This window comes from Mixophyes fleayi, chromosome 6, assembly GCF_038048845.1.
Source record: "Mixophyes fleayi isolate aMixFle1 chromosome 6, aMixFle1.hap1, whole genome shotgun sequence".
Taxonomy (NCBI): domain Eukaryota; kingdom Metazoa; phylum Chordata; class Amphibia; order Anura; family Limnodynastidae; genus Mixophyes; species Mixophyes fleayi.
In genome coordinates, this window is record NC_134407.1 from 93914412 (window position 1) to 93986500 (window position 72089).

Below are 72089 nucleotides of genomic sequence, written 5' to 3' on the forward strand. Positions count from 1 at the left end.
TTGTCTGCCGCTTTGTTGGTCTTTCTTAGTATGGACTGCATTTTGGGAGCAGCAATTGTAACTCTCCAGTTGAGACGTGGAATAATATGTGACCAAAACCATTTAATCTCTGGCCACTTCGCATGCATATCTTTAAAATCTTCCCTCATGTTTATAATTAATTCGAGTGATTTAGCTTGCCCTAAATCGTTACCTCCAGCATGCACAACTACAATATCAGGGGAACCGTGATTATTAATTTCATTTTCAAGTAGGGTTTTAATCGAAAGCCATTTAAGGCCCCTTTTTCCCACCCATTTCATAGCTACTGAGCTGGGAAATAATGCCCAATCATAGGCCAAATTGTGTTTTTCTGCCCAAAAAACATATGAGTGGCCTAAAACCCATATTGTTGTCTTCCTGTTCAGAGCACCTATAACCAAAGAAACATGTTTCACTTATTAACCATTTAATATCTATTTCAATTAGAGCAATGTAAGTATTTAGCAAGTTAAATGAAAGGGGCTGACCTCTGCACACAGCAGTAGATCAATTCTCTATAAAAGGTCTTTAATTCGTGTAACCAAGCGTGTCCGTCTTAATCTAAAATCGGCTTACTAATATTCTTGGAAATGTCACTCCAAGTAAAATCATTAACGACTGGACAGCTTTACCAAAGAACCTTATGCTACTATGCCCATGTGGGAAATATACATATCTAATATGTTAAAGGAGACTGATCTCTGCATACAACAGCAGATCCAATACTTATATGAAAGTTCGTTAAATATACAAAACCAAGCATGTCCGTCTTAAATCCAGGATCGCTTTACTAATACGACTAATGTCATTGGCTATATAACCAAGCGAAATCCTTACCGATCGAACAGCTTTATAAAAACGAACTAATATCATTGTTTATTGCAATAACAACCAAGCAGCCACAGAAATAATGTGACGCTTTAACTTGCAAATACTAACTCAGCCGCACAGGCTGCTAATAATCTAATCGTGACACGTGAGTGTGGGAGGGAGGGTAGGGGAAGTTAGCCCATATGAAGGACAAAAAAACCGAGACACCCCGGAGGCCAATAGCCAATCAGGCCTTTATCCAGGAGAAACGGGAAAAAAATCCCCTCATGCCCTCGCTAAAAGCAACAAGCAGCATAGCCATGGGTTAACGAGTTGGCGAGGCAAAAGCCTTTTAAACTAGGATTACGGGCAAATATAAGTTTTATAGGCCTTGGATTTCCAACGGCCAATAGCCTGTATGTCCGCAGGGGAAGCACCATTCTCAGCTGCAGCTGTAGCCGCCCCAATTCTAAATGAATGGGTACCATACAATGACGGATCTAATCCGATATAGCTTAATGAACGTTTAAATAGGGCATTAAATTGAAATTTAGAAAGCTGTGATCTATCTGCATGCAGTAGCCACATATCCCCTCCTTTAGGACGAATCAGAGAAAATTTTGAACACAAAATCACCGGACAAATGTTTGAATCTTCGTGTGTACATATGTTGAACCACTGTCCAGGCTTAAACTGATCGGTTTTTTATCGGGTCAACTTACAAGAAACATGTGTAGAATTAATATGTGTGTGCTTAGCCAATAAAGCATTTCCAATATCGGTGTTAGATCTTGCCACTAGTTCGCTTATTCTAAAAGCCCCATGGGAGGCCATACAAAAAGCTGTACTAAATAACAATGCTTCATATGGATTGGAAGCAACTGATGCAAGTGTCCCTACCAATTGTTTCAATACTTCAATGGAAATGGGACGCATAGTGTCAGACTCTACTGGTCGTTCCCTCGCCCAACCTTTCAACGCTTTAGAAATCATGAATCCTTTTGTTGGGTCTGGAAACCCATGCAGGCGTGCCATAAAGGAATTGCCAGCAAGTGTAGACGCCATATTAGATTTAGTAGCACCCTTTGAATATCTGTTCCACATGAATTCTAAGATGGGTTCATTCTGACCTGAGGAAAAAGCACCCGGGCATGTGTTCAGAAATAATTGCCATTGTTGCCATGAAGCACGATAAGATCGTCTAGTAGAAGGAGCCAATGAAGCTTCCGCCAAGTCCTTTATACCGACTCAACCATCTGCCAAGCGGAAAGAGGACAAGGAATTCCAATTAACTTAGCGTGTGGGACAAGTGTTCTAAATCGACTCCATTGAAAACGAGATAATGAGTCGGCTACCTGGTTCTCTATTCCTGGGACATGTTTAGCCCGGAAAGAGATATCAAACTTTAAGCCCAAAAGTACCAGTCTGCGCAACAGATTGACCGCAGGTAACGAAGTTGACTTTTGTTGATTAATGGCCTGGACGACACCTAAATTGTCGCACCAAAAAATTACATTTTGGCCCGACAAACTACTGGACCACAATTCAAGGGACAATACTATTGGAAATAATTCCAATACCAATAGGTTTTTTACTAAACCGTTTTGTCTCCATTCTATCGGCCAAGGGGAAGCACACCATTCTCCTTTAAAAAAGGCTCCGAAGCCGTGAGCTCCGGAGGCATCTGTATGGAGCTCTAATTCTAGATACAATAGGAGACTGCCAAATCCGCATTCTATTAGAATCTTTTAAGAATGTGGACCAGATCCGAAGGTCATATCGCATGTCCATGGCTAAACGAAGCCGAGCATGGGGCTTCCTTAAACCCGATGGAGCTAATTGCAACTTTCTGCAGAAAATCTTTTCCATCGGAATGACTCTGCAAGCAAAGTTCAATAATCCTAACAATGACTGTATCCCCTTCAAAGTACTTGTGTCTGAACTTAACACTTCCGAGATAACGAAAACTAACTTATCGATCTTTTCTTTGGGTAGACGACAACATCCTGCAGTAGTATCGATTTCTATACCCAAGAAAGACAAACAATCAATAGGGCCTTCAGTTTTGTCATGGGCTATTGGAACTCCCATAACGGCAAAAAGAGATTTTGCCGAAAACAATACATCTGCGCAAACTGACGATGCGGCTGGGCCAATGAATAAAAAAATCGTTATAATAATGAGCCAGGCCAACGTGGCCTGTTCCTGCTTGTATACACCAATGCAGGAAGGAACTAAAACATTCGAAATATGCACAAGATACCGAACATCCCATTGGAAGACAGCGATCAATATAGTAGCCGTCTTGCAATTTAAAACCCATGAATCTGAAAGATTCTGGATGAAGGGGAAGTAATCTAAATGCTGATTCTACGTCTATTTTAGCTAAAAGCGCACCCTTCCCAAATGATCTAACAAGCTTTAATGCCTCTTCGAAAGACTGAAAGCTCACTGAACTGTGTCTCTCGTCAATGGCATCGTTCACTGAAAAACCCGGGGGATGAGACAGGTGCTGGATTAAACTGTATTTACCTGCCGTTTTCTTTGGCACAACACCCACAGGGGACAATATTAAATTCGCAAAAGGAGGTAAGTTAAATGGGCCTAACATACGTCCCAGGGTGACTTCCTTATTAACTTTATCCCACAATACTTGGGGAAGAAGAGACGCTGATTTCAAATTCCGGCCATCACTAGACCGCACCAGTCCAACAATAGGCAACCTAAAACCATCAGTAAAACCGTTGTGGAGAAATTTGGCATGCAGGGTGTCTGGAAAGAAACCCAACCATCTATATAAACAATCCAACTTAACTGGTGAAGGAGCCTTGCGCAGCAGATCCTGACATACCTCGACCCCTTCCACGGGTCGCTTTATTCCTTGCACAATCCTTTGCGGAATGGGCACCTCTACAAATCGCGCAGGTATGTCTATACCTGCATGATTCTCCTCTGCCGCAGGTGGAATTGTTGAAAGCAAAACATCTATTCTGCTTTCTACGGGGGGCACTATACCCCCCAGTTCCTGGAAACCTATCATTTCCAAATTGACCCCCACCCGAAGGGCGCATAAGTTCTGACCAAGTTTCCATATCTTTACATTCAAATGGTATCCGATCTAGCCCTTCAGCCTTCTCTCTAAAGCTCTCATCATATCTCCTCCATGCATTATGCCCATCTTTATTTGCCATTTCAGTTATCAAGTGAAGATAACGCCATACGTTAGGGCTGCCGGTCTGGTATCTAAATAGCATGCTGCAAAAACACAGTAGCCTGAAACCCAATTATTAAAGGAGCGATACGCTTCTTCACCGATACCCCCTTTAGCACAAGCCGTGGCCAAATCTTTCTTACTTTTCTTTGTCAGTGAAAACATATCTACAAACACACCTTTTCGGTCTTTCATACATGGCCTCACACCTGTTAACAGCGCTGTATTGTCACAGCGTACCATGGGGCCACCTAATGCAGCTCGTGGAGCCATTGCCGAAGACGCTATCTTAGCTGGGTGACTCAAGTGATTTTTTAACAATCTAAGGAGCTTGCGCGAGCCTTGTTCGTCATCCGACGAATCGTCATCAGTAGATGACATAGAGGGACTATGTGTCTGTGTTCGTGACTGGTGCATAATTAAAACATTATTCTCACCGACTGCAGTACCCGAGATCCCCGGTCTCTGTTGTGATGAGCTGTCCTGAGGCGCACTGACAGTTGTTCCACTTGCTTGTAGTGCCTCTTCCACCGATGCGACTTGTGACGATACTCCCAATCCTCCTAACGAACTCAATTCACCTCCTTGACTTGTCTGTGTTACTGAATGAGAAAGTACATTAGACACAGGTACTACTTCTGATCTAGACACCCCTACCTGACCAGTACTGCTAAGTGAAGCGGGTACAGGGACTTCAAACCCCCTACTAACTCGAAAACCTGGGGCTGGTGGTTGTGACAATGTATTATCTCCAAGCATTTGAACCGTAATTTGATTAAAACTTTGCTGGGGAATAGCGTTTTGTAATGGAGATGCCATGTCTGAATAAGCATATGGTAGTCTTCTGTCTTGTGGCGGGTAGGGGGCTGACCACTGAGACCCTGTGCTAAAATTTCCTTGTGAAGCGGGGGGCGGATAAGGGAGGGTCCAGGCAGATAATGTATTCAAAGGTTGTATATTCTGCATTGATGGCGGTGGGTATCTACTCTGGTTCTGAATAAACGTATATGGCATGTTCCTTAAGTGTGTTGCCATATAACCGTATTGAGGCCCTGCATTGTCGGCATTAATAGACCTAAAAGAGGCATCTTCTGATGAAGACTGATATCCCTGCCACAAATTATGTGGTGTGTGTGAAGCCTGGCCCGAATCTCTTTCATCCTGTGAAAAAAGAAGGGGAGATTGTGCTACGTATGTACTGGGGGCACCTAAGGCCGCAGGGGAACCGCCAGCGTGATATGGACGACCTCTGTCTCTCGACCACCCCTCTGGCATAAGTGGTGGTAATCTTGCAGGGACATGTTGCTGTATAAATGCAGGATTAATACTGATTTGATTCATAGGAGCGGTTGAATCTATATTTACTATGGGATCACCTCCCAAATTAACATGAGGGGAATTATTTGGGGAAAAAACACCCATTGACCTTACATCCCTATTTATAGCAGCTGCATCAAACCTGTTTCCACTAAGGTTTGATTCTGTGTTAACACTTAGATCATTCCCTGTTTGGAGATTAGCATTAATTCTGTTCCTCCGATTGATTGAAGGGGAGGAGGTTCTACCTCTTTTCCCCCTTCTCCCCCTCTGACTCAATGGTGCAGCTGAAGATGGGCGCACAGCCTTTCAGGCGCGTGGGCTCTCCTCCCTCTAGTTACTCTATTATGCACCTGCTGCCCTGCACTCCTATTGAGCTCCGGCGCAGATGCTGAATTGACAGGCACTGAATCTGCAGCGCCGCGAGGCTCCCCTCGGGCGCTAACAGACTCACTAACAGTCTTCCAAGATGGCCGCCGCTCCCTCTGACGGGGGCGGGGCTACCGCCACAGCGAGAGCCGCGGCTTCCCCACTGTCAGTGAAACGGGCTGGTGGGGCTACTTGTCGGCGGGGACGGGACATGTTTTACAGGATGGGGGCTGTAATAATGCAATAAAAATTTGGGGGCAATCTGTAGTAACGGTGACCGAGTGAAGGGAGGGAGGAGGGGTGGGGGCTGATGGCAGGACGGGCACTATAAGGGGAAGATAATTATTGACAGGTTAAAATAAAGGACTCGGGAAAAGAAAGGGCGAAATTAAGGATAAAAATAATAATCTGACAAATAAGAAGAGGAAAAATGAAAGGGAAATCTGTGTATTATATCTGTGACAGGGCTAAGGGAGGGGGGAGGGGTGGAAGGATGATGACAGGATGGGGCTATCAAGATAGATGAATATTGACAGGAAAAAGTAGGTAAATTAACAGGATAAAAGAAAAGAAAGGAAGAAAATAAGATAAAGAATGTGAAATATAAGGTAAGTAAATATTTTAATAAAACACGATATCTTCGCTATCTCTGGAGATGCTTCCTATCCGCAGACCAGGAACCAAGAGAGGGCCAGCCCACTCCCCCAGTGTGATTTATCCCTTCACTAGCCCCTCCCCCTTTTAACTACGATTGTCTGGCAGTGATAATAATTTAACTCTTAAGGGCTCGTGTTGTCAACTATAACACAATATTTTAATTGCCCTCAGTTTAAGGCTTCACTTTAACTCAGCTATGTATAAACATACCCTCCCATAAGGGCAGCTTTGGAAAGTCTCCAAACCAGGTGTGTCCACCAGATTGGATGTAAGAGAAAAATGATTTTTGTACTTAGCGATAAATCCATTTCTCTGGATCCATATGGGAACACTGCGCTCCCTCACTTTACGCTCAGTGTTTAGTTCTGTAAAGTAAAAAAATATCTATTTTCTCATGAAGCTACTAAACAATTTTTCAACCATAGGTAAAATTTTCCCTCATAGGAACATTTTGCAAGAGTACTACTTACCGTACATATATAATTCTTTATATTCAAGTGGTTATTTTTAAACTGTCTTACTAGAAGTAGCTGAAAATGATTGATTGTTATTGAACTTTTTCCAAGGTAAAATTTAAAAAATGTTCGATAAACATCATAATAGCTCAATGTAGCATTTCACCACTGCCAGTGATCTGACAATCTTGCACCTCAACATTTCACATTTTTGTTGTGAATAGTTTTTTGTCAGGGATATTTTTTTTTTTTTCATTTAAAAAAAAAAAAAAAAAAAAGTTTACAACAAAATATATGTGTATCAAAAAATGTGTATTTTATCAAAAGATTTGGTTTAAGTCTGTGGGTCGTACTAAAGTGTGTATGCTATATATTAACTTTTTGGCATACATTCGCCCTGCACTGTATGCATTTATTTGTAAATGAAAATACATCTCTGTTTCTTGTTTTATAGTTTAATTTTCAAACTAAACCGTCATGAGTATAGACACTTTAATATGCAAATTGTCGTACGTCACATGCACTGCTGAAGATATGTTTCCTTTGATCATAATTGCAGAGTTGAACGTCACACACAGAGCTCAGTCTGCAATGTTACGTATACGAAGACTTCCTGGGTCTGTCACCAGACTGTGTCAGGAGTTTATGTGGGGTAGAGTTAGGCCATAGCTCATCCCCAAGGCGTTGTTAGATCTTATCCACGCCCATCGCCATCTCCTGCCCGGCAGGAAGATAGGAAGGAGGCGGCTGTATGAGGGCCGTGACACTATCATCAACAATAACACAACCGGCCTCCGGATTTATGTGCCGTGATAAAAAGTAAGTGGCATAGACTTACGCTAGACCCTTTGTTTTGGGTGGTCGCACCTTTGACCCCTGCCTAATTGGGTGGTTCGGTATCCATGACAACTACGCAAAATATCCAAGTAATAATGTTCTATGTAACAAGTGTGTGTGAGATTGCAGTACTTTGTTATTGGTCACTGCCCAAATGGAACAATATTTTGAAATCTGCTTTCAGCAGTGTTCTGTTACTGATTGGGTCAGAATGTGCAGCGTTGTGGTCATCGTTTTTAGCAAATAGTTGTTTTATTGCTATGTTTATTTCCTAACCATTTACCTTTCCAGTCTTCTTAACTGGCACTTATTTGTTTCCGTGTTAACCGCAAGTCTAGTAAGTATGAGTAAGACCAAATACATTTTTAATAATATGCTAATATGTTTGCTGCAGCTGTGGTGCCTATGCCTGTTTTACTGCCTTGTATTGCAGAGGGAATCTTGGGGTCATGAGTCCTGTAAGCACAGGCATTCTACATAACTATCAATCCCTCAGCCATTATCTTTTCATTGTTGGGTTTACTAAATTGTTCACACTGTCATCCAGCATGTTACACAATACTGCTCAGTGTCTTTTACAGGCAAGTTTGGGTGTGTTTAGTTTTTGTAAATTAAACATAAAATAAAAATAAACATTTTCAGCTTTGCTCATGGCAATGTTGACGAAAGATGATTCAATATAGATATTGTATATATTGGGCCATAAAGTGATTTGACTTGATCCAATGTTGTGTATTCAGGCATAACAATGTTTTTAGGTACTGTGGTTATAATAAAAACAACTCTGATTAAGTGATATTGTCTCTAAAGTTCCCGTGTTACTGGGACAGCTCTACAGCACAAAATAAAACAAATATAGATGCCAACAATTTAGTATTCTCTGGTTAGTGATATTACCTGGAGTTAGATTTTTAAAAACAAAATTGAAACAGTAGAGATGGGTATAGTATATTTTAGTTGTTTTATTGCTTTGGACACCCAGGAGGAAAAAAACACAATCTAAAGCACTTATTTTAAAACTCCAAGAAAAAGCCCTTTATTCAAGGGACAATGGATGCTTTTATAGGGACTTGCACTAGTTACACTAGTTTTTTTTGTTGTCTCTTATCATGTGATTGGCATTTAGCTATACATTCTGAGAACAAAAAAAAGTGAAGTTTGTTTTTAATCCAAATAAGTGGCAGGATGGATTTTCACAGAAATGTCAGTGGCCACTTAGCATCTTCTGACTAAACAGAGCTGTCTGGATATTTACTGAAACAGTACCGGTTACATTCTACTGTACCACATCAAAATACTTTGTTACATTATTTTAAGTTAAACTCTAACAATACACTTAGTATAATGTTTCTCAAATCTGGTCCTCTGTTAAATTAGCTTAATAAATAAGAAAGCTTCTGGATCCAGAAGTTAGTAACTTCTACATCCCAAAGACTGAATACTCTGTGCATGTGATATCACTGTACATGAGGTATTGTTTTTAAATGAAAATTATTTCCTTTAATACAGTGGCCCCTGTTCCCAAGTTGTTGTTTTTTTAAAAAAAAATGGAGACATGCGACTCTAGCAAAAAGGTTGAAAATAAGGGAATATGTGTATTAGTGGTTTTGTTTCATCTGATGTGCATTTTGTTGCAGCAGAGAGATGCTTGTCTAGACACAGGGATCCTTAAACCCTATTAGGTAACCAAAAGCCTGTGTACACTGATTTCTTGTCAAACCACACTACAGAACCTTAACAAAAAAACAAAAAAAAGTCCTCCAGGTAATTTAGTCCAATCAAATATTAAGATGGCCACACACTGTGATGTTGACAGCCATATTGGGCAGTTGGCCAGCTACTGCAGTGTGTCTCTCCTCAAAACGACACCAGTGCCCGATAATAATACGATGGAGATGGACCATGTTATTCTGAGGAACGTTGGTAAATGTTGTTAGAAAATGATCTATCACCTTGATAAAGACAACTGAGTTGAAACGTGTTGGTTTGGAGTGTGATCAAGTTGTGGGACAGATACCTACCCTTTTGGATACACCATCTGAGCTTGATCGGGGAATTCAATCTATTTGGTCCGGATATAAAAGAACTTGCTGATGTGATAATTTTTTCAATTCCATTCGATAGGAGTACCTGTTACTCACTGTTGTTTGTTTTAATTATTAATGTAATAGAATAAAAATTATTTTGAATACACTGCACAAGAATTCCATCTCTAATGTGCTCTATATATGAGACAACGTCAGAATACATCAATTTTGTATGATATTAGAAGAAAGAATTTTTAAAGACACCAATTAAGAGCCTGTTATCAAGAGCAAATATTGTAAGTGTATTACCATATGGGAGAAAAACATTGGTGGGAGCTGCTGAATGGTTTATATTAAGGCTATGATACAAGTGTTTATTTTGTAAGTTCACTGAAATGAGGGGTTCTTCAGAGTGGATTACTGAATAATAACTTTAAGGAATTAAGAAAGAATATTTGATATAACTGTTAGATTGTTTAACCAATATCACACTATATATATATATATATATATATATATATATATAATAGGGATGAGCGCACTCGGATTTATGAAATCCGAGCCCACCCGAACGTTGCGGATCCGAGTCGGATCCGAGACAGATCCGGGTATTGGCGCCAAATTCAAATGTGAAACTGAGGCTCTGACTCATAATCCCGTTGTCGGATCTCGCGATACTCGGATCCTATAAATTCCCCGCTAGTCGCCGCCATCTTCACTCGGGCATTGATCAGGGTAGAGGGAGGGTGTGTTAGGTGGTCCTCTGTGCTGTTTAGTGCTGTGCTGTGCTGTGCTGTGCTGTGCTGTGCTGTGCTGTGCTGTGCTGTGCTGTGCTGTGCTGTGCTGTGCTGTGTTCTGCAGTATCAGTCCAGTGGTGCTGTGTGCTGTGCTCTGTCCTTCTGAGGTCAGTGGTGCTGCTGGGTCCTGTGCTGTGTCCTGTTCAGTCCAGTGGTGCTGTGTCCTGTGCTCTGTGCTTCTAAGGGCATAGTTATTTCCCCAATATTCCCCTGTGTTTAAAAAAATAAAAAAAGTTTTTTTAAAAAATACCAAAAACTACTTTAATTTTTTTTAATTACCACAAAATTTGCACAACCAATCCTGCAGTATAAGCCCATTGGTACTGCAATATTACCAAGTTCACACATTCAGCAGTAAAAGTCCAGTGGTACTGCAATATTACAAAGTTTACACATTCTGCAGTATCAGTCCAGTGGTGCTGTGTCCTGTGCTCTGTCCTGCTGAGTTCCGTAGTGCTGCTGGGTCCTGTGCCGTGTCCTGTTCAGTCCAGTGGTGCTGTGTCCTGTGCTCTGTGCTTCTAAGGGCATAGTTATTTCCCCATTATTCCCAAGTTTTTAAAAAATAAAAAAAAAGTAAAAAAAAATAAAAAATTTAAAAAAAAAAAAATATATATAATAATTATAACCAAATTTGCAAAACCAATCCAGCAGTATAAGTCCATTGGTACTGCAATATTACAAAGTTCACACATTCTGCAGTATCAGTCCAGTGGTGCTGTGTCCTGTGCTCTGTCCTGCTGAGTTCCGTAGTGCTGCTGGGTCCTGTGCCGTGTCCTGTTCAGTCCAGTGGTGCTGTGTCCTGTGCTCTGTGCTTCTAAGGGCATAGTTATTTCCCCACTATTCCCAAGTTTTTTAAAAATAAAAAAAAAAGTAAAAAAAAATAAAAATTTAAAAAAAAAAAAAATATATAATAATTATAACCAAATTTGCAAAACCAATCCAGCAGTATAAGTCCATTGGTACTGCAATATTACCAAGTTCACACATTCTGCAGTATCTTGTGCTACATATAATGGAGACCAAAAATTTGGAGGATAAAGTAGGGAAAGATCAAGACCCACTTCCTCCTAATGCTGAAGCTGCTGCCACTAGTCATGACATAGACGATGAAATGCCATCAACGTCGTCTTCCAAGCCCGATGCCCAATCTCGTAGTACCGGGCATGTAAAATCCAAAAAGCCCAAGTTAAGAAAAAGTAGCAAAAAGAGAAACTTAAAATCATCTGAGGAGAAACGTAAAGTTGCCAATATGCCATTTACGACACGGAGTGGCAAGGAACGGCTTAGGCCCTGGCCCGTGTTCATGACTAGTGGTTCAGCTTCACCCACGGATCTTAGCCCTCCTCCTCCTCCCCCCCCCTACAAAAAATTGAAGAGAGTTATGCTGTCAGCAACAAAACAGCAAACAACTCTGCCTTCTAAAGAGAAATTATCACAAATCCACAAGGCGAGTCCAAGGATGTTGGTGGTTGTCAAGCCTGACCTTCCCATCACTGTACGGGAAGAGGTGGCTCGGGAGGAGGCTATTGATGATGTAGCTGGCGCTGTGGAGGAACTTGATGATGAGGATGGTGATGTGGTTATTGTAAATGAGGCACCAGGGGGGGAAACAGCTGATGTCCATGGGATGAAAAAGCCCATCGTCATGCCTGGTCAGAAGACCAAAAAATGCACCTCTTCGGTCTGGAGTTATTTTTATCCAAATCCAGACAACCAATGTATGGCCATATGTAGCTTATGTAAAGCTCAAATAAGCAGGGGTAAGGATCTTGCCCACCTAGGAACATCCTCCCTTATACGTCACCTGAATAACCTTCATAGTTCAGTGGTTAGTTCAGGAACTGGGGCTAGGACCCTCATCGGTACAGGGACACCTAAATCCCGTGGTCCAGTTGGATACACACCAGCAACACCCTCCTCGTCAACTTCCTCCACAATCTCCATCAGATTCAGTCCTGCAGCCCAAGTCAGCAGCCAGACTGAGTCCTCCTCAATACGGTATTCATCCGAGGAATCCTGCAGCGGTACGCCTACTACTGCCACTGCTGCTGTTGCTGCTGTTAGTCGGTCATCTTCCCAGAGGGGAAGTCGTAAGACCGCTAAGTCTTTCACAAAACAATTGACCGTCCAACAGTCGTTTGCCATGACCACAAAATACGATAGTAGTCACCCTATTGCAAAGCGTATAACTGCGGCTGTAACTGCAATGTTGGTGTTAGACGTGCGCCCGGTGTCCGCCATCAGTGGAGTGGGATTTAGAGGGTTGATGGAGGTATTGTGTCCCCGGTACCAAATCCCCTCGAGATTCCACTTCACTAGGCAGGCGATACCAAAAATGTACAGAGAAGTACGATCAAGTGTCCTCAGTGCTCTTAAAAATGCGGTTGTACCCACTGTCCACTTAACCACGGACATGTGGACAAGTGGTTCTGGGCAAACGAAGGACTATATGACTGTGACAGCCCACTGGGTAGATGCATCCCCTTCCGCAGCAACAGCTGCATCAGTAGCAGCATCTACAAAATGGCTGCTCATGCAAAGGCAGGCAACATTGTGTATTACAGGCTTTAATAAGAGGCACAACGCTGACAACATATTAGAGAAAATGAGGGAAATTATCTCCCAGTGGCTTACCCCACTTAGACTCTCATGGGGATTTGTGGTGTCAGACAATGCCAGTAACATTGTGCGGGCATTAAATATGGGCAATTTCCAGCACGTCCCATGTTTTGCCCACACCATTAATTTGGTGGTGCAGCATTACCTCAAGAGTGACAGGGGTGTGCAGGAGATGCTTGCGGTGGCGCGCAAAATTGCTGGACACTTTCGGCATTCAGCCAGTGCCTACCGCAGACTAGAGGCACATCAAAAAAGCATGAACCTGCCCTGCCATCACCTCAAACAAGAGGTTGTGACGCGCTGGAACTCCACCCTCTATATGCTGCAGAGGATGGAGGAGCAGCAAAAGGCCATTCAGGCCTACACAGCCACCTACGACATAGGCAAAGGAGTGGGGATGCGCCTCAGTCAAGCGCAGTGGAGACTGATTTCCGTGTTGTGCAAGGTTCTGCAGCCATTTGAACTTGCCACACGAGAAGTCAGTTCCGACACTGCCAGCTTGAGTCAGGTCATTCCCCTGATCAGGCTGTTGCAGAAGCAGCTGGAGAAAGTGAGGGAGGAGCTGGTAAGCCATTGCGATTACACCAAGCATGTAGCTCTTGTGGATGTAGCCCTTCGTACGCTTTGCCAGGATCCGAGGGTGGTCACTCTTTTAAAGTCAGAGGAATACATTCTGGCCACCGTGCTCGATCCTCGGTTTAAAGCGTATGTTGTGTCTCTGTTTCCGGCGGACACAAGTCTACAGCGGTGCAAAGACCTGCTGGTCAGGAGATTGTCCTCTGAAGAGGACCGTGACATGCCAACAGCTCCACCCTCATTTTCTTCCACATCTATGGCTGCGAGGAAAAAGCTCAGTTTTCCCAAAAGAGGCACTGGCGGGGATGCTGATAACATCTGGTCCGGACTGAAGGACCTGCCAACCATTTCAGACATGTCTACTCTCGCTGCATTGGATGCTGTCACAATAGAAAAAATTGTGGATGATTACTTTGCTGACACCATCCAAGTAGACATGTCAGACAGTCCATATTGTTACTGGCAGGAAAAAAAGGCAGTTTGGAAGCCCCTGTACAAACTGGCTCTATTTTACCTGAGTTGTCCCCCCTCCAGTGTGTACTCGGAAAGAGTTTTTAGTGCAGCGGGGAACCTGGTCAGTGAGCGGCGAAGGAGGTTGCTTCCTCACAACGTTGAAAAAATGATGTTTATAAAAATGAATAATCAATTCCTCAATGAAGTACAGCACTGCCCTCCAGATACTACAGAGGGACCTGTGGTTGTGGAGTCCAGCGGGGACGAATTGATAATGTATGATGAGGAGGAAGTACACACTGTAGGGGGAGAGGAATCAGAGGTTGAGGATGAGGACGACATCTTGCCTCAGTAGAGCCTGTTTAGTCTGTACAGGGAGAGATGAATAGCTTTTTTGATGTGGGGGCCCAAACAAACCAATCATTTCAGCCAAAGTTGTTTGGTAGGCCCTGTCGCTGAAATGATTGGTTTGTTAAAGTGTGCATGTCCTATTTCAACAACATAAGGGTGGGTGTGAGGGCCCAAGGACAATTCCATCTTGGAACTTTTTTTTTGGCATTATATGACCAATCAACAGTCGTTTGCCATGTTCAAAAAGTAAAACCAAATTTTAAAAAATTCAAGAAATTAAACCAAAAGTAAAATGCCGTGTCATAATTTAAAACAAGAGGTATTGACGTGCTCTAAAACTACTGTATTGTTGTTTATATTTTATAAACACTACACTTGAAAGCTTGAGTCTTTCAATAGAAAAGTAACTGTCCATTGCACGAATATTTGCAACAGGGACAATTTTAGGGTTAAGAAAGTCAACTAATAACACTTCAACGCTGTCTGTCTTTATAAACACTACACTTGGAAGTTGGAGGAGGTATTGTGGCCCCGGCACCAAATTTACTACCGGGGCCACTCCACTGTGCAGTCCATATTTAGGTGTATCAGATATTAAACAACGGTGACAGTTGATGCCCAATTTTTTAATTATATTGTGGCCTCGGTACCAAATTGTGTACCGGGGCCACCACACTACGCAGTCCAGATACTTGTTTGGTGGAATTCAGACCAGTTGAGGGTTTTATTATTATATTGTGGGGACCACTCTATCTATACCACACTACAACTCTATACCACTCTATTTCATACTTTAATTCTATTTCATACTTTAATTCTATTTAATACTTTAATTCTATTTCATACTTTAATTCTATTTAATACTTTAATTCTATTACTAATTACCATAAAGAGGGACAAAATAAACAAATTTTACCAAAAGTATAATATGACTTACAAACACTACACTTGAAAGATGGTGCCTTTAAATGAAAAAGTCAGTCTTCATTGCACGACTATGTGCAACAGGGACAGTTTTTTGGTTTACAAAGTCAAACAATAACACTTGGACCCTGTCTGTCTTTAACATACTTGATGGGATCTCAATGACGAATTGTCTGTACCATGTTTGGAGGAGGTATTGTGGCCCCGGTATCAAATTGGGTACCGGGGCCACCCCACTACGCAGTCCAGATACTTGTTTGGTGGAATTCTGACACGTGGAGGGTTTTTTAATTATATTGTGGCCTCGGTACCAAATTGTGTACCGGGGCCACCACACTACGCAGTCAAGATAGATAGATGCGTATCATAGATAAAGTACATTCAGTGGTGTGGGGCAAATTGAAAAATATTCAAAATGCACTGACATTATCAAAAACAAGAGGTTGTCACACGCTAAAACTCCAACATGTATATGATGGAGAGGATGGAGGAGCAGCCGTATGTGTAGTGTAATGCAGACCTGTTGAAGGTTTTTTATATATTTTATTGTGGTGCCCAGTGCCCACTCCTCTACGCAGTCCAGGTACATTTATTGGTGCGATTCATAAAAGTTCAGGGTTTTTAATATATATTGTGGTGACCCACTCCTCTACGCAGTCCAGGTACATTTATTGGTGCGAATCAAACAAGTTGATGGTTTTCTTATTATATATATTGTGGTGACCCACTCCTCTACGCAGTCCAGGTACATTTATTGGTGCGATTCATAAAAGTTCAGGGTTTTTAATATATATTGTGGTGACCCACTCCTCTACGCAGTCCAGGTACATTTATTGGTGCGATTCATAAAAGTTCAGGGTTTTTAATATATTGTGGTGACCCACTCCTCTACGCAGTCCAGGTACATTTATTGGTGCGATTCATAAAAGTTCAGGGTTTTTAATATATTGTGGTGACCCACTCCTCTACGCAGTCCAGGTACATTTATTGGTGCGATTCATAAAAGTTCAGGGTTTTTAATATATTGTGGTGACCCACTCATCTACGCAGTCCAGGTACATTTATTGGTGCGATTCATAAAAGTTCAGGGTTTTTAATATATTGTGGTGACCCACTCCTCTACGCAGTCCAGGTACATTTATTGGTGCGATTCATAAAAGTTCAGGGTTTTTAATATATATTGTGGTGACCCACTCCTCTACGCAGTCCAGGTACATTTATTGGTGCGAATCAAACAAGTTGATGGTTTTCTTATTATATATATTGTGGTGACCCACTCCTCTACGCAGTCCAGGTACATTTATTGGTGCGATTCATAAAAGTTCAGGGTTTTTAATATATATTGTGGTGACCCACTCCTCTACGCAGTCCAGGTACATTTATTGGTGCGAATCAAACAAGTTGATGGTTTTCTTATTATATATATTGTGGTGACCCACTCCTCTACGCAGTCCAGGTACATTTATTGGTGCGATTCATAAAAGTTCAGGGTTTTTAATATATATTGTGGTGACCCACTCCTCTACGCAGTCCAGGTACATTTATTGGTGCGAATCAAACAAGTTGATGGTTTTCTTATTATATATATTGTGGTGACCCACTCCTCTACACAGTCCAGGTACATTTATTGGTGCGATTCATAAAAGTTCAGGGTTTTTAATATATATTGTGGTGACCCACTCCTCTACGCAGTCCAGGTACATTTATTGGTGCGATTCATAAAAGTTCAGGGTTTTTAATATATATTGTGGTGACCCACTCCTCTACGCAGTCCAGGTACATTTATTGGTGCGATTCATAAAAGTTCAGGGTTTTTAATATATATTGTGGTGACCCACTCCTCTACGCAGTCCAGGTACATTTATTGGTGCGATTCATAAAAGTTCAGGGTTTTTAATATATATTGTGGTGACCCACTCCTCTACGCAGTCCAGGTACATTTATTGGTGCGATTCATAAAAGTTCAGGGTTTTTAATATATATTGTGGTGACCCACTCCTCTACGCAGTCCAGGTACATTTATTGGTGCGAATCATAAAAGTTCAGGGTTTTTAATATATATTGTGGTGACCCACTCCTCTACGCAGTCCAGAAAGATACCTTGTTGCAACGTTTTGGACTAATAACTATATTGTGAGGTGTTCAGAATACACTGTAAATTAGTGGAAATGCTTGTTATTGAATGTTATTGAGGTTAATAATAGCCTAGGAGTGAAAATAAGCACAAAAACTTGATTTTTAAACTTTTTATGTTTTTTTCCAAAAAAATCCGAATCCAAAACCTTAAATCCGAACCGAGACCTTTCGTCAAGTGTTTTGCGAGACAAATCCGAACCCCAAAAATAACGAAAATCCGGATCCAAAACACAAAACACGAGACCTCAAAAGTCGCCGGTGCACATCCCTAATATATATGTATATATATATATATGTATATGTTTTTTTTCTCTCCTTGTTTTACAATCATCGGGAGAATTCAATGAAAAATACTTATATACATGAACATAAGTATTTTTGATATATATATTACTTTTTCCATATTGTGTTGATTTATAAGGGAAATATAAAGCGCTGGATTATTTTTTTATTAATTTTATATTCACATTTCACAATCGGTGTATAATTGTTTTAGATTGTATCTAGCTGCAGTATTCTAGTGAAGCTCTTGTTCAGAATTCTTTTATATTATATTTTAGAAAATGATCTTTATCGGCCTCTGTAGAAGTTCTTCAACTAAAAGGCACCAATGAATGCTGATGAGATCTATCTGCCGTGCCTTTGTTCTGCTCAACCGGATCTTTCCCATCCTGGCCACCAAATCTGTCAATGGCATAAACCATTCTGCTTTGAGAACCTCAGTTCTCTGCATATATACATTATTATCATACATTAAAGCTGACACACTGTTTGATTGGCTAAGATAAAATTAAATACTGTCGGTCTGATTTAGAGCTAAATGTAAAAATGCGACTTTTATGTTGGTGCAAAAATGCTGTGTTTTGAGTTATGTCTCTTAAGAAATGTCCTTTGCAAAAACTCTTCACTTATCAACTAGGAAACTCTGTATACCAGTAATGTATACACCATTTTAATACCTTACAGATCTAACCTTGTTGTTATCAACTGATTTACTAAAGTAGAACTATAGGCACTTTTGTGAAAGTCATAAGATATTTTCCGTTAAATCAACTTTTATTTTATTATTTATTATTATTGTTTCCCAGTAATAATATGTACATACTATACACCTATAAAGTATATCAGAAAAATAAGGATTCCCCTCATCTCCACTCATACTCCTTCTCGCCCACAGCGGTCATCAGCGACCGTAGCCTTACCTCCCATCTGATCACCACCTCTCATTCCCGCTTTCAAGACTTCTCCCGTGCTGCCCCCTTCTGTGGAATGATCTCCCTCGTTCTATCAGGCTTTCACCTAGCCTGTCAAACTTCAAACGCTCCCTTAAAACACACCTGTTCAGGTTAGCCTTCCCTTCCTGCTCCTAAAGCTGCCCTTCTCTATCGTCTTCTCTCTCACTCTAACTAAACTTTCTATACCTCGCCCCTCTTTCTTACTCCCCTGCTCCTCCCCTATCAGTGTTCTTGTCCCTCACCCCCTCTTGCCACTCTGTGTCTCCTGTCAGTCTTCCCCTCACCTTTAGATTGTAAGCTCCCTTGAGCAGGGCCCTCTTTCCTCGTGTCCTCCTCCTCTTGTTTTCCTTTGCCCTTAGCTCTCCGTCCTTTTTTCTCCATCTCATCACTTGACTCCTGCCCCCATCTTTCCTCTTCTCCCGTGCCTCCTATTCTACATCTCTGCCTTGATCCTGTAAATGTTGCCCACTCTATTGGGCACAGGGCACATGCGCTTCCCTTTATTTACTCACCCACCTCACTCCTTCCCTTCCTATCTGTACATTGGGATTCACTTTTACCTTTTTGCCCTATGTACTTCTCTCTGCTAAATTGGTGCTTGTTTATACATATTGTTCTTTGTCTATATTTATTACACCTTGCTTACTGCACTTTGTTTTGTACTACCTTGTATGCCATGTATTGTCACTCTGTACTTTTTCACCAAGCTCTATGTACGGCGCTGCGGACCCTTTGTGGTGCCTTACAAATAAAACATAATAATAATTTTGATGATTTCATGTAAAACAGAAGTATTTATAAGGAATGAGAACTAACACAAACTCGCATATATCTGCAATACTCTACCAGGGTTAATATATGGGTTTTTAGGAATATACTCTAGCGTGTCCAAGCAGGGGTGTCAGTGTGTCGCCACTTTTGCGCTGTGCTTGTGCAAGGATGTGCAAATCAATGATTAGAATTCTGGTCACTACGCCAAAAAATGGATGTTCACTTTGTTTTGAACAGGACTCCATTCATTAGAATTCCCTGCTTCCCCCAACTTGTTCATTGTTTTAGCAACTAGTCTGTTAAATGACTTTCCAATATCCAACCATTGCTCTGTAGACCATCTTTGTTGTAGTCTTGCTGCTCTTTCTGGATTGACTTTCATAGACAGTAGTACTTTTTACTTCATGTAGGCAACCCTGGTGTTGCAAGGTTTAATTGCTTTGTAACATTGCAAAAGAATGCTATATCATTGCTTAATATTTTATAGTAAATATGTTTCTTGATTTTGATTTACTTCCACTGTTAAGTTTTATATTCTGTGCTATTTACTGATACCCAGATTAGATTTTGGCATTGTAATGGCTGCAGGAAGAACAAAAAGTTCCAACATTAAAAAGCTTTGCAAAAGCCCTACAGGTTAAATAATATGTATTAGAAAATCTCTAAAGCTATTCTGTGCACTGATTAAATAAAATAAGTATGTTCAAATTCTGTCCTTTTGCTATGACATGTTTATTTCTCTGTAATGGGTGAAATGCTTTCAAGCTTATTACAGTATTTGGTATAAGAATTGTACAGATACAGTAAATGTTAGAGGTTAATGAAATGGAAATGGATTGCTTTTGTTGGAACAAGTTTTTGTTATCTACTATGTGGTATTTTGTTTACAAAAGAATATTCACCACAGCTGAAGTAATATTTTTTTGCTATGTTTGTAGTATGTGTTTTTTTTTTTTGTTGTCCTTTTTTTTTTCTTTTTTTTTGCTGAATATCCTTGATTATATAACTTAATTTCTCATTTGTAATAATGAAATTGCTCTGTGCCCTTTTACAGTGTCAGAGGACCCTATACACAGCACCAGTTCCATTTGTAAGCCCCCTGACACCAGGCATTCAGAAGACCAGGTCTCTCTGCTGGGAGAGGACCGAATAAACCATTGTTATGCTCAGAAGCCAGTGGACCATTATAACGGAACATATATTATATTTTTTCTATTGGGTGTGGGTTCCTCGCTCCCGTGGAATTTTATTTGCACAGCAAAACACTATTGGATATACAAACTCAGGAACTGTTCAGATATTCCAGTGGTAGAGCAACCTGGTGTTTCAGACTTGAGTGTGAGTATATTTTAATTTTCATGATGTAAGTGATACAATGCAGTAAATTAATGGTATGCAAAGTGTTACTACTTTGGGTCAATTAAATATTTGTGGGTAAAATGTAAACCTGTTAATGCCAAATGGTTTAAACTAAGTTATGTTTTAGATGATGTAATTTGTCTCATTCAGATGAGCACATCTTTTCTATTGGGTTATTATTGAGATTTTCTGAAAATAGGGATACAATACCAAGGAGAATGGAGGGATGGGGATTGGGAGAGGAGAACAGTTGGGAGCAGGTTGCAATTTTGGTAATGAGCAATGGTAGAGAGGTTTACAGCACATTGGTACACTCTATACATTAACTGACGTGTTGTAGGATTGCAGTCATCGATAACAGTACACAGAATACAGCTGAGAGTTACAAGATATATATATATATATATATATATATATATATATATATATATATATATATATATATATATATATATATATATATATATGAGAGATATCCCATCTGAGTGGGTTGGAGTGTATGCAGTCAGGAGAACAAAAGGCAGGGTTGTCCTGGAAGCATCTATTTGGGTAAAAGTTTGGCACCATTTTGGTAATTTATTGATTGTTGCTGATCTTATGACTCAGGCTGTGAAGTTGGGGAACCTGTACAATGGAGGAGGATCTAATTGACTCCACTAGGGCTTCCAGGGGAGCATAAATTATTTGTGGCGACAGCAGGCAATCCTGCTTCATGCCGTCTGGGATGGGGAAGGCTGCTGAGCTATAAAATAAGCTGAGCACTTTGGATAAGAGAGTAGAGTGTCATGTTTTTATCCCGGAGACACTTGGCAATACCTACATTTTTAAGGCCCTGGAGCATGTATTCTTGGAGGTTGTTTGGATTTTTCGGTTTCTCAGACAAAAAGAGCAGAGGGGTATTTGTTAAGGTAGAAGATGAGAGTAGATGAATAGTATGTCTAGTGTTAGAGTGCTTAAATTTCATGTACAAACCCTACCTTAACGTTGCCCATTAAGGAAGTGTGGAGTGGTTGTGGTTGACTTTTAATTTTGCATATATTTTTAGGTGTCTGTACAGTAGGAGGATTGGGTAGTAGTTCGTAAGTCGTCTTTCAATGAACACCAATAATTTTTAATGTTGGTGTCTGTTTAGGTGTTAGTGGTGCAATAAAGTTCTAGCTCATCTTCAAGGGACCTTATAAATGACATTGAGCAGGGAATCACTTATTGACCGACCAGCATACCCAATCCTCTGATAGTGTCCTGAGGAGCGATAAAATGTAGAATACAAATTATATTTGCTCAATAGAGATTTTTTTGCCTATTTTATATCACTACTTAATAGTAATACAGTTACAGTTTGCCTTTCATTTGCGGTTTATGTTATTTTAAACTCTTGAGGTATATACTTTCGACCTGTTTTGAATGCAAGTCCAGCTGTGTTCCACATAAATCTGCTGTGTGAAAATATATATTTTTTAAAAAATCTGCGCTCCTTCCCTTCGCTGAGATAATTAACCAGCACTGTTATTGGTTGTCAAATCCTCTTTCGCCTTGTTGGCTGAGTCACTGCACGGGCTGGTTTTGTTCATCTGGGACAGAATACAAAAAAGTAAATTCAAGCACCATAAGCTGAAGTTAGAGGCAGCACAAAAGCTTTAAAGAACCATACTGAGCTGACAGAGAAGTTTTTGGGACAATGGTGAAAACTTTTATCAGCTGATCAGTATTTGAAACAAGGTAAAGTTTCAGTAACCTTACAGCTATGTGACAATTTGAAGTAGAGAGATGCAGACACTCTGAGCTATCTACTTTTGTCTTCCTTAAGTCACTTAATTGATATAATGTAGCAGTGGTATTTTTCCATAGCATCAATCACTGCAGGGCTCAATAAATGTGTCCAAAATCTAGAAGCCGCTTCCAGAAGTTAGGAGTCAAATATCCACACCATGGCCATGCATAGCATATAGTGCCAAAAGGGTGATGTGTAGTTAACAAATAGTTGGTGTGTCTTTTCTAAAATGGGCGTGGTAATTATTGTCGCATTAGCCTATTGCTGTCTGATTACCCAAGTTTTTTCCTTGCTCTGAATGTTGGCAGCCAATCTGTATGTAGAGGAGGGAGTAATTAAGTGCGGTTAGCCATTACTATGGCAACATATGCTCAGGTCCGATATGGTCCAGCTTATACAGGAAGAACGGGTATGAAAGACTCCATACCTTGTGTGGAGAAACAAGGTATTAATATCGCCTCAACCAGTCTGCACATTCTTTCTTACAAACTGTGGACTATAAAAACATAAACTTTTTCTAGCCCTCTGGTTCCCCATATTTGTCAGTAGTATTTAAACGTGTATATATTCTATTTGAAAGTAGTTATGTCTGCCAGCATGTTTTGTTATCTTGCAGACTAGTCCATTGTTTCAGACTAGGCAAAAGGATTATTGTCCACCAGTCGTGTATAAATGTACAATACACCAGGAGGTCTCATGTATTAAGATAGGGAAATGGTCCACAGACAGAGATCTATGTTTAATTACAAAGGACTGAATTGTGTATTTAAATGTAAATGTGTCTGGATTGTGATCTCTCCTGTTTTAACAAACTCTACTATATAGCCACAGAACAATAACTGTCCATAATTAAATCAGGAGTGACTCATCTGCTATCCCTTTGTCTGTATGTTTACCTGTGAAAAGGTAAACACAGAAAAGGGCCAATCAGGCAGCTCCTTAAACTCCTAAGGGTGTAATTTTTGCCTTTAAAAACCAGCTCCAGAGAACAGCAAATTGGCATTCACTACCAAGTGATAGCTGAAGTCAGGCTGGCATTGAGATATAGATCTCAGGAAAGAGATAATCGGTCCCCGGAGTACTGCCGTTGCCCTGTTCTACCTCTCAAGGTCTTGAGGAGCTGTGTGTCCGCGGAAAGCGGAGTGACAGTGACTCAGGGCCACTACCTTTGCTGGTAGCTTTAAAGGGGAGAGGGGGAGAAGCTTGGATTAATAGACAGCAGACCCTGAAAGTGACAAGGATACTGGTGAGGTGTTTTCATTTTACCCTGTATGTTGTCTGTGCCAGACTGTTGTGTTATTTGTTGCAGGTTATTATTAAAATATGTTTATTACTGTTTAGTGCTACCATTTTGTTAAATAAACTTATTTGTTTTATTTCGGATATTTGCCTTGTTGATTTTGAACTTTGGGTAGGTACCGGGTAAGCCAGCTGTGCGGCACAGAAGGTTACATTAAACCTGGTATCCTCACACCTTGGTCACCCATGGCAGCCTGTCGCCTAGGATTTGTCGAGGGCTGAATTACTGGTTGTAATAGTGTTTGCAACATTTTACCACGTTTCTACTTTTTAGAATTTTCAATATTTGGATGTGTTGCGCCATACTCCCCAAATAACAAGGGAAAGATGTGAGGATGTCTTTTAGGATTGAAAAAGTGCAATTTAGAAATGGCATCTGTAATTTCGCTCGCATCCTGCATGTAAATATTCTAGTTGCTCACATGCTTTCTGTACCATTATGAAACAAATTACTGGCATCAAACATTACACCTTTGGCAAGGTTGGGGAGAAATGCAAATCACCAACTTTTAGGAACCAGACTAGTGAAAGTTAATTATTTTATTTTCTCTGTCATCAAGTAATATCTGTGATCCACTTTCATCAGTAAAGCAAATCATTTATTATACTGTATTAGGTGCAGTCTGACATGAGATGTACCAGCCTATTTTCACAGTCAATAGTCAAATAAGGCTACTTGTCATTATTTATACATATAAATACACAGTGTCGGACTGGGGCATGAAGAGCCCACCGGGGGACTGCAACGCTAGGGGCCCACCAGAGGGGGTGTGGCCAGCCATCATAGAGGCGAGACCAAACACTAGAGGAGAGTGGTCAGCCCACGAAGGACAGCTAGCACCATAGTGTAGTATATAAAGAATGCAGTGTGTATATAAAGAGTACACAGTGTTGACCTGCCCCTTAGATTGGGCAGAACGGTCACCAAATATCAGGATTGTCCTACTAGACCAGGCATGGCTAACCTGTGGCACTCCAGGTGTTGTGAAACTACAAGCCCCAACACCTGGAGTGCCACAGTTTAGCCAAACCTGCACTAGACTCAGAACATTTTACAGACTGTCCTACCTGTTCTTGTCACTTTTACCACCTGTGGCTGCTGATTTCTTTACTTGCGGATTGTCTAGATCCTGGAACGTTGGGGGCCCTATTTGGGAAAAATAATGGGTACATTTAAAAAATTTCAACCAGCCCCAGCGTTAAATCAATAGGACCCACAATTAATACTTAGGCCTTCCTCCAGCCCCAACATTAAAGTCATAGTATTCCCATTTAATAAACCTATTTCCCTCCCTCCAGACAGCCCCTGCAATAAATTAATCGCATTTACGTATAATAAATATACCCATTTCCCGCAACAGTCATTGCCATTAAATAATTCATATTTACATTCAATAAATAGACCTCATGCTCCTCAAACTCAGCCCCACATTCAATTAATAGCCCCCAAACCACCCCATCATAAATTAATAGTCCCCACTATAAAATTAAATTGCCTCACCTCCATCCTACAAACAAAATGGCACCCATTATTTAGCTACCACACATACATTACATTGTCACAGGCCCGCTGTGCCATCACACACACATTACTGTGCCCTAGAGATGCTCATGCTCGGTTCCCCGAGAACCGAACATAACTGAACTTAGATCCGAGTACCGAGCCCTTTCGCGCTTTTTCGGATTTGAAAATGAGGCAAAACGTCATTGTTATGTCGTTGGATTCCTTTTTAAGGTTCAAAATAACGTTGGGGTCCCAAGGACAATTCCATCTTGCCCCATTTTTCTTTTCTGCCACTGCTGTGTGCCAATGTGTCCTAGATGTATTAGGAACTGCCATGTGTTTTGTGTCATTGCTTTGTGGCTTACCATCCAGCCAGGTCGCTGCAGTCTTTGTTTGAAAGTGTATGAAAATAATATTGTGATCTGTGAGGTGGTTAAAATTGACTCCAAGTGACTTCAAATTAGTGTTATTGAGGTTAGTAATAATGTAGTAACAAAAAAAAGAGCAAAATTATGTGATTTTAGCATATTTTAGGATTTTTTTCTAAAAAATCCAAAACCAAAACACGAAGCTAATCCAGATCCAAAACCAGCTCACGGGGCTCAGTGAGCATCTTTACTGTGCCCCTTATCACCATGCTGTGCCTAATTATGATCACACTGCGCCCTCCATGCTGCTTTTGTACCCCCTTCTCCTGCCCCCCCTTTATCACCCTGTGCCATGCTGTTTTGGCTCCCTTCATCATCCTGTGTCATACTGCTTTGGCCCACCTTTCACACTCTGCCATGCTGTCTGTGCTCCTCCTTTTCACTCTCTGCCATGCTGTCTGTGCTCTTCCTTTTCACTCTCTGCCATGCTGTCTGCGCTCCCGCTTTTTACTCTCTGCCATGCTGTCTGTGCTCCCCCTTTTCACTCTTTGCCGTGCTCCCCCTTTTCACTCTTTGCCGTGCTCCCCCTTTTCACTCTTTGCCGTGCTCCCCCTTTTCACTCTTTGCCGTGCTCCCCCTTGCTTCCGTTCCTTCACTTACTTTTTCTATCAGCTTCTTTCTTCTCTTCTCTTCTTCTATTCTCGGTGAGCGCCGCGGTCACGTGAGTATTTTTTTTTTTTTTTTTAAGTCTCCCGCTTTCCCACCAACGAAGAGGGGTGCGATCAGGGTCGGGGCCTGCCGGGCGAAAGCCCGGTCCCCCGGCCGGCCAGTCCGACCCTGTAAATACACATTCGTCATTGGGTTCAAAATAGTACTTCTGGGAGTAGGGTTTTATTCACTTTTTGAAGATGCAGTTTGCTCTTCAATAATGTGGGGTATTGATAGATTGTAAGCTTGTGAGCAGGGCCCTCTTACCTCTCTGTATGTATGTATTACCCAGTATTGTTTTATTAATGTTTGTTCCCAATTGTAAAGCGCTATGGAATTTGCTGGCACTATACAAATAAATGTTGATGATGATTGATATAAACTTGTACTAACATGGCATTTTATATTAAAACTACTTATTCTTTTGAATATTAATGTTCTATTTACAGCTGTTATCCAGGTCAATTATATGGTTACATTCTGTTATACCAAGTTTTTTTTTTTTTTTTTAATATACACAGTGGCTATAGGGAATTTGTTAAAGTTGTTTAACCTTGAAAAGTACTTCTTATCCCATGACTAAATATCAAAAACTGTAGTTAGTGAAGGCATTGGCCTTCACAACGCTCCACTAGAGCAAAACTATGGCCATTTGTTTTTTTTCCACAAGAGCAGCCCTGTACTCCACTGCTGGGACGGAAGGAGCTGTTTTGATTGGCAACATCAAACCCATTACCTAAACATTTAACAAAGGCTGTCATTTAATTTTAGTTTGATTGCCAACATTTTCATTTGGTGTTGTGTCCACTGCTTTATAATGTCACAGAGGATGTCAATTATAGAGTGAAAGCCACAATTCTAATTGTTAATCTTTGCATTTCTGTAAACTTTATTTTAAATACTTAATTAAAGATGAGTTTTGCTAATTACATTATATTATATGAAAGTGATATTTTAATGTGTGGTGTGACAAACTACGCACCAAATAACACTATTTTATGTTTTTCAATATCAAATAAGGGAACTTTTTTAAATTTGGGGAATGTTTCTATAGCTACCCAGGTATTACTGATGACTTTTATTCCTGATTATTCCATATATTCTAGGTTCCACATAACAAGTAGAATGGATGTCACACATTGCTAAAAAATAATAAAAAATTGAATTTTGAAAGAATGGTCAACTATTTTTATGAAGTGCCCCTATCAACCACACCCACTAGTGGCCTGTTATTTTCTTAGAAACCAGTGACATCACTTCTTAGGCACTGCTGCCTAGTCAATTTAAGCTATAGTCTAATAAATAGTGTTAAACATATTAATGGCTACTTTTACTATGCGTAGATGACTGGTTGGTGTGTAGCGTTTTTTTCAGAATGCTAACTTTTTATCTATATGTGAAATCCTCTCTACTCGCCATGTGGAGAATGGAACATAAATGAAAGTGGAACACACAGAAAACAGATGATAATAATACACAGTCAATACAATTGGGCAGGGACATCACTGAGGCAGTTTGTGACTAGTGTCACAATAAGACAAATACTCATCAGGCATTGTATCCTAGGGAAGTGACATGCTGCATTCTCACGAATATTGATTCAGCCCACAAAATGGCTGCCTCCACTGTGTATAGGCCATAAGTATACTTAAATGGTACAAAGAAGAACAATTTTTGTTCTTATTTTTCATCAGACACATAGATTCTGAAATACTTACAACATATAACACTAGATTAGCATGTCTCCATGTCTAATATCATCTCTCTAAACTTTTATTTTCCAGGACTACTTTGAAAGTTACTTTTCCATTGCCTCTGCAGTACCATCAGTACCATGCCTTATTCTGAATTTCTTCCTGGTCAACAGGTAAATATTGTGTTTACAGGATCCTGCATCTATTTACTCTGTTTGCTATGTAATAAATGTTTCCTTATTAGGAATTTATCATTTTCTGCAACTGATATTTGAACAGAAAGTTACTACACGTAAATGTCAAATTTACATACAAAATATTCGAATGCTGTATAATATACAAAGTTTAAAATATTGAATTGGCTATATAGATTTTTTTTTTTATTATCTAGATTTTAAAAGCAGATAAATTTAATAAAACCACTGAGTATGGGCATAGTTTTAGGTTGGCTAAAAGAGATTGGTTTAAATGCAGATTTCCTCTTGCATTTTTGTAGGATCCTGTGTAGTTCCACACAGTTTTTCTCCATTTTTCCTCATGTGATCCACACACTTCGTGTGTGTTTGCATTGTGGCATTTTTATTAATTTGGCACCTTTCTTCTTTTATGAGTCAAGACCTCTCCACTGCATTATTATAGATTGTTCCAGAATCCTGAGTGTGCGTATACTTCTGTTTGACTCTCACTTCTGTATTGACTTCTGATGAGTGATGAATCCACTTACCTCCGCTCATGACCTCATGCCTTGTGACTGATACCTTGTTTACTTGTTTAACCTCTGCTGTAACTGACCATGTTTATTGAATGTGATTTGGTGGTATTATATTTATCCTCTGACTTTTATTTCATCTTTTGTTTGTTTGGTCCTGTAGGGTTCTAGGGCTTGCTCTAGGGGAAGGTCAGTGCTATGGTTGAAGACATACACTAGGTCAAGAGTCTCATATGTTCTTATAAGGGCTCACTCTGACAGATATTACAGTCTATACATAAATTCAATAACACCATACTGGGAGGGATTGGGTAACTCTTATCTTCAGATAGTGTGGGCATGATTTGTTTAACTTGCTGTTTTGTTAAATAAATTTCTAGTTACCTTGTAACCAGGAGGCAGCTGTAGGCAAACCACTGCTCATAGTCTGTCTTTGAGCTAAAGTGGCTTACAAACAACTAGGATTACTGGGAATGCTATCTTGCATTGAGAATAAATCCAACATTATGAATTTAGTGGGAATCCTGATCTTACGCTTATTTTAGATCTCTCTATATTACATCCTACCATGGATATTCATTGTAATGTAATGTAATGTAAGTACCAGTGAAGTAGTTGAAATCAGAAAGTGTCCCCGCAAACTCTATTCATTTAAATAGATTGCTCAGTGTGATAAACTGTAGTAATTTAGCCTAGAACACATTCAAAGAAATAGGAACTCCCCTATAAAAAAAACCTTGATGTAGTTGGCCATAGGCCATTTTTCACTGGTGCAACTTGTCACACTACTACTACCTGTGTACCCCACATGGATGCCAGACAGGAAAATACAAGTATTTCTTTACCTGCATTCTCCAGCTTTCAAATTTTGGCTTTCAAGAAGGTGATAGCATGGGGCTTTTAGGTCCTCTATTTCAATCTGCGATATTCAAATGTGGAAGCAAGCGTATATTGCCTTTCACAAACAAGAATGCAAAATATTTTGAAAAGAAATGTGTGTGATTTAAGAAATAGACTGTTGGTGCTAGAGACACTTATAATAGCGACACGGACTATGTAGACAAAAATAAGCCGGTTGCAATAAACCCGACATGCTTGAAATGCTGACTTACAGAAATACAGACATAGAACATATCAGAAAACAGTACCTTGCAGACTGCTATTAATTCCAAGGTGACTGCATGCCTACACGTTCGTTTGACATCAGAAAACAGAGCAACAGTGAGGTTTGTAAAATTTAAAGCGGCAGCCCGGCACCTAACCCTAACTCTATTCTTTACATGTAATTGTGGAGTTGTGGGTACTGCCATTGCCGTTTTAAATTCCCCAAGCGGACTGTCGCTCTGTTTAGTGATGTAAAACGGAAGTGCTGGCATGCAGTCACTTTGGAATTAATAGCAATCTGCAAGGTACTGTTTTCGAATATATTCTAAGGCTGACTTACACAAATACAGACAATCAGGTTTATTGCAATCAGCTTGTTTTTGTCTATATATTCCCTGTCACTATTGTAAGCGTTGTTTAAACCATTACCACCATTATTTACACTAGTGTGTATTTGCCTTTGCTAGAGAAGTAGCCATTTTTCACAGTAATGGAGTCGACAGTACTTTGCACAGATACGCATTTACAGTTCGTGAAAGAGAAAAATAAGTGAGATGTTTATCACAAAATTATAAACTGGAACTAACTTTTCATCTTCAATTATTTACAAGGTTTATTTTCTTTTCTTTTTTTTTTGTTTTGGTAGCTATCCCATCTTCCCAGGTAGTGTCTGATAAGCATGCATGCGGGATCTATAAGTTTCCTACCTGCACAGACAGCTAATTATCTCCCACTGATGGCAGACATGAGAATGCTCTTAGACTTGTATCTGCATTCCCCTATCAGAGGTTATTAGCATTCTGCTGCTGTCATGGTGTATATGCTATTAAGGCTGAAAATAGATATTCATTGCACAAGGGGTGGAGGGCATAAAAATAACAATTGGTAACAATGTAATCTTGGTAAAGCATAAGTTCAAGATTGGGGCTAAACTTTTTCTTCACCCTAGAAAATAAACAGCATTACAACTAGGCTATTTACGTATTTACCTGGTATAATTGGCTGTCATTAAGATGATGGGTAGTGTCATTTTAAGCTGAGGCACACACTGAGTCACAGGCAATGCCTGAGAGCTACTATGCAATTTAACCCTTTTACCTTTGTGTTGAGACACCAGCCACAGAAAGAGTAGATATGTAGCTGTGTCAAATGAATATATTTTTAAAATACAGGTTGGTTTATATAAAATAGCTACAAATAATTTTCCCAGATACATATTTAAATGTTTTGTGAGCATCAGATTGCAAGATATTTGAGAGAGAATTGTGATTGTGGTGGGGATTTATTTTCCTACACACAGCAAACTTCCTGTCACTAATCACATTGAGTGACACTACAGCCAGCCTTTTGCAGATGGATAACTGAAAACAATGGCTTGTACTCGGCTACATTGCAATTGTAAGTAAAAGGTCATACTTGGTTTAGAGGTTAGCACTTCTGCCTCACAGCGCAGGGGTCATGAGTTCAATTCCCGACCATGGCCTTATCTGTGAGGAGTTTGTATGTTCTCCCCGTGTTTACGTGGGTTTCCTCCGGGTGCTCCGGTGCTTTCCTCTGGGTCCTCCCACACTCCAAAAACATACTAGTAGGTTAATTGTCTGCTATGAAAATTGACCCTAGTCTCTCTGTCTCTGTGTGTGTGTAGGGAATTTAGACTGTAAGCTCCAATGGGGCAGGGACTGATGTGAGTGAGTTCTCTGTAAAGCGCTGCGGAATTAGTAGCGCTATATAAATAAATGATGATGATACTTCTCAAGTTTTGTCAAGCACATATAAATTATATTTATTTGTGACTGTTCTTAGTAGCTCTTTTATATAAGGTAACATACATTGTAGGTTTTGTGGTCCTTTCACAAACGTATAAATTTCCATAAATTTGGAGATTTGAACCAAATCCTAGTTGATGCCAACATGGACAGCCTAGTAATGATGTATGCTGAAGGATTGACCCTAGCAGCAGGGCAAAGAGGATAGGATATTGAATTTACAAATTTTAAAAGCTGCCAATTAAAAATACCTCTGACAATACTCTCTAAAGTTGAACAATCAATTCATATGTTGTTTCATTTTATCTTTTTCTTATTTATCCCTTTAGGATTTCCTCTCAGGTTCGAATACTGTCATCATTACTTGTCATGCTGCTAATATTTATACTGATCACAGTGCTGGTAAAAGTAGATACTTCATATTGGACAAACGAATTTTTTGCTTTTACTCTGGTCTGCGTAGCCATTCTCAGCGGAGCATCAAACATCCTTACAGCTAGCATCTTTGGTGTAACCGGGCGCTTCCCAATGAAACATTCCCAGGCCTTAATATCAGGTAATTTTGAAAAACAGTCTTCCATTACATGTGTATAAAATTATTCTTTAACCACATAAATATGTGTATAACATAGTCATGTCACTGTTTTGCTCATCTAGTCTTGCTGGTGGGAGTTACAAAGATATGAGGAGTGGATGTTAGGCACATGTGGTAGGGAGAAGGTATAATCAGTGGATGTTAGGCACATGTGGTAGGGAGAAGGTATGAACAGTGAATATTAGGAACATGTGGAAGGGAGAAGGTATAATCAGTGGATGTTAGGCACATGTGGAAAGGAAAAGGTATGAACTGTGGATATTAGCGCTACGTAATTTGCTGGCGCTATATAAATAAATGATGATATGTGGAAGGGAAAAGGTATGATCAGTGGATGTTAGGCACATGTGGTAGGGAGAAGGTATGAACAGTGGATATTAGGCACATGTGGTAGGGAGAAGGTATGAACAGTGGATATTAGGCATATGTGGTAGGGGGAAGGTATGAACAGTGGATATTAGTCACATGTGGTAGGGAGAAGGTATGAACAGTGGATATTAGGAACATGTGGAAGGGAGAAGGTATGAACTGTGGATATTAGCGCTATATAAATAAATGATGATGATATGTGGAAGGGAGAAGGTATGATCAGTGGATGTTAGGCACATGTGGTAGGGAGAAGGTATGATCAGTGGATGTTAGGCACATGTGGTAGGGAGAAGGTATGAACAGTGGATATTAGGCACATGTGGTAGGGAGAAGGTATGAACAGTGGATATTAGGCATATGTGGTAGGGGGAAGGTATGATCAGTGGATATTAGGCACATGTGGAAGGGAGAAGGTATGAACAGTGGATATTAGGCACATGTGGTAGGGAGAAGGTTTGATCAGTGGATGTTAGGCACAGGGAGGGATTTTTGAAGATGAAGAGATGATAGAAAAAGTGTTTTAGGTGTAAAAAAAGCCATGTTAGCATGAGAGATATAACAGATTAGCTATACAAACAGGCTATCCATATAAAGGCATATGTAGGTAATGAGTTGAGATGAGCGAATTTGTGGCAGAATTTCATGCAAACCAAATTTCAAAGTGGATCATGCCATTTAGCGAAGGTACGATTTTTCTATACAATCTTCAAGTTCTGCTTTTGCTTTGTCGTTTTGCAAACTGGTATTTCACACTGTATTTGTAAATTCACTTTTTGGGAAACTTATGGTCGATGAATAGTGCTTGGATGATGACGTTCAATTCATTCTGCTGTGTGGTGCAGTTGGGATAGAACTGCCAGTACTTAAGACCAAATTGCGCTTGTGAAACATGAAAATTTCACAGCCAAATCGAATATTCTGAAGAGATATAATATTTCCTGGCAAAAAAACAGGAGGGGATTTATTTGTAATTATTATACATCTGTAAATCTTTCTGTATATGTAACAAATTACTCTAATTTTTTGTAACATATTTTTCTACTCTGTGCTGTGCATAATGAAATCAGTATGTGAATTATAACTCCTTTACCTCGTAGATTATCAATATATATATATATATATATATTACCTATAAAATATGTTGACAGCTGGTAGAGAAAGTGTCGGGGTGGTAAAGAGGAAGGGGTGGGAGATTCAAAAGGCCTCAGCTGGAGATTTACAGTGAATGTGGCTCCTTTAATAGACAGGAGCCACAGTCATTAATTTGGGTGGCACATTCATTCCACATTTCTCACACTACCAGACTGAATCCCTAGGGCACTGATAACTTTTCCTTTCTAGTTGGCAAATACAGAACTTCTGTTACTCTGTTCAAGAACTTGTAGTGGTCCCTGTGGCTGTGAATAATCAAACTGAAGCACATACTAGAGGTAGAGTTGCTGAAAATGGACAATCCCCTTTATATGAATGAAATTCCATAGGAATACATTTACACTTTTAATGCACAGTTTAGTAGGCGAAACCTTAGTTGCTTTGTTAAAGAATGCAATACGATTTTATGAAAGGATAATAAGTTGATTCTAAACACCCTCTAAACTTGTCCAGTTTCATTATCAAAGCTTAAATTGTGCAATATCAACATAGTTTGTTATAGTAAATCAACTGAAGAGAGCAGGCTTTTATCAATATTACCGTTTCAATTTGTTTCCCTTAATTATTTTCTTGTGCTTCTGTTGGCTTTACATTGATTTATGTAAATACCAGCTCCCTGTAAAAATTGGTACTGATACTTGATATGCCTGCTGATGCTATAAAAGTGTATTAGTGATTTATAGCCTATTGCAACATGTAGGTTCATGTAAAATGTTCTGATGTATTCAGTAATTGCTAAGAGATGAAGTTTACAATGAAATCTACTTTCAAAGGTTAATGTTTAACCATTCCGATTGTGCAGACTTACACAATTTATATTCTATTTAAATACTGTTATGTTTTTAGCCTGTATTATCTTTTATACCAGAAGTTGTTTAATCATCTCTATACGCTGAAGAGCCAATTTATTAGGTTATTCTATTGTTTCCATTTATTTAATTCAAAATTACTTTCAATATTTATATATGAAGACAATGCTATTTAAAGTAGGTAGGCAGGTATTCGAAGGAAATTCGAAGGAGAATAGGCAATAAAAAGATTGGTCAGATTGAATATGGCATTGCATTAGGAGCCGGATATGTTTGCATAAATGTGTCAAGACTGCTGGATTTTGACACTAGACAATGTAGGAAAGGGGTATTGAGAATGCACCGTTACCCAAATAATGTCCTGTAAGAATAACAGGAATGCTACAGTCCATCAAGTTAAAGCTCAGTACAAATGTAGTGTTAAAAGAAACATATTAGAATGCACAAGTCGTACTTTGTCGCTAATGGGGTATGGCTGCCAACAGCCTATTAAAGTTCTACTTCTATCAAAGATCAATAATAACTTGCTTTAGCAGTTAATTAGGGAATACAAATAATACATACTGGAGAATAGGAAAAATAGGTCTTTTGAATCCCAGTTCTTGCTGTTTACCCTAATGGTTACATTGATGGTATTATGGCACTTAATGGTTGCAAGTACAGCAAAGTTTGAATGTCACAGGATTTATTAACATTGATTACGATTAAATGCATTGGTTCATGGCAGTGATGTAATTATCTGCCAATGGGCTTTTTCAACAAAATAATTCCCCATGCCACAAGTCTAGAAAACTCTTGAATGGTTCTGGAAACATGACCAGAAATTCAGCTTAGTACAAAATCATACCTTGTTATAAGCTCTTGGTACAACTGTGCATCTGTGGGATGAGATGGAATAAGCTATTGGAAGTAGAGATCTGCCTCCAGCTAATTCGCAAGCAACTTTTGCACACATTGAAGTTGATGTGAGCCAACATCAACTAAGCTTAAAACTACTTATTGAATCTATGCTCTAACTCAGTGGTTCCCAAACTTTTTCATTTTACGGCACACTTAGAGTCTCCATAATTTTTTCAAGGCACCCCTCCAAAATAATTACAGAGCATAACTGTTTTATAAGTAGCTTGGTCAAAATAGCTGGCTAAGTGGTTACCACTTCTGCCTTACAGCACTGAGGTCATGAGTTCAATTCCTGACCATGGCCTTATCTGTGAGGAGTTTGTATGTTCTCCCCGTGTTTGCGTGGGTTTCCTCCGGGGTCTCCGGTTTCCTCACACATTCCAAAAACATACTAGTAGGTTAATTGGCTGCTAACAAATTGACCCTAGTCTGTTTTTTTGTCTGTGGTTGTGTGTTAGGGAATTTAGACTGTAAGCCCCAATGGGGCAGAGACTGATGTAAGTGAGTTCTCTGTACAGCGCTGCGGAATTAGTGGCACCATATAAATAAATGGTGATGTTGATGAATAAGTATATGGTCAGGACAGAAATGCTTATTTAGTTGTATGCAAAAATAATACACATAAATCCAAGGAAAATAATATTTTTATATATTTTTTTTTTTAATTCTATTTCTGTCAAAGAATAATTTACAGCTAATATTAAGAGGAATAAGATCAAACAAAATAAAACATGTACAAAAATCATCACACTGTGCCCCTTCACCATCACACTGAGCCCTCCTTCCTCCACACTCTCTGCACCCTCCTTCCTCCATACTCTCTGCGCCCTCCTTCCTCCACACACTCTGCGCCCTCCTTCCTCCACACACTGCTCTCTCCTTCCGCCACACACTCTTCGCCCTCCTTCATTCTTTTGCCCCCTCCATTGCTGGTTCCTATCATCATTTCCCCTCCCCTTTCTTTACTTTACCATACTTGGCCTTCTTTCTTCTATTTCTTCTGTCTTCTCTTCTGTCTTCATACCAATCCAGCGTCGCCCCGGACCCAGCATCCTCCTCTCTCCCGTTGCTTATCTCTGAATATGTCTGACGTAATGACGCCCGACATTCAGTGAGGAGGGAGGAGGATGCTGGGTCCCAGGTGCCGGTGGATTGGTAAGGTTTTTTTTTTTGGGGGGTTTTTTTTGTTTGTCTTTTTTATCTTCCTGGCCACGGCACCCCTGTGACACCTCCGCGTCGCACACTTTGGGAATCGCTGTCCTAACTAGTTCAGACTTCTCAGAGAGTAAATGGGGAATAACTTGCTATTGGGCATAGTGGCCACTCCATGTGCTCAGTTGTTGCTTTGTCATATAGACACTTTTCTACAATATGTATTTTCCAACTATATAAAATAACATTGTTTTTAAGAAGTTAGAAATTTGGACCATTTTGGGACCTCCAATGTGCGAGGTGATGTGTTTTTAGCCTCTCTTTACAACCTCTAGGTTTATTTTCTGAGGACCTCAAATCCAAATAAAGTGTCCTTGATGTTATGAGGTTTAACTACATTCAACTTATTAATGTTTTTCCTACTATCCGGTACAGAAAAGCACTGTGGTGTCTTCCAAAACAACGACAATAATAATAATCACAGGTATTTGGTTCTGTCCTAATTCATCTGCTTGCAGAGGTGCATATCTCTTCTCTGGAGTACGTTTTAGATTTTAAAAGCATTCCTAACCACTTTGCCTTTTCTACCAAATGAAAAAAATAAGGAGGCTTTGGCTTTTCTATTCATCTTAGAATGTTTGATCCCAGTGTCCTTTCCATGCTCCTTTTTATAGTGTTTCGTGAGTTGACAAAATGCCACTGCATAGTCACTTCTCCGCCGAGGTTTTCATTTTCTTTTGGGGTTTTTTCATGCTGTTTTGTCAGCTTGTGTTAGTTGGTTGGTTGTAACCTTAAAAATGCATGAATAATATACTTAAATAGTGTCTTTTTTTTCTAAGTTTTCTCTGTCATCTAAAGGCTGGTGTTAGTGGTGAAATACTTTAATTGGTGTAAGCTCTCAAATTAAAATTGGATTGAAAACCCCCGAGGGTGGCATCAAAGGCAGTGAGGCCTTAGGATTGAGAATAGAGAGTAAACTAGGTGGTGGTCGTTCTGGTACTCACTCTTCATTGGCTGGAGGAGAGTTATGGCAAGGACCTGAGATCTGGGACTGTACATCTATGATATGTATATATTATCAGTATTTCACCATTACTACATAGTATTATTGAACAAGGTCCACCAGTCTCTATAGACTTTCTTTCTTTACGCTTTATTTTTTATTGTTCTTGGCAAAAGTCTTGTCTCAACTGAAAATTGGATGGGTTAGAGGTAGACATTGATATTAATATGTAATTAATAATCATCATCCCATTACTATATATTACACAATGCTTTGTCTCTTTGTGGTGAGTGACTTGTCTCTGTGCATTCTAGTTATTCAGCAAAGATTTATTGTGAGGAAGTGAAAGTGCTAATGAAGTCGAAAGAAACATTTTTTTCCTGTGTGAGGCAATATGATGCATGCCATCACCCCCCCCCCCCCCCAATCTCTTCTTTGATAGCCATGTATTAACCTTGTGAGTGCTTCCCAACCATTACTAGGATACCGCAGGGTAATGAGTTAGGTGTATTAGGTAACGTGATGGAGGCGATGGTTGCCAATTATCATATTTTCAACACTATATTGTTTGGACTATACTATCTGAATTAAGGCTTCTTGCATTGCAATATATCTGTCATTCTATTTTTTTTATCATTTATGGTCGATGCTTACTGTATATGATTGTTGGGCACTGTTTGTCAAAAAATGAATCAGCTTATAGAGAAGGTATAGGCTAACAGTACATATGAACTAGACAAAGAGGTTTTCAGTAACTAATTTATGTCTTGCTACACTCATTGCCTGCGGTACGCACGTATGGGAAACAACAATAAGCTGGGCGATTAGTATTATCACTGTATCCAAATACCGTTATACTGTATCTATCCATGTTAAGGAACCCTTGCATTATAACACAAGTACCTATTTATTTTTATTTTCATTATTCAATCTTATTAATGGCTTGTGTTACCATCTATCCAATCGATATCCCCAGATAGCACACACCTCCCTTAGTAGCCAGTTAACATACAGTACCGACACAACCAATCATTCTCAGTCCCAGGTCATATAACTAACACACCCATCAGCACTCAGCAACTCCTTGAAAAAGTCCCTGGCAGGACAAAATGCGTTGGAGCATATTACCTCATTGCTTATGCATCCTGATTTCTCATATCTGCTGAATTTCGTCAAGCCTAATGTAAGTGTGATTCTGTCATCCGAGCTTGCCAGCTGCGCATGCGTGGTCCACAGCACAACGGTAAATCCAGGCTTGCACTGAGTGTCTCCTGCAGGAGGAACCCATTGGATGGTCGGCACAGCGCTCCCGTAACACTACAAGAGAACCGCATGCATCAGCACAGCATTGCAGAGTGATGTACACAATCAGAAAACCTTGATCATTCCTTTAAGAGGCGCGACAATAACCACTCTAAGGTACACCCTTATTAACCAGCAAGAATATCAGCGGAATCGCTCACTATCTGCACCCATCCCCCGGCACAAGGACAAGAGCAGTGCACAAACGATCTCCACAAGTTATCTACATTGACTATATACCTACTCTCTGCTAGCTTGTAGACTTTGCACACACATTGGTATACCCCAGGCATTCTTCACTCACTATTGCACTTATCGGCTCCATCACGCTACCTAATATACCTTACTCATTACCGTGCCCGTGTGGTTATCTACTTTTCACACAGCCACTCGTACAATACCGATCCCACACTGCCTGTTCTGCATCCACCTTACTTTTGAATATACAATATTAGGATACCAGTGAGTCTATATGGCCTGCTGAGTCTTTGCTGTGATTATTTTGATGCTGCATCTCCTGACATTTAGACCCTTTTGTTTGAGCGGTTCCAGTATTTTTAAAATGTCTGTGTGACTTTTGTTACTTATGTACTATAGTTTTATATATAGTGCAGTGGCCGAAGTGGAAATTTAGAAGGTATGTTAAATGTAAGTTAATGAAATTACAATGAAGGCCGTAGGAGAATTGTTGGTATGGCATATCACAGTATACCAGCCCACTTCGGCCATCTGATTAATTGGTTTTTAAATAAGCAAAAGGTAAAGTAAATTTTAACATTTTCCCCTTTTGGCTTGGCCAGTGCTATTTTTTACACTCACTGTGCCTTAGTGCACAACCAAACATTCAATATATTTCTTAGTTAATACTTGGCTCCACTTTATATATGCAGTTTTCAACCTTATCTTGTTTCTTCTGTATTGCATTCTCTATAAAAGTCAAATGTAATGGACTATTTTCCTGTAATTTTCTCAAACCGCAAAAAACACCTCCCATATCGTAAAAGCTATGTCTAAATGCTGCCAAGTTGGTTTACAAAGTGCAGATAGCCAAACTGTTTTTTTATTGTCACTTGTTATGACCTATGATGTCATGTGTTTGAACCTACCATGAGTAAGTAAACTATTTGAACTCTTGAAGCGCTTAGACTTTTGGGCACTTTTTCTTCTTTTCTGCCATAGTCCAGCATGATGTAAGGTAAGGAATCTTGCTACAAATATAGTTTAATATTCCATATAATATATTTTTCTCTGTTTAATCTCCTGCGTACATGCGTTACATCCACTTAACAGCTATCTTTTGTGGCTGTATAAACTTCAGGGCTCCCGTTGGTTACAATGTAATCAAACTTCTCCTGCATCCAACCTGTGCATACTTGAGCAACAATACAGATCAAGTTAAACTACAAAAGTGTAATTTGAAAACTGAATCTAACTGCATCAAAGCACGTCATACGTGCTTAGATGCAGCGGCTCAGCAGTAGTGTCCCTTTAACACTTTTAGTTTTACAATGGTGGCAGCTATGTAGATATTACACTTTGTTGTATGTACATGATATTTATTGGAGATTAGTGTTAACATTTTTATTATTACTAGAGATGCTCACTGACCCCCGTGAACTGGTTTTGGTTTTGGATCTGGATTAGCTTCGTGTTTTGGTTTTGGCAAAACCGCCCTCGTGTGTTTTGGTTTTGTATTTTTTAGAAAAAATCCTAAAATATGCTAAAATCACATAATTTTGCTCTTTTTCTGTTCCTGCATTATTATTAACCTCAATAACACTAATCTTCAAGTCATTTGCAGTCCGTTTTGAACACCTCACAGGTCACAATATTCTTTTCATACACTTTCGGAAAAATACTGCAGCGACCTGGCTGGATGGTAAGCGACAGAGCAATGACACAAACTGCAGTTCCTAGCACATCTAGGACACATTGGCACACAGCAGTGGCAGGAAAGAAAAATAGGGGTCCGCCCTCCCTCCCACCCCTCGCTATGTTGGGGTTTAAAAAAGAATTCAAAACTCGCGGGATCCGAGATCTGACAATGTCACAATGACGTTTTGCCTCGTTTTCAATTCCGAGGGCGCGCGACAGTACCGAGCTGGCTCGGCTCGGCACTTGAATCCCTTAAGTTCGGGTGTGTTAGGTTCTCGAGCAACCGAGCCTGAGCATCTCTAATTATTACCATTTTTGTCAAGTTGTTTGCTGTATCCCTCTATGTCTGTATGTTGTGTGTTAGATATGATGAACTGACCAGCAGCAATTTTTCCATGGTACATGTATTCAAATGTTGGCATGTATATAGATGGGACAAACCATTATAGAAACTTATTTTTAGCGGGGTCTTGTGTGTCATATATCTGGATCTGAGAGAGCCTCCCACCGTATCATGCATGTGTGTTTGATTAAAACTAGTGATTCTTTTCTAATTATCCAACAAAAATCCTGAGTATTATACTAAATCTGCTGGTCCGTATAGAAAGTCTCCAAGAAATTTGGCTCCAAGCTGCATGCACAATGTGCTAAATGCGATCCAGCTGGTAATGAGACAACATCATAATTGGATCTGAGCTGTTTGGCGGAGTCCGTGGTATAGAGATTGGATAATCTTGGAGGGAGCAACTCCATCTGTGAATCGTACTATCAACTTCTCGGACGGACCACGTAAACCAGGTGATTAAGACTTTATCTCGCCACTCACACAGTCTGTATATGGAGGAGACAGTATTTATGGGCTATCATCTATAGTACTTATGCGAATTAGCCCGTCATCCACTAGTGCACACTGGTTGCCTTTATATTCCGGATTTATGACTGAGGATTATTTTGTATTTGGATGTATTTTTTCTGTGTACACCAACTCTTTTTTCTACAGCCGCGGTTGTGATATGTCTTTTTGCATATTTTGTTTTTAATATAGTGTTGCATTTTAAATCAGTTATACTCTATTATATAGGGTTTTTTATACGACTAGGGATCACTTATTTATGTATACTTGATTATTATCAACTGTTAATCATATTCAATCCAGTGTTATACTTATCGGTTGTACTGTGGATTGTCTGGTCTCGCACGACAGGAGAACCTCCGTGTATTGTATATTTTTATTTAGTTTTTCTATATTATTTTGACCCTCTAGCAGCGCGACCCTCATTTTTTGTTTTTTTGTGTTATGTAAACTTATTTTTAAGATGTTTTTATTTCATTTTTGAGCATATTAATCTTCTGAAATGACACTTCACTCTTTAAAACAATGTTTAGTCATTGTTTACATTTCACTTTGTCGCAGACCAAAGTAAAAGGGCAATTTCCAAAGTGGCTGTTTAGAGCATACTTGCCAACATTTTTTTTTCTTTTTCCGGGAGATGCCGGCTGGGACGTGGGCGTGCAGGGGGCGGGGCTGCGAAATTGCGTCATTTTGGCCCCGCCCCCGTGACGGAATGACGCAAATCGCGTCATTTTACAGTGGGGGCGGGGCTAAACGCCGCGACTCCGGGTGAATCGCGGCGTTTAAACTAAATTTTTCCCCCTTCCTATCAGGGAGATTGCCACACTCGTCCGGGAGACTCTCGCAAAATGCGGGAGTCTCCCGGACAATCCGGGAGAGTTGGCAAGTATGGTTTAGAGCAGACATGTCAAACTCGCGGCCCAAACGCATATTGTTTAAGGCACAGCATTACTATGGGGAAACAAGTTGAATGTGGCCCCTGTTTCATTTTATTCGGTGAAATGACTTAAAATTCACTGAATACGACAGAACAGTTTGCATGAGTTCAGTCAAGCTTCCCCGTCAGCGACACATGCGGGCGACGATTATGCTCATCTCTCTGTACCCACACTGTATGTTGTTACACACAGTTTGCCGGCGACTTGCAGATCGGATCTTCATACATTTACCCCTAGATGGTTAAATGATCAGAAAATTATGAAGATTGGGCACATATAGTACAAGATTTTGCTGCAGAACTGTATATGCTGACTTGAAACTTTGAATCTTTTCCACAGTATTAGAAGGCATTACATTTTCATTCATTCCCTTTGCCCTATGCAGGTGTATATTTGCCACAACTAAGGCACAGTGCACATTCATATGCTCCGCTGAACACATGCTTTAAAAAAAAAAAAAAGGAAATGAAAGCATTTTTTAGTTTCAGTCGGAAGAAACATGCTGGTGTAAGCCCAGTACTACGGGTCTGCTGCTCTTCTTCTTATGCAGACTATTAAATTGATTAAATTGTTTGAATTTGGATCAGTCACCCATCCGTGCTTTCTCTCGCTACCATTAAAGTGCTGTTCAGGAGTTGCCCCCTAATGATGCAATGGAGGCCCTGAGCTTCAATCCAATAGAAATACTTCCTTACTGTTAGCAATCCACAGCACTGCAGCCACGTATGTTAGCTAGATAACTTCCACAGTGAAATAGTGTTCATACACTGTGTTCATAATGTCAGCAGGCCAAGTGACTGCTGTTGTCTGCACAGTGTAGCCAAGTGTAGTTGCAAGAGTGTGCACTCAACTAGCTGATGAGATTGGGTCGTGTGACGCTTGTGGATTCAGTCCGAGCCTGGTGGACTTGTTTGTCTTCTTACAGTATCATATAAGGAAAGTTGAAAGTAATAAAACTTCTTTCCTGTTTTTAACATGATGGTATCTAGACAAATCTACTCTGCCTACAGAGGAGTGATTTGTGTATTTCCTGCTCAGTTAGGAGAATATAATACTGCTTAACAAACTTTATTGATTTTAACAGAAAATTAAAAAGCCCCTTCTTAAATTTGACTTTCAAATCATTCTCTTAGCAATTTTCACATACAAGTGCAAGAACACCTTATCTAGAAATCCATCAGATGATGGCAGTGCTTAACCACAATAAAACTGGTCCAGCCATTGGCATGTGTGTCCTTGCCGTCTGTGGTTTTTTAATGACACACACTTCCCTCAGATCTGCTTCATTTGCATATCTGATACGTTGGTGATACATTTCTGTGAATGATGAGTCCCCTGCAGGATTTTATATGATGGTGTTTTTTGCGTTCTTCCCTTTGCTCTCAACATTTGTCACGTTAACCGACACTCATGTTATTTATTGTTTGTAAATGTCTCCCTCAGGAACAAAATGGGAAATTTCAATGCATTTGTTATAAATTTTTGCCACACTTCATTTTTACCCCATGTTGAGAATAAATTTTAATGACTGCAGAAACCATGGAAACTTCATAATAACTTCAATGCTAATAATGATATAAGACCCATATACATCTTAGTGAGACCTTTCTCCATACAGCCATCATCATTTATATAGCACCACTAATTCCGCAGCGCTGTACAGAGAACTCACATAAATCCCTGGGCCATTGTAGCTTACTGTCTAAATTCCCTAACATACACACACAGACCAAGAGAGACTAAAGTCAATTTAATAGCAGCCAATTGTTTTTTTTGGCGTGTGGGAGGAAACCTGAGCACACGGGGACAACATACAAACTCCACACAGATAAGGCCATGGTAGGGAATAGAACTCAAAATTGAGTGCCGTGAGGCAGAAGTGCTAACCACTAAGCCACCATGCTGCTCAAATATACAAATATAGATGTCACCCACTCATAAAATACGTTCAAAGTCTTTCACATTATAGGGATTGTACATTTTTACAGTTAGACATTGCAAAGGAGGGGCCCCCACTGAAGGGATTGCAAAGGGGTAGGTATGCCAAACTAGCAAAGGCTGTACAAAGGTGTAAACCCCTTTCAAAGGGTTTTTTCACCATACTTAATTAGTCTCCCCTAACCTTTTGTGACACTCCAATTATAATATGTTTACATATGTATGTGTATGTATATTATGCACTCAGACACATACATGCATGTAGACTGACTTTTAGATATAAGTTAATATCAAATACAGTATAATATACACAGCTACAATGCACACGAAGTACTAAAGAATATCATTTACAGAGTGGCATCTGTTATAAATGTATGATCTAAACAGACACTTGCCAGGCCGAACAGCCAGATTGACCTGTGAATGGGCGTCTTAACATTCCCAACTGGAAGGTATGGTGCCCCATAGCGATCGCCCCCCCCTAGCAGGGGCTTGCTGCACACTGTGCAGGTCCGCTCGGCAATGACAGTGTGCTGCCCGGCTGCTCTAATTGTGTTTTTAACACAATCAGAGCAGCGGGGCAGCACACTGTCACTGCCGAGCGGACCTGCACATAGTGTGCAGCCGCCGGCAGCCTTAGAAATCAGAAAGGGTGCGGGGCCTAACCCCCCCCCCCCCTAAAATCGCCCCGGGTAAAGCAGTTGTCTAGATCCGCCCCTGCCTCCAGCGAGCTGCTCCCAATCTGACTTAAGCTAGGTACATACTGCAGGTGTTTCACCTGATTGTTGTGCCAATCACACGATAAATGACTATCCCGTCTGAAATTGCTTTAGTGTGTACGCTCCCACAATCATGTTTTATTGTACCAAAGCACATTGTATTGTTTCTCTATAAATGATCCAATGATGTTGGCCAAATTCTAAAGTGTGTATACACGCGTGACCAGCAGTGTAGGTAGATGTCTATAGAGTTTACAGAGTTATGACAGATGAAGAGCACAGATCTGAAGGTAAATCGGGTATGTGTGTAAACAAAAGTCGACATGCTGCTCAGAAACTTTCATTCGTTGGTAAAATCATTAACTATGTGGCATTGGGAGAATTTTTCTGTAATGTGTACCCAGCTTTATTCTCTGCTTTGTTATGAAGCAGATTTAACTGGAGCAGTCGCTTTCCGCAGCATGTGACCACCTCTCCACAATGGACGGAAGTCACGTAGCATAACAGGAGTGAGAGGGAGTGCAATATGTTCTTCCTTCTTCCTCTGCAGTCTCTTTGTCATATGGCAGGGCGACCATCCCTTCACAAGAGAAGTCAGGAAACGAGAAGGGAGGACCTGAGCGAATAAATAGGAGAGTATGAGTCACGTATATAGTAGATGGGAGTATTATATAGAAGATGGGAGTATTAATGGAAAAGTAGAGAATGTTACAGAGAGAGCGTGGTAAAAGATAAGGAGGTTTTTTATTTTATTTTAAAGGGTCATAAACATTGAACATAATCCTATGTGGGCAGAAGGGCAGTGAGTAGATAAGAGGCAGGCAGAGCAGATGTATTTTCAGTAGTGAGGCGTGTGAAGCGAGGTTTGATTGGAATGTGGGGGGATTTTGTGAATAAATGTGGCACCTGATGGCTTGTTAAAGTCTGAGTGCATTTTGTGGCATTTGGTGGGGGTGAGCGCATGTAGGACTATTTTGGAACAAGTTGGAGATTTGAGTGGTATATAGTGGATTATTGGAATGCGTGAGGGGATAAATAATATGGGTATGCTGAGATTTGGTGCTGATTTTTCATTCTTGAAATTATTGAAATTAAGCATAGTGGGCCTAATTTATACTCCATTTTTACATAGAACTCAACTGTAGTCAAATCGAAACTGAGGTCAAGATGCATTTTGATTTGTATCTGGGTGTAAGTATGCTCTGCCTAAATGGTACTTGGCTTACGTAGACACAACTGTGGTATAAGCACAAGCATATGCGCAGTATAAGGTCACATCAGAATGCATACAAAAATGTATATATTAATAAATATATGAACAACTATTAACAGTATATTCATTACTATAAATATGGATTTTCAATAAAAATATTTTAATTGTTTTTTTTTCATTCAGTACATAAATCAAGATGCTTTAAATGTACTGTACATACAGTGGGTTTTTATTGTATACCTTACTTACACATGTTCTGTACTATCTAATGGCACACATACGTATAGTTTTTATAACAAAGACTATACCATGCCGGTCATCTCTATCAGTCGGCACCTTCCCTGTAGTTGGTGCAAATTATACAGTTGAAACCAATTGTACGTGAAAACCAAAACTTGAATCTGCCGCATCGCCTTCGTCATGTACATTGCCTTCGTAAGCACCTTTTAAATCGGCCATTCCACCACTCAAGTCATAGGCAGTCGTGTCATAAGCGTTCAGGCCGGAATTGTGTTCATTGGAGTAAGGTCCATTTCTGAGCATGAACAGAGCTATTTTATGCAAGATACGCTACACAAATGGATGTACGTCCAAAAAGAGCACACATTGGGTCTGATGCGTTTTCGAAGGTCGGATGGCCACTCGTATATCAGGTTGCCAATCACTGGTCTAGTGTAAGTTAGATTAATTAAAGCAAATGGCTGATTGGTGGCTATATATTTTTTGCCTTATGTTTGTAAATAACCTCCATTGTGTATATAATATATATATCTGAAATGTCAACAGTGCTTATTATTTTTGTTATATTGCATCTGTCAATGTCAGAGTTTCTTTACAGTTTAATGAGCAAAAAAATAATAAATATCAGACTAACAATCCTTCTGTACAAAGTGTTTCTGATTGCCTAATTCCCTGACGTTGTAATAATCCAAGTACCATAATAAGAAGTGCTTTTGCTTACAGGTATTGTGTTCAATAGAATTAGGTCTAATTAGTTAATTAACTCCAGTGTCAAAGATAAAAAATAGACTTGACAGCAATGATAAGTGTTGCAGGTTAAGAGTATTTCATTAAGAAGTCAGCAAGTAAGAAAATGAAATTATCTAATTTAGATATAGTAACAGAAATATCTTGCTAAGAAATGTGTGTGTGTGTGTGCATATATGTGTATATATATGTATATATATATATATGTATATATATATATATATATATATATATATATATATATATATATATATATATATATATATATATATATATATCGCTCTAGCTTGACAAAGTTCCCTTACCTGGTCATCCTCAAATGTCATGTTTCGTTTGTCAAGCTGCACAAATGCGCAGTACAGGTTTATATACACAAAACCCCTTCCTTTGTCTAATTGCCTCATTAGGCCATATTCTCCACTTGTGTGTGCCTAAAAGTCTTACTCTGCAGGGATTTAACCCTGTCTGATCAGAGCTCTGTGGAAGCCATATCATCACTTACAGGACTCCTTTTTCTTCTTTACGCTGAAGATAGTTCTTCATGACATTGGTTATATGTTTGGAGTTGTTGTCCTGCTGAAGAATAAATTTGGAGCCAATCCGATGCCTCCCTGATGGTATTGCATGATGGATAAGTACCTATATTTCTCAGCATTAAGGACACCATTAATCCTGACCATAAAACCATCTCCATTTGCTGGAAATGATGATATGGCCCCCCCATAGCCCTGATCTCAACATCATCGAGTCTGTCTGGGACTACATGACGAGACAGAAGGATTTGAGCAAGCCTGTATCCACAGAAGATCTGTGTAGTTCTTCAAGATGTTTGGAACAACCTTGCTGCAGAGTTCCTTCAAAAACTGTGTGCAAGTGTAACTACAAGAATTGATGCTGTTTTGAAGCAAAATGGTGGTCACACCAAATATTGATTTGATTTAGATTTCTCTTTTGTCCATTCCCTTTGCATTTTGTTAATCGATAAAAATAAACTATTAACACTTCTAGTTTTGAAAGCATTCTTACTTTGCAGCATTTTTTCAACACCTGCTTGAACTTTTGCTCAGTACTGTATATATAATATATAAATCAACACTATACAATATATATAGAATATATTGTATAGTATTGTATAATATATAGATAGATACAGTTTGTTTCATCAAGTAATATATACATGGATTATGTTGTCTGGACTTAAAATGATTAAAGTAGAACATAGGCAAAATACAACCAGCTTCTTATTATGTAGTATAAGGATGTTAAGTCACCCTTATATGTTACATTATCCCATAGTTCTCTCCTGTAATTCACCTTATTGTAAGCATCTTCTACAAAAAGAAAATTATGAGGCATCACACTGTTTTGTTGTTTTTTTCGACCGGAAGATAATTTGTATAGTAGTTATTTGGTCCCGTGATAGAAACATTGATGTATTTAATACTAACAACATTCCATGGTTTGCAGATATTCTTCTCAGCTATTGTGTTCTGAATTGGAGATGTCCAATATTATTCATTGTCTCCAACTTATGGCACTTTTTCTTACAGTTATATTTGTCAACTAGAACTAACATGATTGCCTAAACAAAAAATCTTTTTTGTATCTTTTTAACTTATAGTGATAGTTTTAATAGTGTCTTTTAAATGTCTTTCAAGTGATTGCAAATTAGCATTAACAGACCCTTAGCACCCCGCCCATGTTACGATTTTAGCTTTTTTGCTGTAAAACATTTTTAACATATATAAATGTCTGTAACTATGTGAGCTCTGAACTACAGATATTGCTTAAGCGCCAGACAAATATTAACTTAATCCAGGTTGAGCCACTATGCTATGCGATGCTTTTGCTGTGAAGTAATTTCTGCCTTAAACATATTTATTTTATAATTACCAGTGCATTTTCACCTCTATAGTTTGCTTTGCCACACAATATATCATTAAGAAATAATTCTGCTTGTCTTGTATATTATGACCAAAAGTTTTTTTTTTTTTTTTACTTTTCTGCAGGCCAGGCGATGGGCGGTACAATCAGTGCATTGGCAGCCATTTTGGACTTGTCTATAGCATCCAGTGTTACAGATAGCGCTCTTGCTTATTTTCTCACTGCAGATGTGTTTCTTCTTCTTTGCATTGTTGTGTACCTGATACTTCCTCAAATTGAGTATTCCAGGTAAGGTTTTTAGACTTCTAGCTGGTGGTGGCAATGTAAAGGTATTTTAGTGGCATACATTGAGTCTTCAGTCTTAATATCATCGCTAATCTGGTGAATCTCTTCATGGTGATGGTGTAAATTACTCCTTATAGTAACCAGGTATGGTTAGATAATCCACTCTTTATGAAACAGCATTAAAAAGGGAAAATGTTTTAATTATAGTTAACCACATGGCTAACAATAACATTTTAAAATACAATAGCAATATTCATATTGAATTGGTCACAATGAAGAATTATTCAATCAGGGCATCATATCTATATATGTATATAAATGACAGAAGTTGGGGAATGTTTCCTGGAACATGACAGTGAATTCACCTTCATGTCATGGCCTTCTCAGTCACCAGTTCTTGTGGGTTTAGGTGGACTATTGAAGTACAGTTCAAGCAGCACCTATTTTGCATGACCGTGTGACCCATTTGTACAGTGTCACACCTGCTACAAACTAATAATTACAAACCAGATTTAAGAGGTTGCAGATTGACAGTACACATGTTTCAGAAATATGCTTCATCTATCTGTTATTTCTTAGTATTTCCACTTGATAGTTACTCTACAGTTCGCTTTTGTATGGCAGTGTGAATCCATTTTTCTATATGCTGCTGTAGAGAGAAATTAGACACAATGTACAGAATACCTTACCTGTGTTTATGTGTAGAAAATTAAAGTGAAATCATATTAATTGGATATGTCTCCCTTTAAAACAGGTATTATTACAGTGTTTTGTTGGACAACACATTTATTTAATTATTTCTATTGTCTGCTAAAATGGCTCCAACTACCACAATCCTTTCAGAGGCTAACTGATTTGAAAGGGGTTAATATTGCTTAAGTGAATTAAAACATTTGTTTATAGTGGGAACAATAACAATGTTGACAATGTCCTCAATCAGTTTAATGAAGCCTTGAAATTGTAATGTAATTTTTAACACAAGGCTGGATTTAGCATATTTTTAGGTTAATTTCTATAGATCTTCAATGGCCTTTTACAGACGCCGATTGGCTCCTAAATTCTGCATTATATTTTCAACCCAAACGTTGTGTCGAGGATGTGTGTAACTCAAAACAAGTGTTTGTTTTAATTAGTGTATTAGTTTATCTTACATTTATGTCAGGGCAGGAATATCTTTAATACACACTCCTTTCTGCACACAAGGCACTGAAATGCATTTCTGCTGTAAAACTGACAAAAACTAAGTACAAAACCACTGAGTGAAACTGGAGTTTCAGCCACAGATTAATCTCACCCACAGACTGATCTTGCTTGTTCCATCTCAGAAAGCAAAAGAGAAATGTTATTCTCAGCAAGTAAATCCATCTTATGTTTTTCTGAACACTCACACACACATGACCAAGACTTTATTGCTCAATAGTTACCATTTTGTCCCTTTATAACCTTGGACCATCTTAATGACCACATATAGTAAAATATGAACAGCTTTAACTTTTATCTGTGGATACTGTAACTTTTTTGCTACGCTGCCACTATTAAGAAAAATAATTAACTAAACCTTTTGTGTGTTGTTAAAGGAATACAGATAATAATACATATATGGTATCCCCTGATATATAACCATACTTCTGAAGGCTCAAAGACAATCATTTGTAGTCCTCCACACTGCTTGTTATATTATATATTTTAACATTTGGTGTACAGTAATTTTCAGAACAATTTCGAATGACCTTAGCTACTGACACCAAATGTTTTGTAGTGTTTTTGAAGAAAATAATTTTTGAGTTTTCAATGCATACTAATAAAATTGTTAAAAAATATGTTTTGTGTATATTGACCATTGTGACTACATACAGGTATTTCAACACTCCCCTTATTTAAAATCATGTCTGATTTGGCTCATTAAGTCCATTTTTCTTTAACAATAAAAGCAAAAAGTTGGAAATCCGAGCTTTGCAAGGAAAGCAAATCCCCTTTCTACCTTCGCTGTCCCCAGCCACTGATCTATCTACTATGCCTACTGCTAAATCTGTCCCCAATGGCGGTAATAATAAAAAAGGTACTAGAATCTACCTGCTGCGTTTTTACAGCACTTTACTGCCACGCTCTCACAATACAAGATGGAGTACTGCCACAGCTCCTCTTCCTCAACGAATGACTTACTGTTCAGGAGACACAAAATTATTATTATTATATTAGGAATGTTTTTCACATGTTTGTAAAATATATGGTACTATATGGAATTTGTAATGGTAATCTACAAGAGTTACATACTTTTAATAGGCAAACAGAAGTACTGTAAAATTTTGGTCTTACGAAAACTAAAGTTATTTCCTAAAGAGCCACCAGAAACTGTATTCCATTTTGTTTAAATAATTGGTGAATATCAGGGTAATATATACTTTAAGCAGTCTGTCCTCTTGTCCAGATTTTCCCCACTGAACTGGTTTTACTTTTGGCTGCTGTAGTACTGTTTGCGTTCAGCAGGTGGCATTGCACAGCTTCTCCAATGACACTGTTATTTGTAGGAAAACTAACAAATGCAGGTTGATGATATTAGCTTTGTGAGTTTGCAATATAAGATAGAATTGTCTGTGGGAAACAATACTTAAAAATGTAATTACTGTGAGAGTGATGTACAAAATATCAAGTCCATCAAAACTAGTGACATTAAGGTATGTAAAAAACAAACAAAAAAAAGCAAAGCATTTCATTGTAATAGCAATTTTCCCTGACCCAGGCTTTTCCAAGAACACAATATAATGACATTTATGAAAACGACTGCACTTGGAGAATATGTTATAGCCCACAGCAATCAACACGACTTCTGCTTTAATTGCTGAAACTGCACTAAATAATGATTGTGGGGTTGTTATGGATTACAGCACCTTTTCCGGTGTACCAGTTTTAATCAAAGTTCCCCTGTCTGATGTTTAAATAGTCTAACATATTTGTTTTATATACTATGATATATCTAATAACTGCTTAAAGTATTTATTTGTTTTGTCTATATGGAAGGGATAGGACGCAGATAGGAGCACACCCCCTTATCATTATTCTCCTTCTGAAATTGGGGTCACAACCCTGGTTTGCGCACCAAGGCTTAGATGGCTACAAGACAAGGGGGTACATTTATCAAGTTACGATTTTCCAGCGAGTTTGAATAGTGGAGAAGATGTTGCGTATAACAACCAATCAGATTCTAGTTATCATTTATTTAGTACACTCTACTAAATGATAGCTAGAATCTGATTAGTTGCTATAGGCAGCATCTCCACTTTTGCAAACCCGCCGGCAGGGGAGGGCTGGCAAATTTCAGCCCCAGGGGCAAGACTCGACTCAGCAGGCTATTAGAAATATTGCAAAGGACCCAGCCCAAGGTAGCCCCGTATGGGACCAGCCCGGGGGGGAGATGCCCCCCTGCTGCCCAGCCCAGTCTACCACTGCCTGTCGTAAATTCGCAGCTTGACAGATTTACCCCAAGGACTTTAGGCTAATGTGCACTACTTGGAAGTGACACAAGGTGGGGAGTTCCTTTCCCAAAAACATATTTTTAAGCAAATCTGATTTTAGCGAAAGTAAGGAATAGATCATATGATGGACAACTATTGCAAATTATAAACTTTAATTTTTTTAAGCTATTTTGCTCATTGACACACCTTGTATAATTATAAAAGAACACTGAACAATGTCCTAGTTTGTTGATTGGTGGGGAGACTTTTCTTCTTAGCATAGAGCCATCTTAACTGGGGAGTTTTTTCTCAATTTCCAGCCTTTTGCAAACTTATTTTCTGCATTAAACTTCAAATAACATAAACAAATCTGCATCTCACATATGATAAGGACATGTGGTGCGGTTGCAGTTTGAGGTGTAAAAGCACCTTTACATCTGGAGTGCTAAATGGAAAACACTAGAGAGAAATTGTATTTCACTTTTATACATATACATATGTTTCAGTTTTTCATTTTGACCCCTTTAACTACATATAATAGCTTAAACTCCCAAATCCTCTTTATCCTATTTCACACGATATTAAACATTTGTGGGTAGCTGAGCAGTTGAAACCCCAAATTATGTTTTACGATATAACAATTGTTGAGTTTTTAGTAAAGTGAACTTACATAAACTAAAAGGTATTGAATGTTTTTTTTAATGTACTAACTGTCTTATATTTCTTTTTTAGTTATTACTTGAATATATGTGATGTGAGACCAAACAGCTCTCTGTCTGAAGGTTCTGCAGAAATTAATAACACTTCCTCACCAAAGACAAATTCTCCCCCAATACTGCCTATCTTAAAGAGGGTCTGGATGCTGGCTGCTTGCTTATTTTACACTTTCTTCATCAGCATCATCATTTTCCCAACCATCTCTGCTGGCATCGAGTCCGTCGATAAATATACAGGGAGCGTCTGGACCAATAAATATTTCACTCCCTTTACGTGTTTCCTGACATATAACTTTGCTGACTGGACAGGACGCCAAATCACAACATGGATCCAGAGCCCTGGGCCCAACAGCAAGATTCTGCCAACATTGGTTTTGCTCCGAACAATTTTTATCCCGTTGTTTATGTTCTGTAATTACCAACCCCGGAAACACATATACCAAGTCTTTTTCCAGAGTGATGTCTATCCAGTTATATTTATCACATTGCTGGGACTGAGCAACGGTTATCTGGGGACTCTCTCCATGGTGTATGGTCCTAAAGTTGTCCCCAAAGAGTCAGCCGAGGGCACTGCAATAGTTATGTCTTTTTTTCTTGGCTTAGGGTTAGCTATAGGATCAGCTTTCTCTTCCCTCGTTCACTTAATATGATACATAATTAACATGGACCAATCGTTTTTAAGCGGAATTAGCTATGCATTTTGTTTGAAAAAGATTTTGGAATGACCAAAAATTAAAGGCAATTCCATAGTACATGCATATTTAGCATGATATTTTACTGTTAAGCAATTTGATTTAGATGTGTCCATCTGTTGGTTTTTAAGCTATAGTCCTTATTCTACATTACTTTAAGGTAACATAAATCATTGGCTATTACAAAGTTACCAATAATCCCTACATACATAAATTGTGATATGCCTCCAAGTTATTTTTGAATTTATTTTGAATATAGCCTATTGTAATATACTATAGATTGTGGTTGGTATAGGAGAAAAATTGCTATGGGTATTATAATAATAAGAGACTCTTTTTTCCACTGGTTTAATTTATGCTAGTAACAAAAAACAATTTATACCTCTTGGAGGCTCAATATAGTTGAGCATTGAATTTGCCTTTGGATTTTACCCAATAGCAACACCAGTGGGTAATTGTATCAAGCTGCGAGTTTCTGGCAGGTTTAAAAAGTGGAGATGTTGCCTATAGCAACCAATCAGATTATAGCTATCATTTTGTAGAATGCACTAAATAAATAACTAGAATCTGGTTGTTATAGGCAACATCTCCACTTTTCAAACTGTCAGGAAACTCTCAGCTTGATACATTTACCCCCAGATGTGCTTTTATTAAATATAGCTAGAGAATGGACTCTTTCTTAAAAATAAGGACATAGATATTTAAAACTCTTACAAGTATGACGTGTTATTAATATCCTTTAGTCCTGATCTGTCATCTGAATGGCAGTAGAAGAAGTTTTGTTTTAATTTTTTAAAACAATCTGTGAAATAAGTGCTACCTGTAAGAATATTGTCATTTTACTCAGAAGTGACTTCTATAACTTTTTATTACTCTAGGGGGCATATTCTTTTTTTACAACACACCAGTTGCAATTTGGTACAAATTTGCTTTCAATGACAGTTATGTATTTGATCATGGAACACTATCAAAATGAGTCATGTGACACAAGTGATATCACTAAGCACCAAGTTATTATTTTGCTAAAGTCAGGCTATTTGGATATATTGTATAGGAGTTTTCTGCAGATTTTGAATACCACTTTTTTATTAAACAGTATTATTTTTGTGTAGGTTACTAAATTATGAAATTTTACAAATTATTGCAATAAAAATATTATTGTTTTTTTTTGTAACATGTTAAGTGGGATGTGATTAATGTTTTACAGGGTCCACAGAGATCTGTTCACAGGAGGTAGGTCAAGTCCAAAACACCCATATTTCTAAAACACATCACAGGGTGCAAAAGATTTTCTTTTATTAGGACCAAGGTGAGCAGCAGATGCATCTGAAAGATGAACCCCAGAATCTAATTTCACTGCTCAGTGCTGGGAATAAGTGTTGAAGAGTAGCAAGTTCTCTTCAGCTTGGTTGGGTCAGATAAAGTATTACTTTAGACACAATGTAATTGGATTGTGAAATAGGTTGCAGTGAGATGTAGCAGAATCTTTGGCAGCATTAAACGATTCGAAAAACAGTTTAGATAAGTACGGGACACAGAGATCACTAACTAGGACTGCTGCCACAGCAGATGGATGACCTCGTCTTGTGTTGACCTTAAGAGAAACTTGTGGATCTGGAACTCAAGTTCAAAAATCAAACTCACATTAACATAAAGCGCTGCAGGTGCAAAATTTGCATTTGTTAAGGAGACGCTTCTCTCTGCTTAAATAAGTTCCATGAAGAATTTATTGCTCGTAACTATGGATATATGTTATTTTAGGGCTGAATAATGTTCTGTTTTTGAAATAGAATCATTTTTCAATATTTGACCCCTAATGTGCCAGCTTAACCTTTTCTGGTAATGTGTAACAAAAGTATTTGAAGTTAAATAGAAGTTATCAAGGAATTAATATATTGAGTAGAGATACCACATACATCATATGTGCAGTTTCCAAACACAGTCATCAATGTTGTCATATAAAACATTACAATTTTAATATGTCCTTTCATATTTCGTTCTTGGTTTCTTCAGTTTAGTATTTTCTCTCTTCTGGCATTTTTTGTTCCTCAGGATTCTATAGATACCTTTCCACTCTCTTCCATACCATTTTCTTATATCACCATTTACCAAGCTAAAATTATTGCCTAACTGTGCCGATTTTGAATACCACTTTTTATTAAACAGTATTATTTTAGTGTAGGTTACGAAATAATGAAATTTTACAATTTATTGCAAGAAAAATATTGTTGCTCTTATGTTCCATGTGGAAAGTGGAATGTGATTAATGTTTTACAAGCTCCACAGAGATCTGTTCACAGGAGGTAGGACACCTTCTTTTTTATGTTATGTCTGTATGTAAGTGTGTGCCTAAATTATGTGCATGGCTTACTTACTAAAGCTCGGTACACACTACAGAATTTTCCACCAACTTTTTATGCCGATCGATTTTACATGCAATCGATGGTCCGATCGCTCAGTCCATGGACTGCATACACACTAGCCTTGTTTAGGACGATAAAGGGAAGAGCGGACGTCCCTTTAGCGACTTTTTACAGCCATGTTGTCGTGTGCAATGACTGTAATTTCGTACTCACTGTTGTAGATCGGTCGGAAGTTTATACACACTACACAACGGAAAAGAGTTTGGAACGAAAATATTAAATGGTACGACCAACCAAATGAGGCGACAATCGTCCATTTGGGCAGACTTTCGACCATCGTGTCACTGCACACACTGACCCGACTTGAACGAGCGGTCGAATGTCGGCTGATTGAGCCGATTATTGGACGAAAACTGTGTAGTGTGTACCCAGCTTAAGATTTCTGTAATGTGTGTTTATAGAAATTGTATGTGATGTCACTGGCCATTCTAGAAGCTGAGAAATGTATTTCCTTAATCTACATCAACTCTTTAAACAGTTATTGAGTTGCACTTCTATATTGAACTCCAGCCAATAATATTCATTTGGGTGTGAATACTTAAGCAATGTTATTGTCATTGGTGATCCTTAACCAACATAGTGTAAACAGCAGTTTAGTGGCAGCACTGTAGCATGGAATCCCCAGAATAAGTATATTTTGGAATAGGTGTGTAATGTGTGGGAATGGTGCTGCTGTGTTGGTTATGGATTGTATATGATGTCTTGTGGCCATGTATGAGAGTTGGGCATGTGGATATACTGCATATGATGTACATGGAACTCTATAATAAATTAAATTGTTGAAGCTGTATTCAGTACTGTGTTAACAGCATTATAGGCCCTTGGGCAAAGCAGTGCACTGGGACCCTATCTACACAACCACTTACCCATTTATGTGCAATTAGTACGTGTGCGTTATTTTAGTCAAGGTCAAGATATGTATTAGCAACAGCAAGATTGCCTGTACAGATAACAGCTGATACTGAAGTGATTACTCCAGCTAAACGTTTAGAGGGTTTGAAGGTTCTGAATAAATCTCCCAGAATAATATACTGAAAAATTGGCAAGGCTATGTGGCCCCTTTGCTCGTAGGGCCCCCGGCCAACTGCCCAGTGGGCTCATGTGTTAATTCGGCTCTGGCTGTATTCTCAAAATTATTAAATAAAACTATAAAGAACAGTATAAAGATCACTTTTATGAAGTAATTATATGCTTTTTCATGACGCTAAGTTGATATATAACCGATTGGTCCATCATTTCTGCCTATCATAGTGCCTATTTTTGTAAGGGGATGGGAGAGTAAGTTATAAATCCTCAGAGTAGTATTGTGTAACTCCCATGCATTTTTTAATTGTATGAGTCCCTATCACTTTTGTTGGGAGAGGGATCAATGGGCCTATCGCCATTTATGTAAATAAGTGCTCTCTTTTCGTAATCATTTAATATCCCTCTCTTCAATTTCAGACTATGTCCTCTTAAAGAGCACAGATTAAAAAAAAAGTACAAAACCTGCTGTAGTATACCATGCAGTTTTTTTTTTTATTAATCCATGTCAGTGTCCTGGAATATGGCAGCAATCATTGAGCAACTTCAGAAAGTATTTCTGAATAGATGCAAAAAGTCTAACGGTAAAGTTCTACAGTCTATCGGAATATATATTTTTTAATTAGCAATCCGTTTTCATTTTGTGGGCTGAATGAATATTCATCACAGTGTAGTCTATTAAGTCAGTTTGTAATGAATTTAAGCTGAATACTTGTTGATCCCGCAAAATGGATGACACAACTGTGTATAGATGACAGGTCCAGTCACACAACATTTCTAATATAAAATGAAGAGCTCTGGAAATTTTTTATATACAAATAGTTCACTTCCATGTTTTGCGTGCATCCGAGTCTATCTGTTAGTAAATTTCCCAAAAAGGACAAAGATGTTGAGTACATAATATTAGACAATGTAAGAAAATTAACTTTAGCCTGTTATGTTTAGCATCATATAACCCAAATTACATTGATATAGCTCATTATAAAGAAACCTGATTTACGTATTGAAATTAAATAACATTATATTCTTCATATCCGCTTTTGAAAATATTGTTTTTAAATAAATGTGCTCTCTCCAGCAATTTACTTGATTTCCTCGTGACATTCTAAGTATTGTAATATAAGAACTGAAAAGACCTTCTTCTATTTAACAACACTTGCAAAATTTATAATGGCGTAATATGCAGTGATGACCAACGTTACAGATCATGCTTGTCTGTGTTGAGTCATTATCTATTTCTTTTTTGGGGAACTTTTGAGCAATAGCAAAAGGTTGATGATTTTGCTTTATCATCATGAATCAAACAGTGACATATTTTCATAAGGTCATGCTGCCAAGCAAAGCAATCAGCATTTAAGCTAATTTCTTAAAATAGTTTTTTCTCAAATTGACTGCAATCTGAAAAATAAGTGGGCCTGTCACCTTAGGGCGAGCCATTTTGTGGGCAAAAGTAATATTCATGAGATGCAGCTTACCTGTTCACTAACAATCAATTATCATTGAGGAGCTATTGAATTGAGAGGCTGCATTCTCATGAATGTTGGCCAGTCCACTAAATTGCTAATTCTACAAGCTATAGGCAGCAAACACACTATAATAACAAAAAGAAAAAACCCTGACAATTTGCTGAAAAAGCAGCAGCTCCTTTTCCACTAACCTTGGAGGGGATTGTTGACCATCATTGCATCTTTTAGTGAGGGGACCGGTGAGCATAAACTGACTTATTCCCCGGAGCAAGGCCATGCCATAATGGATATGGCATCAACCTCCCGCCATATTGATTGAGCCGTGTTGGCAGAGCCTGCTGTCCCCAGCACCTACTTACCTCTCTGGTGTTGTCTCAATGCATATTGAAGCCGCACATCACGCATGCTGTCTTGATTCTCTCGGCCCCGTGGCTCTTGTTTAACTCTGGGAGCGGTTGCACTGGACGTGGACCGACCACCGCGACAATGCTATAGTGCTTGTGTGGTACCATCTATAAAAGGCACTGGACTCGGACATGAGGCTCTGTAGCACAAATTGGGTTCTAGCGGCAGAAGTGTCCCCTGTATTGGACTCTCCCGAGACATGGATAGTAGGGTGCAAGTGCGGCGGAGTTTGGTGAGAAAGCCTTCCACCATCTAGGTATAAGTTGCAGATAGAGGTGACCGATGTCCTATATTTGGAGTGCCTGTTGTCCTCCACGACACGAAGGCAACTGATTAAACCTCTCACCATCTAACTGCCCTTGGACTACTTAATTCCCCCACAGTGGGGAGGCACCAAGCACTAGAGGTGATATCCCAGCTGTAAGGCCTCTTGAGCTGGTGTCCTTCAATGGCAGCGGTCACTTACCCGGATGCTGGGATATCACCTCTAATGCTTGGTGCCTCCCCACTATGGGGGAATTAAGCAGTCCAATGACAGTTAGATGGTGAGAGGTTTTATCAGTTGCTTTCGCGTTGAGTACAACAGACACCTAACAGGCACATAGGATACCTGTGGGACTGCCATCTAGTGATGGGTAGTTCACGAATGATTAGTTCAAATGAACTAATCTTCAAAGTGAACTAAATCATTTAGTTCACAGCTCTGGCAAAGATTAGTTCACCAGGAACTAAAACATGTGGGAGATAAAGCCGAGCAGCTCCAGCAGCCTCACTCACTGTCTCATTTACACTGGCTCTTTTGTTTCTATTCAGCTCTCATTTAATACTCATGAGTCAGTACCTCTAAACTGCCAAAGGTGGCACTGCTGTGCTCAGACATTGTGTGAGACTCTGGAGCTGATCACTGACTATGAGTCATTCTCCTCGCTCAGGAGTTCAATAGTTCATCTAGTTCATTTCACTCTCCGACTCATTTCACTCTCCGAATCATTTAGATCATTTTAGCTCATGAGTCACAGGAAACATTCCCTTCCCTGTCAGCTCAAGATACACTGCACTGCAGTTCTGTTTACTGCACCATATATACAGGGGATATATATTAAACCTTCAAGAGAGATAAAGTGAAAACGTTGCCCATAGCAACTAATAATTTTCTGCCATTTTATAGACTCTGCTAGATAAATGACAGAAGCTGATTAGTCATAATTGCCAACATTATGTTGGTTACGTCTGGGAGTTCCTGGAGCGGGGTATAGGTGTAGGGGGCGGGGCTTCATGAATTGCCCCATTTTGGGCCTGCCTTCAGTGTCGTGATGCCTATTTTGGGTCTTTTTACAGCTGTAAAACTTCCCCCCTAAGGTTTGATACATCTCCCCTATATAATGATTGCACTGATCTCAATTTTAAAAGCAAAAAAGTGACACTTTATAATACTCTGAATTTAGGTCTTTTTCATTTGCATATTATGGAAATAAAAAATAATAATGAAAATGTAATTAACTTTGCAGAGCTCAACATGTCACTACTAGTTTTTGTATGAGTAATTGCCCTTTTTTAAAATATTAAAAATGATCTGACATATTAAACTTATCTGATAATTTTAACAGGACTATAACTCATCTACAGTATGTGTAATAGACTAATTCTATGTCTCCAATCACTTCTCTCAGCAGTGTTCCAGAGCTAGTGATCTAACTGAACTAACTGAGCTAAATGAACTACTGAGTCAAATGAGCGAAATTAACTAATCTTTTGTGTGAACTAGATCAGAATGAACTGATCTTCAAAATGAACTAGATTTCCCATCACTACTGCCATCTCATTCGCAGAACACAGTCTGTCACCCTCCCTCCTGCTTCGGGACTGACTACCTGCCACACATCGTCACTTGAAAACAACAGCAGACTCCTTGCTACTGGACAGCGAGCATTTTAATTTACACCTCTGGATCCTCAAGTGAGTAATGTCTATAAGTGCCCCACAACCTACCAGCAAGCCTGCACTACCCACGTTCCTTAGGGAGGGCACCCTGGTGCTTTCATTGAAGAGCTGGCTCTCCCCGTATCAGCCCCCAGAGACACCAACCCCATTGGGGCCACCTGATGACCTAGGGATTACTTGCACTGTCCTGCTGGGAATAGTGAAATTCACTTAATGGCCACCTACTGACGATTTGGGACTTTGGGTTGTTGGGTGACTGTGTCCTGATGTTTTTTTTGTGTGTGTTTTACCTGGATTACATAACTGCACCTTGTAACTGTCTGCTGGATAAACTGCACTTCTTGCAAGTATTGTTTTGGGATACCTCCCTGGTTAACTTGCTGGACCACATGGTTTATCTCATTGCTTCTGCTGGATCTCCACAAGTGTTATGCATGGTTTCTACTGGGAGACCGGAAGTTCTCAAGTGTGGGACAATATTGTGCTTATTGTTTGATTTGCTTTGACAGCCATTCAAAGTTTTTTTTTTTTACTTTTTCACTTTTTCTAGTACACTGTTACATCCATTGTGCCTTGTAAATAGGCTTGCAATTTCTGCACTGCCATCTAGTGGTTAGTTTGTATCTCACAATCTTTACACAGCAAATAGAATAATTTGTTAGCTAAATAGCTATGATTGCTGCCACCCAGTGGTATACCCTGATACAGTGTAGGATTTGATTGCATTATTTTTTATTTACTTGGGACACTTCTGTTTCCTTGTTAGACCATTGTCAATAGTTCTTGCTATGATATTCAAATGTGTACTTCCTAGCTGCTTAATCTATTGATGCAGCTTGACATTGCAGCCCTTTTTCTCTAAAATGTAATCGCTTCCTCAAGCAAGGGAGACCTTGACATCTCAGTGTATTTCTTTCATTTTGATCCTCTTTGACCCGGTGTATTTTGCTGGTTTGTTAAGGACTGACTGTGTTACATTTCCTATTTACCCCTGTTGGTAGCCCGTCAGGACATGGATATATTCCTTCATAGGCAATCCGAAATTTGAGCCTCAGTAAAGTCTGACACAAGCAAAATGGTAAAGCAGAAATCAACTGCTAGCAATAAAGCTTCACTTGTAGGCCTCCTCATCCCAACCAGGGTCTCCTGCATTACACTAATTTCCCCTGTGGCCCATCATATTGGGCCTTACTTAGGATGAAAGTGAATAATACATGCATACACCTTAGGTGTACTTAGTTTTTCTCTGTTCTCCCTAGAAGCGAATTGCATGCAATTCTTGATTTAGTTATTACGATGTCATTGTTTGTTTTATCTTTTCAAAGGAGTCCTGGTATACAATCCAGGACACTCCCTCGACAATGTTTGGTTTTGGAAATGTAGAAAATGTTTTTAAGCATGTCTACTCACTTTTGTGTCTTATTCTTTGTTTGCAAAGTGTTTTGCAGTTACAGCAACCTCATATATTCTCTACTGGGAGCCGCCCTGATGTTTCTCCCTCAGAGTCCCCACTTGATAGCTAGGATTCGTGGGACTTTGTGTACTCGACTCATGTTCTTTTTGCAGATCAGCCTTTGACAGGGGTAGGTGTCACCGTCGATGGGGATTTTAGCAATGGCATGTTCATCCCTGGCCCGGACAGGCTGCTCCTTACCTGTTAGAGCAACTCATTTTCTACGGCTTGCCGTCGTTATGGATCTTAAGCATCCACCTGTCTAGCCCAGGCTCTCTTCCATCAGAAGTCTGGTTTGGCTTTCTGTGTTGCCTAGCAGCAATTGACAGCAGTTCTGAGCATGTGCAGAACTTTCTATTCAATTCCATTCATTCTGAAAGTACCCTCCTGAGGTCATCGGGAAGCGCCTATAGTTAATATAAAAGTGATCACCTAGCATACAGCCAGAAGGTGATTGTGTTAACAGCCAGTCTAAGTACCTGAAACTGACCTCTTGCTTTGGATACTGCTTTAGACAAATTGGACCTGCCTTTTATCTTAACCCTTTGGTACTCCTTTGCTGACCTACTATACCCTGTATTAACCTGTCTTTGGATTCTGGGCTCATTCTTTGGCACCCTGCTTCCTAATTTGGCTATTATCATGTACCGACCTGGCTAAGACAAGTTGACTTGCTTTTGTTTCATCCTCTGGAACTTGCTTCATGCAATTTACTTAACATTTACTGATGTTATTTGCATACTGGTCACGCTGCAGTCTGTTTCCTGAGAATCCCCTAACTTGACCACCGCTACATATATCTGTACAAATATATTGCATTGTGTAGCCATGGACATACAGTCTCCAGATATTAACCCCTTCAGGCTGTACTTTTTCCAAGTCTCCATATTGACCAAACCGGCTGGGACTCTGGACACTGACTTTATTATCGTGACATTAAGCCTTCAGCCTTCTTTACATCTGTTTCTGTGTTTAGGAAACTGCCTCCCTGGGATCATCACCTCTACAACCTCACAGATCTTTTTTTAGCTAAACTTCATCAGGAACTCCTTTCTCACCATCTAACTTTGAGTCTTGGTGATCTGGTCGCCAAAATAACCAGACATCATTATTTATACTGTTTTCATGACAGCACAGTTATGGCCAAAAGTTTTGAGAATGGCACAAACATTATTTTTCACAAAGTCTGCTGTCTCAGATTTTATGATGGCAATTTGCATATACTCCAGAATGTCATGAAGAGTGATCAGATGAATTGCAAATTAATTTCAAAGTCTCTCTTTGCCATGACAGTGAACTTTTTCTCAAAAACAACATTTCTACTACATTTCAGCCCTGCCACAAAAGGACCAGCTGACATCAGGTCAGTGATTCTCTTGTTAACAAAGGTGAGAGTGTTGACTAGGAAAAGGCTGGAGATCACACTGTCATGATGATTGAGTTAGAATAACAGACTGGAAGCTTTAAAAGGAGGGTGGTGCTTGAAATAATTGTTCTTCCTCTGTTAACCATGGTTACCTGCAAGGAAACACGTGCAGTCATCATTCATTGCTTTGCACAGAAAGGACTTCACAGGCAAGGATATTGCTGCTAGTAAGATTGCACCTAAATCAACCATTTATCGGAACCTCAAGAACTTTAAGGAGTGAGGTTCGATGGTTGTGAATGTGGGTGGCCTGAACATTCCAATCAAGTGAAAAAGGGTAGTATCACATCTTAAACGATCATGTTGTGACATAGCGCTTCTGCAGGAAACTCACTCGAGAGACAGAGATGACTCCACAGTTATGGCAAATTGGATTGGGGATTGTATCGCAGCCCCTTTCCTTGACAAGTCACGAGGTGTTGCCTTTGTGATCTCCCACCACCTTTAATACACCATTCAAAATACCATTCTTGACCCCAAAGGGCATTACCTCTTACTTGACATACTCATCCTTGGTACAAGTTATACCATACTTAATGTATAGGCCCCAAACTCATGTCAAGATTTCCTCATGAAAATTTCCCAGTTATTGTTGCAAAGGGGTACTCCAAACCTAATTGTAAGGGGGGGCTGTAATTTGGCTGATGACCCCTTGTAGGATCGCTCTCCTGTCCCCAAACAATTCCAACGTCGTGAACATGGGCACCACTCTAGATTTCAGACAGATTATGCACTCATAGATTCTTGGATACTTTATAATCCTTCAAGCCGCTCCTTTTTGTTCTGTTCCGGAGTCCATAGGTCATTCTCCGGCATAGACTATTTTCTGGCCTCTCATACTGAAGCCACAACGATCTGTGATTTCGCGATTGGTGTTTTTTTTTATATCAGACCATGCCATGATCTCTATCCTGATTTGAATGTCTTCCCCCTCAAACTTGCATCTGGCGCTTCCCCTCCCACTTATATCACTCTAAAAAAAATTCAACAACAAATTAGACACAAATGGCGGGAATACATGGACGATAATATAGAATACTGGGACAACCCCATACTATTCTGGGAGACATCTAAAGCTGTTCTCCGTGGTCACATTATTGGCTACAACTATAATTATAATAAAATAAGCAAAGACAAATATAATTCACTACATCGCCATATATTTCAATGCTATCAGGACTTTGTCTCGGATCCAAGTGATGACCAACTAGATACATACAAATCGGCCCGTCACCTCTTAGAATGCCATTTGTTATATTATGTCCATATTGTCGCTACAAATAAATATTGTTCAGTGCGATTAATGTGGTTCAAAAGCACAAAAGAGAGGTAATAGCAAAATATATCAGAGCACAATAATAATACAAAGTACAACCGATACATACGCTGCGCAGCCCTGGATCCAGGAACAGTCCTTCAAAATACTTACGATTGCACAAAATATACAAAGATAACACTGAGAGTTCTTTACTGAAACATTGTAATTCCTGGACCAATAAACTGCTGGACATAGATCAGTTCATTTGATCTTCTTCCAAAGGAGGGGACAACTCACTCCAACTGTTCCATACATGTCACTGCCCCTTCCCCTGAAAAATCAGTTAGAGTGCTTTTGAGTATTAATCTCATATTGTTCATAACTAGCTACTGCAAGGTGCAATCTCTACTTTGTTGCAACTGTATTTCTTCTGGTAAAATATGGATTAATACAAGACCAAACTCCATATATTTTTAGAGGACCTGAACCATACATACCTTTACTATATTATTATCTATGTATAAATAACCTTTAATTCATTTATTAAATAGTCTAGTGTGGATTGGAACTTTTATAAAAGGTGTACTATTTACAAGTGTAAATGTAAGTGTGTGTGTGATTTACCCATGCGATTGCGTCATTAGATGTAGTATAGTTTTCGCAATCACGCAGTAAACCGATATTAATTAATTTAGCCAACTTCATCCAATTATTCGACTTCAACAGGTCACCCTTTGATAGTACACAAAACTATCACCTAATTATACTTTCTATATCAGAATTGTAATGTAATTCTTCATTTACTGTGGTACCGTTACCCTTGGTTCTTGTACCCATTCCCCTAGACCTGAGAACCATTTTTCTGGGTTCAACCACGAGTACCATTCTGCTACTTTTTCTCCTATTTCATACATTTTAACTGTAGGATTTCATCTGGTCAATTATTTCTTTAGGGTCGTCTGTATTATTTGTTATGTAAGTGTGGCACTTAAAACCAAATTGAGTAGCTAATGTCACACAGTATCCACTAGTAGTACATGTAAGGTAATTTAACACCAACCTATGCTGAACTAGCTCCTTCTTATAAGCTTGTAGCTCCTTACCCGTATACCTAAAGGTGTCAACATACAGCTCGATGATACGGTTAATCAATTTAGCCAGGTTTTGTATCTACTTAAAATTTAGAGTTCCCTGAGTGGTCTTGGTGGAGTCTAATGCAACCATGATTTGGAATCCTGTAGTTTCAGTAATTATCTTTGTAGCTACAGGTTCTTCACCTGGAATCATATTTCTTTTGCCACTGTGTTCATACTATGTGTGTACATATGGAGGTGATGTTCGATGGATATCAGTCATTTCATCATGTGTTACTCATATTCTGGGGGACTAATTTACATAGAAAAAATGTACCTCTGGAGCTCGGAGTTAACTGTCTAAGCCCTTCTCCCACAAATTTAATACCATCATCTGGAAGAATATAAGGCACAGTACGATTGGTTATAGCATTGCACAAAGTCTTGACAAAACTCCCATACCTAGCGTTTCCATTTGTTCGAGGCAAGTTTCATCATGTATGACCTTCGAACAATAGCCTAAAGGAACTTTCCCAATCAATACTCTATTATATTTGTAAACATGACCTTGTCTATGGGATCCTTCAGTATTTCTGGTTATCAGTATTCTAGCGAGTCTCCCATCAATACTGGTGTGGCGAATTATTGTCTAATTGGGTAGTTCAGCTTCCCAATTTTTAAGTTTCTTTGCATGTGAGAAATTCAAGCACAGCAATGAACGATCTACTGAGTATTGGCAAAGTTTCAAGCTAAGGGACCTAGTGGTATTATATCTCATTTATATTGGTATCCCTCCCTGTAAGGACCTGTTTAGTGAGAACGGTACTAGTCCTACATTATTTTGTCCCTGAGGCATGTGAGAGCACACCCAGCCTTTGGTTTGGTTTAAGACCTTACCCACCAAGGAATGATAATCATCTAATGATGCCCACCCAAATCCAAATTACCACTGGACTGGCACCGCTGGATGCACCTCTCTTCAAATAGGAGGTCACAGTACTTACAGATACAGTATTCTTCAGATAATAACCCCTCACACTGTGTCCCCGAGCTCCAAGGTTAGCAGACCTTTTCTTAACCCCTTAATTGAATAAGGCACAGGCTGTACTGATTGATTTAACAAATACTCCTCCATCTCTACCTCATCAGTATCACTACCAGATCCAGTCTCTATCATCTGACCACCATTGCAAGAAGTAGAATGTCCTCGAAAGAATACAAAATAAGAAAAACCTCAAAAAAAGAATAGAAAAATCGCCACTCCATGCTGGGATAATAGTCGTTGCAATGTCCTTGGCTCGTGTGATAGTAACTGCAGTCTTTAGCTCTCCTCGAACAGATTTGCAAGTGACAGATAAGGGGTGTCAGCCTCCACTTTATCTTGTACCTTCTCTGGATTGTTGACTTTTCTGCAGTGGGTGGAATGGATCCAAGTGTTTCTTTCTGCTACTATCAGAGAGTTGGTGCTGGTCATCAAGACTTTGTATGGGCCTTCCCACCAGTCTGTTAAACAACCTGAGTGTAAGAAATTGCGGATCATGACATGTTCTCCAGGTTCAATATTGTGACAGTTAGGTGACAGTATTTTGAGTTTCTGTTGTTGCTGTCATAGCTGCTTGCTTTTCTTTATGAGATATTAAACAGTTACTTCATTGTTGCAATTTAAATCATTCTCAAATGAGATGGTTGACCAAAAAGTATGTCAAAAGGGGACAAATTAAGAGGTGTTCTGGGAGTGGTTCTGATTTTGTGGAGGACTAGTGGCAAAGCTTCTGGCCATGCCAGTCCATTTTCAGTCATTACCTTACTCAATTTGTTCACTGGCTTATGGTCGGTAGGGAGTATGAAGTTTGCTATCAATACACATGAATTTACACATGACTCTCAAGATATCACCAGTAAAATGAGTACCACTATCACTTTCTAGGGATACCATAACTGCATACAATTTCCTTGACAGTTTTTTTTAGCAGTAAAAACAGCAGTATTAGTGGCAGCTGGAAATGCCTCTACCCAGTTAGAAAATATATCAGTACATACTAATACATATTTGAGATTCCTGCAAGGTAGTAATTGGATGAAGTCGATTTGTATTACCTGGAAAGGTCTGTCTGTAGGAGGGATATGGGATGGCTCCGTTGGTATTGTCTTACAGACATTTTTCCTCAAACAAGTAAGACAGGACATTGCCTTCTTACTAGCCTGAGAACAAAAGCCTGGTCATACCAGTGTGCTCTAACCAGCTTACACATACCTTCTTTGAGTCAAACCATGTGCTGCTTCAGCTAGGCCTGGAAAATATGCTCTAGGAGCAATGGGCCTACCCTGTCCATCTCTCCAGAATCCAGAGGACTTTTGATCATATCCCTTTGCCTTCCAGACCACCCTTTACTGCAGGGAACACACATCTTGCATTTCAATAAATTTTTGTGTGTTTGTCGTTTGGAAAACCATCATCTTGTCAGTTGTCATGTTTACAGTTTAAACCTGTTGCCCATTTGGAAACTTCATCTGCCCTGCTATTACCCAATGATACCGGGTCTTCTTCATATGTGTGGGCTTTACACTTGATGACGGCTATTGTCTTTGGTAACTGTATTGCTGTCAAGAGTCCTTTGTCCTTTGTGAGTGTGCTACTGGTGTGGCTGTCCATGTCAAAAAGTTCCTAAGACTCCACAGGGACCCAAAGTCACGCACTACCCCAAAAGCGTGCCTTTACCCTCTGCCAACTCGCACACTCTTCTCAATGCCACGAGTTCGGCCACTTGAGCCGAGAAAGGTGAACCAAGGGGTTCAGCTTCTATTATAACCTCGTCATTTACAACAGTATAACCAGTACATTGTTCTCCTGTGTCTATCTATATGTGACGACTCACATCTGTGTAAAATGTAAAATCTACGTTTTCTAAGGTGGTGTCATGTATTTCAGGTCTTGCAGTAGAAGTCTGGTTCAGATATTCCATACAATCATGCATATCTGTATACCTGTCAAGTTCTTGCTCAGCTATTGTGTCCTCTCCCTCCACCCTTTGTGCATCTCGAGGCACATATGGTAGGTATATGGCTGCATTTAAAATGTTGCACTTTTTAATAGTGATATTTGCAGGTGCCATCAGAGCTAATTCCCATTTTGTAAACCTTGCTGAGGAGACATGTCTAGTTTGACCAGAATTTAACAGAGCAGATACTGCATGTGGTGTATAGACAGTTGAATCATGTCCTAGTGCTACGTCCTCGCCCTTACCAGAAGAGCTGTTTCTGCTACACTTCTTAAACATATAGGGAGAGATCTTGCCATAGTGTCCAATTGTGCATTGTAGTATGCTACTGGTCTGCTAGCGTCACCATGTTTCTGTGTGAAAACACCTGCTGCACAACCATCGGCTTCCGTACAATATAACTCAAAAGGTTTTTCATAATCAGGTATTCCCAGAGCAGGTGCTTTAGTCAGACTCTCTTTAAGGTTAAAGAATGCCTGCTCTGACTCCTCTGATTGTGTAACACCCTCAGGCTTTGATGATGAGACTAACTCCTGAAATGGCAAGGCTAGAATAGCAAAACTTGGAATCCATGATCTACAATACCCACACATCCCTAAGAAGGTATGGATCAGCTGTTGGTTCTGCGACAGTGTCATGTCTTGTATGGCCTGAATTCTGTCTGTTGTTAGGGGTCTTAGCCCCTGGGTGAGACAGTGTCCCAGGTTTTTGACCTTTTGGTCTGACATGGCTGTAATTTATCCTTTGCAACCTTGTGTTCTGTCTGTGAGAGATAAAGGAACAACAGTTTAGTATCAGACACTGATGACATAAACGAATCGGCAACAAATGGTCAATATATTGAATTAGGACAGACCCATTGTGTGGTTGGATGGATTGTAAACAGTCATGTGTCATGTAAGGCCTGGGAGAAAATACTGGGGCTGTCAATAAACCCCTGGGGGTAATCTTGTCCCTCTGCATTCTCCTATAAGGGGCTACAATACAAAGAGGTACTGACAGTCTGGATGAAGAGGAACAAAGAAGAAGGCAGAACAGAGATCAATTACCGTAAAATGACTGGAAGATGGAGAACTACGGGGAATTGGCTCTCAACTACTTTATTAATTCCCCCTTAAGTCTTGGTGTAATCTGTAGCCCCTCCCGCCCCATTCTTCTTCAATGGGAAAATTGGACTGTTAGCTGTGCTGGATGTATGAATTAAAATCCCTTGTTGCTACAGCCTTTCAGTTACAGGATAGACCCCTAAATCCACCTCCAGTTTTAATGGGTATTGTGGTATTTTTGGGGCTTGCCTGACACTTTTTAGATGAACCATTACAGGGGCAACATTTGCCATCAATCCAGTGTCCTGTCCATCTTTGGTTCATAAGGATCCTGGTATTTGTGATAACATTTCCTCTACCTCAGATGGACATTGATCTAGTAACTTTGGCCAGGCCGGTTTCTGTAGAGTGGAGGGGTCGGAAGCCAGATTGGTGAGGGTCAAGAATAAAGATGTTCAAGGACCCCTGTGTTCTGGTTTTGATTTTGGATCTATATTAACTTCATGTTTTGGTTTTAGTTTTGGAAAAAACTGCCCTTGCGTGTTTTGGTTTTGGATCCCTATTTTTTCTAAAGTCCCTATTTTTTTTTGCTAAAATCACATAATTTTTGCTTTTTTACCCCCTACCTTATTATTAATCTCAATAAAACTTTTTAAGTCATTTTCAGTCAATTTTGACCATCTCACAGGTCACAATATTATTTTCATACACGTTCAAACAAAGACTGCACTGATCTGGCTGGATGCTAAGCAACAGAGCAATGACTCAAACACGCAGAAGTTCATAGCACATCTAGGAAACATTCTCACACAGCAGTGGCAGAAAAGAAAAGTGGTGCAAGATGGAATTGTCCTTCGGCCCTCCCTCCCACCCACCCTTATGTTGGATCTTAAA

The 72089-nt window shown here is 39.4% G+C and overlaps 1 protein-coding gene and 1 long non-coding RNA gene across 3 annotated transcripts; both read left to right on the plus strand.

Moving 5' to 3' along the window:
- Positions 1–7467: 7467 nt before the first annotated feature.
- SLC29A3 (solute carrier family 29 member 3) lies at positions 7468–57889 on the plus strand. Its single transcript, XM_075217046.1, has 6 exons — positions 7468–7659; positions 20621–20904; positions 28360–28442; positions 32178–32404; positions 49663–49825; positions 54007–57889. Coding segments are annotated over exons 1-6 (1392 nt in total). The 5' UTR covers positions 7468–7658; the 3' UTR covers positions 54641–57889.
- On the plus strand, positions 32532–33428 carry LOC142160339 (uncharacterized). Of its 2 annotated transcripts, none has more exons than XR_012693166.1 (3): positions 32532–32688; positions 32765–32844; positions 33026–33428. It is a non-coding gene; the product is annotated as an uncharacterized LOC142160339 (long non-coding RNA). The 2 variants fall into 2 exon arrangements; XR_012693167.1 differs by having other exon boundaries at positions 32765–32804.
- Positions 57890–72089: the final 14200 nt, after the last annotated feature.

Bases quoted from the DNA above. Each gene is read 5' to 3' on its own strand.
- SLC29A3 (XM_075217046.1), top strand. The intron at 20,905-28,359 runs GTGAGTATATTT...TTTATTTTCCAG, and splicing joins CTGGTGTTTCAGACTTGAGT to GACTACTTTGAAAGTTACTT. The intron at 28,443-32,177 runs GTAAATATTGTG...TTATCCCTTTAG, and splicing joins AATTTCTTCCTGGTCAACAG to GATTTCCTCTCAGGTTCGAA.